Below are 72089 nucleotides of genomic sequence, written 5' to 3' on the forward strand. Positions count from 1 at the left end.
AAAAAAAGAAAACATTCCAGCAAGGATTAATTAATTCCAGCGGACTAATTAGCCCTTAGGGGGGCCGAGTGAGGCACGGAGGTTAGCCGCCCACTCACGACTCTACGCCCTTTTTTTCCGATCGCAGGAAACTGCATCCGCGGGAAAGGCTCGCAGACGGAGCAGCCGCTCTCGCGTGTGTGGGCCGCGCGACATCGGCAGGTGACGATTTCCCTCCGCGGCTTAGTCACCCCTCGAAGGAGAAGTCACGCTGCTTGGGCGTCGGGGCTCAATGGCATGCATCCCTCGCGAGAGGGAGAGCGGGTGTGGGCGGGCGGGACTCCACCTCGCTCCCATTGCCCCATTGATGAAGCCGTGGTGTGGCGGCCGCGAAGTCGTCCGGCAATGAGGGGAGGAAAGAATGAATTCTCTAAAGGTGGCGGCGGGGAGGTGGAGAAAGAAACCTTCGCGCCTGCCTCGACTCGTGAACTTGTATGGTCTTACTCCTTGCGGCGACCGAAAGGATGGCGACACGACACCTAGAACACCTAGGCTCCCTATATTTTTTTTTCAATACCCCACACGGTTGTCTACACCGTGATTCACCCCCGGGGGTGGGAGGGGGAGGGGTGGGAAGAATTATTGGAAAGGAATTATAGGATGGTTTTCCTGAAAATAGTATCTGTTTTCTCAAGACGCATCAAAATCATCGATCGGTTTGGTCTCCTTAAATAGGTTTACGAATTTTTAAAAAAAATTAATTAAAAGCGTCATATGTTGATTATATGCATCCACAAGACAGCTAAATAGAAGATCATAATTTTAATTCTGGTTGCTGTAAAATATTACTTCGGGAGTACCGAATCAGACCAGCTCCTTTACTAAATTAGAAAACCTTGACGATGGCAGGTGGTTCATCACAAACTGCATCAAATAAAATTAACACTAGAAATTTGAAATTTTTCTTCCGTATTTGTCGAAGTCGGGTATTCTTTCGACTGCATGGAAAAATTAAGGATATGCAAGGTGAAATAGGATTTGACTGTATTGCGTTAGCGATTTTTTTCACGTCTCCTAAGTAAATTGGTGAGATCAAAGCGATGGTAATGTGTTGAAACAGTAGTAAACCTGCAGAGCAAATTAATACACGTTTACTGTTGAACACTTCAAAGTTTATTTCTTAATTCCAAGTCCTTAATGTCCTTTCCAACCATCCGAAGTCTTTTTATAAGGGAGAGAGATTGAGAGGCAATGGTTTGATATTGTCCTCTGATTTCCTTCTTTCTCACAACAAGAAATAACATTTCACATTAATATTTCCATCAAACATGAATATCATTATCACTTCCAAAAAGGTACCGCCAGTTTCTTCTAAATACTCCTATTCATTTGTATTTTATAAGATAAAATATAATAGAAATTATCAGGAACAAGTACATTCACCGACGAATACACTTGCTTGTGGTATCCTGCAAGCCACCGATAAGCCATGGGCGATTGCACACCAGGTATTTATCATCCTAACTAATTCCTATGATCTTGGGAACTAATTGAAGAATTAAATAATTAAAACACTGGAATTAACTGAGGCGTGGTAGTCTGTTGGGTTGAACACTGGACTACTGACCAGAGGGTCCGGGTACGATTCACGGTGACCCCTCCAGGTACCCACAGCCCTTCATGCATGCAAAGTGATTTTTCGGATTGCATTAATTCCTTGGCGCATAGGGCAATAAACTGCTCCGTGGTTTCTTTGTCACTTACGACATTAAATTACGATTTGACAAAGTAATTACATTTAAGAGATTACAAGAAATTCAAGAATATTTTTGAGGTGGTCAACGAAACATTATACCTCTCCCGTTCCCCCTTCCTAAAATTCCTAAAAGACTCCCATATCTTTCCGTACCAACCCCCCACCCCCACCAAGGCAGTGATGACTATCGACCGTCCTTAAATGAATGTCAAATCATTGCAGACAAACACCCCCCCCCCCTCCGTAATTGAATGAAAAAATACAATAAGTCTTTTTCCGCTGTTCTTTCTAAGAACGGTGGATGGATACATTGTGTTCTTCATTTAATGAACATAAACTTCCACAAATTTGAGCCAGAAACCATCGAATACATACCCCCCCTTACCCTAGCCCACTAATAGGTTGCTGCACTCAACCTACCCCCTCTTCCTTACTCGCCCCCTACCGTCATCCCCTCTTCGAGCCACGCTAAATAAGTTGAAACATTTGTCATGTATGTCACGTGATGATGATGTGCAACATCGAAACCATGGTCGGGTGAAGTATTAAATCTTTATGAGGAAGTGCAAAGTTTATTTTTCTACCCTCGTCTTGAAGGAATTCCAGAAAGTTAAGCCTGGAACTGTTCTGTTTATATCAGACGCCGTTGGGATTAGTATTGTGTAAGCTCTACTCTCACCGATCAAACCTGACCTACGATTGGATTGGTTTGATTTGGTTGTAAATTACTATTGCAAACAAATTACATGCATCATAGTGTTTGCAGCTGCCCGTTTCGGGTATAATCATTTAGAAGGAACGGAAAGCGTCACTCTGATTTTGGAAATCTTACTTTGCGATGCACAGGGAACACGAATATGAGCGATTCAAAAAGATAGATAAGTAGATACGAGCCCTTTTGAACTGAACACTGGCAGAGAAATATAAGTTATTCTCCGCGCTAATTTGGAAGGCGGGCCACACCAATATGATAATGGAAATGGAGTCTGGAATAGACGGCCATAAGGAGCAATTATTTTTCCTTCACACAGTTAGTGACCAAAGCGGAAGAAAATCCTCGCCTGCGACAGTCCGGAGAGTCCATTAATACAAAGATATGTCAGACCCAGTTTGGGCTGGGTCTTCCATATCTTTACATCAATTTGGTAATCAATCCAACTTAGTGATGATCCTACATAGTACTTGCAGCATTTCCTATAAATGAGGCCTAAACTTCGAAAGATAACATTTCTCTTTGACCTTTTCATCACATTTATCCAATACTCTTCTAAAAAATCCTAATATTTGTTAGCTTGCCCACATGTTCGCCCTATATGTTTCAACCAGGAGAGGGATTCTTCGGAACATTTCTCATTTTCGGTGTATTTCATTGAGAATAAAAATAATTCAAAATTAATGCCTTGTCCATCGGCTATATTGACTTGTAAGGTTCTTCTATTGATGATCATGTCTTGATCATCAATAGAAGAAACTTCCCACCCCATGCAGTATGATTAGATAACTCCTAGCAATGTGCCAGTTTCTAATAATTTAATAAGCATGTTTTCTACAAAGAAAGCTGATAACCAGGCTAACTTGTACGTGGACCACAGCGGATCCTGTAGTCGATAATTTAAATCTTGGGGGACAAAAAAACAGTCGGGCATGTAAGTAATAAGAATTTTGAATTTCATAAAAGACAAAAATATTCCATTTGGGGGGAATGCTCACCCCCTCTCCCGTCCCCCTCCTCCTTTGGATCCGCCGCTGTGACCACGGAGAGTAGTTCTCTTAGTCTATTTTTTTCAATTAATGCTCGTAGGTTTAACAGTACTAGTGATTCTGAGAAGAATTCGTGGTTCTCCTCGCATTGTTGTCGCCAGTGCACGAGCTCTCATCCTTCCGCGCAGTGCCGTGCACCGTTCGTCGTTTGTTTCTACCCCCCCCCCCACCACCCGTGGTTTACTAAGTGATATCAGACGACGGCAGCCTGCATTCCTTGAGCAAGGCCGCGTGCCTTCGCGGAAACAAAAGAGATTAACGTGGCGCACGGCGAGTGGAATGCGCTCGAGGGATTTCAAGCCCTCTGGTGGCGAAGTTGACTGGACAGTTCTCAAAAATTTGTTCTCCCGGATTCCAGCGAATGAAAACATAACGGTAGCTAATGTTTGCTATCCTGTTTACCGCTAATGCGACTCTTTTTCGAGAGAAAATTCAGGCATTTTTGACTCGCCCGTTCATGAAACAGTTGGGATGATGGTTTGATGATTCGACAACAAAAATCAATCGGCAACTATTTACTTGTCACCCGCCCATCAAAATACATTAACGCCTCGGGTTCATTAGGAAAATGGACACAATGAGTGACAAATGGGTCACTCCGGGCCCATGATTACAATATATCTCTTCCTATTTACATGTCTTCTACTTTTCAACTCTTCCCTGGTGGGATCAAATGCAGATTTGGATGAATAGTCAACACATTTTATTGACACTAATGCGGAAGTAATCCATGAATAGCAAATCAAATGCCAAGTATTTACATTTCTTAGGAGATTTCACTTTGTTCCATTCATGATTCTGCTTGGCCGCGAGATGCAGTACTGTCTCCACCGGCAACAAGTGGATATCCGAATGAAGTCATAGTAACGGGTCTGGAGACTCGATTATCGTACAAACTTTTGGGAGGAGAGAATGGAGTGTGTGTCAAAAGGCAAATTAATAATCAGATTCTTACACTTATGGATGACCGTGATGACGTCGTAAAAAGAGCGGAAAAAATAAGTTATAGGTAAAATATATATTAATATAATTAAGAATGAATCGATTGCAACCAAAAAGCATTAGTATCAATCTTAAGCATAGGCACTATAATTTTAGTTTTAATCTAGCACCCTGCTAGCCACCCGTAGGGTGTGTGCCACGGGGTGATTTCCACACCAGACTATCCTTGACCCACAACACCTTTCCCTCCTAGCGCGCTCGGACAAACCTAATTTTATTCTAATCCCTTATCGTTCGTGGTAAAAACGTGACATCCTAAATCTACGCTGTTCTGCACTTGACCTCTCGTATTTCATTGGGAATGATCTCTCCTTCCACCGTAAAATTTGCCCAATCATCATAACATTCTTTCGATGAACTTTTTCAAACATAAAACTTGTTTTATCCTTTTAATTTAAAATTTTTGATGTCCTATATATAAAGTAATTTTTGATTTCCTCGATAGGATTTTGAAAACTAATTAGAGGGGAGGAAATGAGGAGAGGAGAGGGAGGAGGGAAGGGAACCGCCAGCATGCGATGGAATGTCTAAGAGGTGCGGCAGGTTCGCCCGTTCCAATACCCGTCCCACGCAACACGAATTGCATCGAAAATGGAAGCCATGCAAGGGAGACCATTAGAGCTGGTGCAGCGAGGCGGTGAAAAATCGCATACGTACTTATCTCCGTGAATCGCATTCTAATTACCGTACTGACCTCAATGCGTGCGTTACTTTGTTGACTGAAATGATATGCCATCGATGTGGAGTGAATGCTTGTGCTTTGGTCAGCCGAGGAAGCGAGGAACACAGATCAAATGTGAGGGATGAAATACGTACGTCACATTAATGAAGGATCGAAGTTGTCATTATGAGCTTGTGTTTGTTAAAACAAGCCCTCTGATTTGGTCCGAATTGGAATGCTATTCTTTCATCTACATCTACACAATACCCCGCAGCCGACGCAAGGATTCGGAAAGACTTAGGATACCAGCCAGGCATACAAAAATACGTATAAGTTCAAGTATGCATTTAATACATGTTAATTAGTGTACAATAATACTTGCGCACACCCATGCCTATGTACCTCATGCAATAATTGGTGTGTTGGACTGGATCAACATGCTTTAATCTCTAGGTATGCGTTATCTTTAGGTTAGGTATCATGAATGCAAACATTTAAGAGTGTAAAAATCATTTGTCCTGACCGGGATTCCTTCTCTGAAGAGGACTGCTTGGCCGTTGAAACACTGTTTCAGCTTCTGGGCACATCCCCTACCTTTTCCAAAGTGCGAGTCAAAGGACTAACGCCGGAAGAGATTACGCGGTAGACCTGTGAGTGAGGGAGTCAGTTTTGCAAGGGTTAAGGCGTTCACGCATGCCCAAGCAAGTGAGTGATTGGCTGGCCAGTGGCGCAGAGGGAAACCTCTCGAAAGCCCTGGTTGAGTGTAGATGCTTGAGGCTAGCAAGGATCGATGCTATTTAGTACATCCAAGCTAGAGAGTGCGTGATTAATTTTCATTTATTTTATTTGATTACGTGCGATTGGTGGACCACTGGCGAAGGGAGAAATCTCTCGTAAGCCTTGTCTGGGTGAGTGATTGAAAAAGGCGAGGGTCAATGCTATCCGGTACACCTTAGACAGAGCGTTTTTTGCTAGCATATTTTGGTTTAATCGTTTGATCTGTTCTAACCACCCTCATGTCATTTTATTTTTATATTGATTTAATTTTTTATTCATTTATTTCTTTTTCCTCTGTAATGTCCCTCACCCATCCTTTGCCCATTTGTAAGAGTACGGCTGGGGTTCATTCTTCCCATAACATTCACAAGGCCGTAGTTACCGTTCGCTTCATACGAATGCATCCGTTTTCAAGTGGATTGCGAATTTTAAGGATGGCCGACAAGACGCCACGGATGATGCGAGGCCGGGACGACCTTCAACCACCTGTGTTGACAACATTGATCGTGTGCGGTCCCTTGTCCATGTGCATCCTTGTCCCTTGTCGTACATCCTTAAGGTATTCTGTGTCCCTCTCAATCAGTACCTCAAAACTACTATGCCATCGTGCGTGCCTCTCCCCTTTATGAACCGAAACTGATCTCCCCCAAGTAATCATTTGTCCTCCTCACTATCCTTTTATTAACGATCCTTAGTATCACTTTAGCTGCGTGCGAAATCAAACTTATCGTTCTGTAGTTCTCACATATGGCTACCTTTGCTCTTTTTGGAATAGCAACTAACACTAATTTGACGAGATATTCTGCCCTAATTCCTGCCACATAAATACTGCGAATCAGTCTATGAAACTCTTCCTCCTGTATTTACCTAAATCTTTAAGTAGTTCCGCAGGAATGTTGCCTACCCCCACAGCCTAATTTTATTTCGATTTCCTCAATGCCCTTTCTATCTCGCCATCGAATATGCCTGGACCTAAGCTATCCTCGTGCACCTCATATTCTCTTTCTATTCCTAAGCTCGATGGCCAAATGCCTTTACAATACTGTTCATTTATACAAGTATTGTGTATTACTTCATTCTCTCTTGAATCTTGCCTCGTTAAATTAGTAAATTTCCAGGTTTTTTTTTTTTTTGACTGCACAATTATTGCCTTTTTCTTTCCTAAGAGCGCTTTCATCTTCCTGTGCATCAATTCCATCCTTCCTTTGTAAACCTTCCATACTTCGCAGTGTGTCTTCCAACACATTTCCTTCGCTGTTTGTTCCCTGCCTCATTAAACGCTTTACAATTCCTTCTACCGAAATATATGTTTACATATTTTCCCTCTCTCTTCTGTCTTTCTAATTATTCTTGTCTGGTTCTGCCAGCACGCTGTTTAACTCGCGTTGACATAGCACTAGAACACGTCTCCATACTTCCGCTACTCTAAATACATTGAATGAATGTAACGACCTCAAACCTGCGCATGCGTGTTGAGGGGAGAATGTTACTTCCACATGCCGCCAGGAGTGCTTCTGAAGGTCATCTTTTTGTGGTCTACAAGCATGTATTCATTAGTTTTCAGCCTAACCTCGTGTATTATGAAGATCATATTACTATGGTTTATGATAAATATTGTCTGTAATTGTACGAGTAGGTTGCATTGAGTGTCTTAATGCTTTGTATATCATATATGATGAAGTTTGTACTACTAGAGTTATAAATAAAATGATACAAAAATAATAAAAAATATTTGCCTAACCATAATATAATCTAACTGTTGCCTGAGTCACCTGGCATTTTGCATGTGTGCCTTCATCTTTTGTGGTGTCCTAACCAAGTGTTGGTGATGATTAATCCCTGTTTCCTACAGAATTCAATTGCTTCCTCCACGCGGTCATTCCTCGTTCCCAAACCGTAGTCCCCCACCTCATCAACCATTATCTCTTCCTTCGCCTACCGCCGCATTCCAATCCCCCATCACTATGAGATGTTTCCCTCCAGGAACAACCGCAAATATTTTCTTTAATTGATGGTATACTCTACCGAATTCTTCCTCCTTATGACTGCCTGGTGTCATGTAGACCTTAGCAATGGCCAAGCCAAGGCTCCACGTTTAGTTCTACTACTAATATCCCACCCGTTCTTGCTCTATGTTTACTACACTTCTTCCTACCGCTTTATTCAATATTATGACAACCCCTCGCTGACCCTCCGCTATGTATTTCTCCATAATTACTACTCCAGTAATCCCCGATATCCTTCCATCTCACCCTGCACAGCTCTAAAACATCTATATTTTCTCTACATCTCCCGCTTCATATTTTCTAACTTCCCTGTCCTGAGTTCCTGTCTTTTGGAAGGATTTCAGAGACAAACTATATTGAAGGGGGCAGAAACGAGGGGTGGGAAAGGTACGGGAGAGGATGAATCAGGGAAAGGGTAACTCACGGGGTTTGTTCGCTCGCTGGACTATTCTAAAGCGGACGATTGCCCCCCTCTTCTGTCACCAAGAGCGATGGGTGTCATTCACCATCATTTTTTTCAAATCTCAATGACATAGCAACAACAAATGATGAATAATATCTTCTTCTAAGAATACATATGAGTATGATTATCGTTCATTTTATTTTTGAAGCCGACTAGATCATCTATGTAAGAATATTCCCACTCGAACGAGCAAATAAAATAATTTCGCTCTTTGTTTTCCTTATCTATTAATAATCATCGTGATTGGTTTGATTAAATGGGAGAGGTGATTCATCGATTCCATTTTCCGAGTAATTCATTCAACGGTCCACACACATTCATCTCCGTGGGAAGGCGACGCGATGCTTCCAGAAACTTCTTCCTCCCTAAAGGAGATTGCCTTGGATCTTCCCTTTTCCCTCACCACCCTTCCTCCCCCCATTTCAAGTTCTCCTCGTCTACTTCTGCTCCCTTTTGCGAAAAACCCCTTCCGGGTCTGCCGTGAATGGCCATCGCGCGAACATTCCATTTGCAGACGAGCAAGCGATCCCCCCCTCCCCCCTACTCACCAAGCAACCCCCCCGCGCCCCCCTTCTTCCAGCGGAAGCAACTCATCGATTACGACACATGCAAGGATCCAAGCCACCGCCAAACGAAACGGAAGGAATTGGGGGGGTGGGGAGCAGGGGGTTGGGACCGGGTTGCGAGGGGGCGAGAGAGGGTTATGCATGTTTTGGGTGTGAGTGGACGCACCGTCGCGTCCTAAGGGATACGCCACGGGAGAAAAAAGGGGGGAGTAGGAGAGGTTGACACGAGTGGGACGCACCCGCCTTTCCTCCCTCCCACGCACTCCCATCCAGACTCCCTTCGGTCACTGCGCGCGGGAGAGTTCTAGCTGCCATTCCCCACCTACCCCCCCCCTCCTCTCCTCATTCTCCCCCCACCCCGCAAACCTCTCTCCCTCACGCCCCCGCTCCTACTTCCCCTCCAGCCGTGCCGTTCCCCCCCCTCCCTGCGCGCCGCCATCGCTTCCCCTTCGGAACCGTATATACTCGCCGCCCCACCCAGACGACCCGGTAGATACTCCCGGAGAGACAAGTCGAGGTGTAGTCACAGTCGGTTGGAAGAGCAGCGTCCAGTGAGGAAGCAACGCACGCCGCCTTACGGTTATTTCCAATTCGCGCAGAAGCTTCCGAAGCATTCTTCGATAGAAAAGTGAGACAGTAGGGAGAGGAGTACCAGTAACCTATTTTCTTTTCGCTCGACTTCGTGAAACCGGAAGGAAGGAGAGAAAAATGGCAGACGGTGGAGTTAAGCGCAACATCCCCATCAAATTGGGAGACTTCAGCGTGATCGACACCGAGTTCAGCAACATCAGGGAGCGCTTCGACGCCGAGATGAGGCGAATGGAAGACGAGATGTCAAGATTCCGATCCGAGCTCATGAACAGGGAATCCAACTTCTTCAAGACCACGACGAGGTAAGGGAGAATAATAAAAGAAAGTGTCATGTTTTTGTGTCTTGTGTGCGTGTCTCTCTCTCGGGGGTTATAGAGAGGACAAGAGGGTAAATGATTTCGCGCTGAGGAATTACGTATGTGTTTCGCTTGTGCGTGCGTGCGTCTGCGGTTTTTTTCCATGTTAATTTTTTCCCTCGTTTCTCATGAGTGAAATTTCCTTCTCATCCCCTCTCCCTCCGGTCCAGACGTTAAAAATCGTGCTCGTTCCGCGGAAGAGTCGGATATAGGAGAGATAAAGAGAGAGAGAGAGAGGAAGTGTGCTTACTGCTTCTTCAAGGGAGAGTTCTCGACCTGTTCGCAAGACGCTTCGGCGTGCGGTCGGTCTCCAGAAATAATGTCAACTCCAGCGGTGAGAGTTTACTATCTTGGATATGGCCTTCGTTTTTTGCCTGGAACGTGTTTTGGTCTCTCTCAATTGATAGTACTCGGGAATTCCCATGTTCACTACAGTCCAGAACAGCTGTGTAGTATGAGATAACATCTACAAGAGCCAGTCAGTAGAATCCAATCAGACGATGTAGTTTCGAAATTTGATTTCATTCGTGCGACATAGGAACGCATGATTATTTTCTGGACTTTTTATTTGGAAAAGTAGAGCCGCACCTACGTTAATGAAGGTCGGGGATCCGCGGTGTTACGCTTCCACTATCCTATAGTTAGGAAATGGCTCCGACATATTTTCAGTAGTAGTTTTGAGGGGAGGCGACCGACAGCTAAGGTCATTTGCGCCATAGGGGAAGGACAGGAAAGGATGAAGGGTGGAGAGAAACCCGGCGTCGGCATTAGCCTACTCTTTACGAATATTTTCAGTGATGTGTTCGGGGCGAGCGTTTTCACTCCCACAGCCCGTCTACGCTGTGACGGGCACCGCATTCCACCACCGATTCACCCGGCGGTTCCCTTCCCAACGACCCGGAGGAGGTTTTGTCGCAGGCGTAGTATTCGGCGCGGATTTCTACCGTCTGCTTAATCCTATCCCCTTCCGACCAAACCGAAGGAATCTCTTGGTTAACGCAATGGCGGGAAGGTGTATTCGAGGGCACTCGTTAGCGGCGCCGGGAGTTCGGAAGAGACGGGGCGGAGCGGGGTGCGAGAGATGAGAGGGGAGAGACAAGTCATCCCCTTCCTTTGGGATGAGGGGCGCGGGGGGTGGGAGGGGAAGGGCTGCATTCGGCGTCATGTCCAAATCGGGAGAGAGGAAGAGGGTGGGGGGAGGGAGGGGAAGGAGGAGGAGGAGGCCTGGATACGTCACGGGCCGACTCAGAGTGGACGGGGGCGGCGAGGGCCGACGCGTTACGTCATCAGGGGGGAGGGGGAGTACTGCGAGTGGGCGTAGGGTCGGAGGGGTGGGAGTGGGGGAAGGATCGGGTTAGTTAAGAGAGGGAAGCCGAGTGAATTGTTGAGCGTTCTTCACTTCGACAATGGCTTGGGGACACCCTATTACCCCCCCCTCCCCAACCACCCCCACTCCCTCGAAAGCATTGTTGTGTGAAGGGGGTACGCCTTCGCATTGTTGCGGTCGCGGCGTGAAATGAGTGCTTGCGCAACAGACGGCGTGAGGGGCATGTTTCTGCCCCGGGCGGCCGGCGGTACAATTAGGACGGGACCACGTTGTTGGGTAGAGAGCAATCACGTTTCTTTGACTCTCGAAGGCCATTCGGATGGTCGCTCCACCCTCAATCGTGGTTTCCGCGTCCGGGTGATGCGGAGCGAGCTGGAGAAAAAAAGCGAAGGATAGCGTGCGTGCTTATTCACCGCGATTATCGAGGATGACAATGGTGCGATGACGTGAAATGCCGAGTCTGGGATCACCGCGAACCGCCACAGAAAATAATCCGGAATGATTATCGAGTGAGCGCACACAAAAATGTAGTATTCTCCTCGGTTATTTACTCAACATCCGGTTCGAAATGTGTTTCCCGCCGTGATAAACAATCCTTTTGTGCCCATTTATGTATGTCGCCCCCGCCTGTAAGAGCGGAAAGGCATGTTGCAAGGCGCACGTTGTGGGAGCGATATGCACGTGGTGGGAGCGGATTCTGTGTGGGCAGGATCGAAGACCGGTTCTTCGTGGGGTACGGCTTTTGCTTCTCTCAGGTGTCGAGAGAGAGAGAGTGGGAGAGAGAAGAAAGAGTGTTGGTTTGCGAGAAAAGGACGAAATTCAATAGTTTTAATTTCTTTTCGTCGTGTTTCTCTTGGGGTTGAGCGGCTTTTTTTGGAAAACGATGTTTGTGTTTGGGGTAGGGGGGAAATTATCTCAAAAACCCTCCCGTCTAAATGGTCAAGATCTTCGAGGGCCGTTATACTATTATTGAAATCTTTAACTAGAGATTCCATTTTTTTTATCCGGAAAGCATATCCTTGTAAATGTTTTGAAATCGGGAATTTTCACTCGAAAATCGGAAATATGTCCGGCCGGGACAGCAAATTGTTATGTTAGTCCATCAATGTTTCCGTTTCATGTTCTAAACGCGTTTTCCCACGTGGTGAGAAAATCACCTGTTTTGGCAAAGATGTGATCTCAACGGAATGTTTGCATGAATAACAGTAAACGGGAGTAGCTAATGGCAAACTTTTCCACAATGGTGGACGAGGGGTTATCAGTCTTAAATTTTTTATTGTTCCGTCTGGGAAGATTTGGGAATCGGTAAGGCGGCGAGGGTGTAAACGGGAACCCGCCCCTCCCCTCCCCCGCCGCCCGCCAACAAAGCGACCAACCAAATCGATAGGCGGCCGGGGGTGCAGACGGAGTGGGTGGGGGAGGGGGAGGAAAGTGAAAATGGGGTGAATCCACCTCGGGCACCCCGACGAGGAGTTAGTGCGTCGCCGGGAGGGCAGAGCGCATCGAACGAGAACGGAAAAAAGGTCACCCGGGGTCACGTCCCGTGCATTAAGTGCACAGACGAGGGGGATGGGGGGTGGGAAGGGTTGATCACAGCAAGAAGATTGAGGAAGGCGGTGGGTGACACACAGAATGGGAAACCTCAAAAGAGTGGGCGTTTCTCGTTGCCTCGTGTTTGGTCGTCTGGCTCAGCCGGCCGCTGCTGTGACGATCGCCGCGACCCCCCTCCTCCCTCTTCCCCTCCCGCGCCCCAATCGGTTTGGTGACTACTCGTTTTTCTGCCGCCACTTCGGATGTCGCGCCCGCGTCCCACATTTGGGTGAAGCGGTCCCTTGATTCACTCGACTGGATACATCCCTACACGAGAAGTCCTCCCTCCTTAAGATCTCCACGCTCTACTTATAATAGTTTTGGGCTCGAACGCAAATCGTTCAAATCACGTCTTACCACGGCTACGGTACGACTTCTTAAACCGTTTCGGAAAAATTGCGAAAATAATTCACATCGAAAAAACTCTCGACGCATATTTTGTACCCACTCTGATTCTGGGAGAAATTAATAAGATATTTTCTTTTTGTGTATGTGCATCATTGCGAGTTAATTTTTCGAGTTGGGGTGGACAAAATGAAAATGACAGATACATAGAAATTAAAAATATTTATGCACATTAATGAAATAAATAATAGAGAAATTTTTAAACATAATTTGCATGGTAATTATTAAAATAAATTAATCGCCGGTAGCACTGCAGTGCGTGTAAGGAAGTGATGATAGCCCCGACTTTTATGCACGGTAGAATCGATTGCTGCTGTCGAGAACTGCACTATTTTATACAGTTCAAATATGTGCCAGCATCGTTGACTGATAAGATCTTCATCATCGCTTGAACCTGGCAAAAGACCGTATGTCTCGGCGTACCACATACCATGGAAATGGCGGATTCAAGACCTGCGGGAGATGCCGCGACAGTCGCTTAAACGGAGTCATACCCTAGGGTCACCGAAAGGCAGAAATGTCTCTGTGCAGAAATAATTCACCTGGACCAGGTCCCGGTCAAGATGAATGACTTTTACGCTGTGAAATTCCTGCATAACTTGGAGGATTTATTTGGCAAATCAGCTCACTTATTTCGAATGGATCCATCGTAAATTTGATCCTCCAAAAGTTTTTTGCTAATATATTTGCAAATATATTGCTTTGTATTTTTCGTACAAAGTATACGCACATATGCATTGGGATTTCAAGTCATCTTATGGACGATGCAACGGTGAGTTTCAAGTCAGGAAGTTATCCCAACTTTGTAAGACGTACTTCACGTACGAGGGTCGGTCCTAAGCATAGCGTAAAGTTATCGCTTCTGGTACTTTCGGTAAATTTTCCTGCGGGTGTAATCATATTCGTGCAATGAACATTGACCTCAACGCCAAAAGAAATCATTGATAAATAAGCATTGGGTTTACGTACGATTCTGATTTCGCAGGAAGTTAGTGCGTGTGAAACGGAAATGAAGTTACGAAAGAGTGATTGTTTGAAGATGGAGTTCACGAGAAGATGCAAACCGACACAAAAGCGGCTCCAGTGTATGTCATCTCTATTTTTAATGGCATGGATACGACCTTTAGGGATTATGTTACCCGCATGCTAAAGGGTATGAGTCAGAAGTGAAGAAACTGCATTACCTCACTCAACCGAGACTTATATATGCCTACGGTTGTAAGAAATTGATCTCGAGACGCTTGCGTAACCTTCAGTGCCATCGACTGTTTCCCTAGCCTCCCACCGTGGCTCTGATTCCTTCCTTTCTCAACAAATCTTCTATCCTCCCTCCTTTTCCAACATTCCTGCTCTCTCTCTCTCTCGATCCTTGCTATTTTTAACCACCCTATCATGCCAGCAGGCCCGTGTTTACCGTAAAGCATATTACAAGCAATATAATCTCCTTGGTGCCCAAAATACAAATGGGAGGCAAGAGACTGAATTTTTTCTGATAAAATATGAAAATTTGAAGGTTATTCTTAAAAAAGGTTTGTTTTACGAGAAAAGTTCTCCCCCGAGGAATCCTCTACCCCATCATGAAATAATTTTTTTTTCAAAGATTTAAAATAGATTTGCCTCCTATATTCGCTGACCCGACTTCTTAACGAGGAAACTCCGATGTTTATTTGAATAATTATGTTCTTACGACAATACTTTATTTTTTTATGTAGGCATTGTCATCTTAATCGAAGTAAATTTGTTAACAACTGATCAAAGCACTTTTCCACTTGAATTTTCAAGTGGAAAAGTGCTTCGATCAGTTATGCAGTATGCTCGACTTCCACCACATCACGCCTGAAGCTACTCAATTTGCTAAATTTTAAATGAAAATTAGCACTTTCGGAATTTGCTGGAGAGAGGGTAAATATGAAATATAGAATGAGAAAACATAAAAAGATCACTCACACGTTATTTCTTGATCATTTCGACGGAATTCTGCTCCATCGTCTGTTCCTCAGTGAGGCGGCTGCAATGGCGTCTGACCCCAGTGGGGCGGCCAGTAAGTGATGGTGTCACGTTAAAAACACTATTGAGGAAGGCAACGGGAAACCACCTCAATTATCAATCCCAAGAAAAATATGATGGACAATAGAGATATTTTGAGTCCTGGCAACCACGGGGCTCGGCTCAATCGGCCGTGTGCCGTGCCCGGCAGCGGGAGAGGCAAGGCTTCCGCGGTCGTCATCCCACGAAACCCTTGCAAGGAAAAACCAGCAGCAGCAGGACAGAAGACGCAGGAGAAGAAGACCAAATTAGTTAGAATAGGAACGTGGAATGTTAGGACAATGATGAGGACAGGGAAATTGGAGAATGGTAAGCGAGAGATGGAAAGGGGAAATATAGATATTTTAGGTCTATGCGAGGTGAGATGGAAAGATAGCGGGGATTACTGGAGTGATGAGTACAGAATAATATACAGCGGTGGGGACGAGAGCCAACGAGGGGTTGCCATAGTATTAAATGAAGAGGTAGGAAGAAGCGTAGTCAACATAGAGCAGGTAACGGATAGAATACTACTAGTGGAGATAAAAGCAGAACCGACGAACTTAGTTATTATTCAGGTATACATGCCACCGAGCAACCATAAGGAAGAGGAGGTCGATAGGATATACGACCAGTTAGAGGACATAATCGCGTGTGTTCCTGCAGGGAAACATTTGATAGTGATGGGGGATTGGAATGCGACGGTAGGCGATGGAAGAGATGGTGATGAGGTGGGGCACCACTGTTTAGGCACGAGGAATGACCGCGGGGAGAAAGCAGTTGAGTTTTGCAGGAGACAGGGGTTAGTCATCACCAACACTTGGTTTAGACACCACAAAAGACGCAGGTATACATGGAAAATGCCAGGCGACTCGGGAAGATATCAGCTAGATTATATCCTGGTTAGACACAGGTTTAGGAACAGTGTGATAAATTCCCACAGCTTCCCGGAAGCGGATGCGGACTCAGACCACAATTTAGTTGTTATGAAATGTAGCGTACGTTTCAAAAAGATAAGGCAGGGGCGGCGAGTTAGAAAATGGAATGTAGAAGCATTAAATGGGTTGAAAAGGAAGGAATACAAACAGGCGGTAGAGAAAATAATGGAGGATGGTAAAGGGCTTATTACTATCGAAGAAAAATGGGAAATGATCAAAAAAGGGTTGTCTAAAGCCGCAAAAGACACTATTGGAACCGTTAACGCTAAAAGGACTAGGAAACCATGGATCACGGATGAGATGATTACAAAGATGGATGAGCGGCGAAAATGGAAGAATATAAATACAGAATTAGGCAAAATGAAGTACAAAGAATTAAACAATAAATTGAGGCAGGCAACAAATAAAGCAAAAGAAGCATGGTGGAAGATGCAGTGCGAGGATATGGAAAGTCTGCAGAGGAATCCCACAATATCCCACGTGATGAAACTAAATAAGGCCGTGGGGGTAGATAACATTCCCGTGGAACTTTTAAAATGCTTAGGAAAATGTGGGAGGAAGAGGCTATATGGGCTGATCCGTAGCATTTATGAGAAGGGAATCTGGCCGGAAGACTTTGTGAGAGCAGTTTTAGTTCCGATTCCGAAAAAGGTAAAGGCCACGTCATGTGAGGACTATAGGACAATTAGTTTGATATCCCACGCAGCTAAAGTTGTTCTCAGGATCATAAACAAACGGATAGAGAGTAGGGCAAATGATTACTTAGGGGATGATCAGTTTGGGTTTAGGAAGGGGAGAGGTACGCGTGATGCCATTGCAGTAATGAGATTATTAATCGAGAGGAATATAGAACACAACCAGGAGGTATTTGCCTGTTTCGTAGATTTCGAAAAAGCGTTTGATAGAGTGAATTGGGAAAAACTAATGAGTATATTGCAGAAAATAGGAATAGATTGGAGGGAAAGGAGGCTAATCCGCAACCTGTACATGTCTCAGACTGCTCAGGTGCGGGTGGGAAACGGGGAGTCAGGATGGGCAATGTTAGGAAGGGGTGTAAGGCAGGGTTGCCCATTATCACCGTTGCTGTTCAACCTGTATGCAGAGGAAATGATCAAAGAGGCATGGGAAGAACTCGAGGTAGGAATGAAAGTGGGCGGGGGATTCGTAAAATCAGTTAGGTTTGCTGATGACCAAGCTTTAGTTTGTCAGTCAGCCAAGGGGCTGCAAGCATTGCTTAGTGAATTGGAAATTCAGTGCGACAGGTATGGGATGAGAATCAACATTAATAAAACAAAGGTTATGCGATTTTCTAGAAAGAAAAAGGCTAATCTTAACATTAAAGTAAGAGGGCAAAAACTAGAGCAGGTAGAGCAGTTTACGTATCTCGGTAGTGTTTTGGACCAACACGGTCAAAGTAGTAGGGACGTAAGGAGAAGAATTGCGCTAGGCAAAGAGGCTTTCACGAGGAGGAGGGAGTTGATGACGGGGACTTTGAGTAAGGATGTTAAGAAAAGACTCGTAAAAACTTTGATATGGAGCGTAGCTATGTACGGCGCGGAAACGTGGTCATTGAAGCAGGAGGATAGACGTAGACTGGAGGCTTTTGAAATGTGGGTGTGGAGAAGAATGGAAAAGGTGAAATGGACAGAGAAGAAAACAAATGAGGAAGTACTTGGTATGGTGGGCGAAGAGTGGGGTTTGTTGGGAGCAATCCTATGGAGGCACGAAAAGTGGATGAAGGGGGTGTTGACCGGCAGTGGGATGTTGAAGACTGTGATAGAGGGTAGAATGTTGGGCAAAAGAGGAAAGGGAAGGAACAGGATAGGGATGTTGGACGGGATGAAGGGAGGAAGAAAGTACTCAGAGATGAAGAGGGACCTGGTGTAGAGTAGAATTTAGGGTTGTGTTTTGTTAGTAGTCACAAAATATTTGTTTGGTAGTTGTGTCCATCGAAAAACCTACCTTAACCGGTAGATTACCTTAAAAAAAAAAAAAAAATATATATATATATATATATATATATATATATATATATATATATATATATATATATATATATATATATATATATCATTACTTCTATATCTGCCGATGAAGATGGAGCAGAATTCCGTCGAAATGATCAAGAAATAACGTGTGAGTGATCTTTTTATGTGATTCCACACACTGAATTCCTCAGCGATTACAACCTTACAATTGATTCAATGAGGTTGCGAAACTACAAAGCGCTGGGGTGTTTTTTCCAAAGGATATTTCTTGGACTCGGGTCGACGACGGCTTCGGCATGTTATTCGACGACACCTTAATCAATGTAATGTAAGCTTTATTAAATCGAGATGCCTTAATCCCATCATCTCAATTGCCGTCGCAGGATACATTACTACTTTAGGAAATGAATGCTGCTACCGTCTCAGATCTTAGCTGTCAGCGGGCACAATTAATGCGGATGCAAATGAATTTGTTTCAAGCTCTCGAAAGAAACAGGGAACGCCCACAAAACATACATGCCGGCTAATTAATCACCGCGGCTCCTTGCTATCATTCCGAAAGGTTATAGGGGAGAAGGCGACTGTTGGACTGCCAGCGTGACATTTCCACGTCGAGATATTATTCATTTCGAAGAGGGATGGTTAAGAGCAGTATTCTTCGCTCTTCATTGAACTTCCTTTTACATATAAGAGATCTGCTCCTCTGAATATATCACGAGTCTCTGCTCCCGAATTCACTAATTTAGCTCTGAATTAACTGAAGTAGAGTTCCTTTTAGTAGTAGTAGTATTTAGGGGAGGCGACCGACAGCTGTGGTCATTTGCGCCCTTGGGGATGGAGAGGAAAGGATGAATGGTGGAGAGAAACCCGGCGTCGGCATTTGCCTACTCTAAACGAAAGGCGCCAAGGGGTCCGCGGCTTAACGTCCCATCCGACGGACGGCGTAGTCACTCAAAGTGCCCTCCACAAAGCACCTCAAGTAGGGATCGAGATACCTCTGAAAAATATTCAACACCGCCGGGATTTGAACCCGAACCCTCTGGATGGGAAGCCAGTACGATAACCTCCGCACCATTTCGATCCCAGGTTCCTTTTATATTTCCTTTTTATGTATTTTGAAATGAATACTGTTCCTTAGATTATCTCAAGCAGGAGTGGTGGGAGAAAGAATGTAGTCACTGCATGGGGTTTGAGAGAGACTCACCAAGATGTTTAAATTCTTAAATGAAAGGTAGGCGACATAAATTCACAATTTCGCATGATAAACATTTAGACTCTGTGCGACTTGAAACCTCCGGTACGAGATGGCTACAGCGCACGTTGGTAACGTCAGTTTTAATATTTTTACAGCGTCGCAGTTTCGAAGTGCGGCTCAATTTTTTGCCATCCATTTTTTGTCACTCGCGGTATCAGCACTCTTCCTGATGCCATTTACGCGGAGATGAGTCCAATTCTATCAAAATTTTTCATTGTCGATCCTCGAGAGGCGCATGCAAACCCCATGATAACGTAGTCAATAGCCCGGCCCTATGGTTTCTAAGATTATTGTGTGCAAATGATGATGACACACGAAAATATTAATTTTATTAAAATCGTATCGTTTAATAGGAACAATAACGCCATCTGCAAACTCAGAAACAGAACTGAGAAAAGAAAGCTAAGGCCTTTATTTCACAACTTTTGAAATGATAATCAGTTGATTTCACTTCAAAGGTGGGAGACATTTTAATCATATGAGGAATCCGTGATGGTCTAACTGCAAAAGCATGGGGAAGACGTGACTTGTTTGACCAGTTAACATCCGCCTGGGCGAAGAGTTACACGGTTGACCATCGCTGGAGCAAACATACCTCGAGTATGACATATCGCTTGTTTGTACAACTCACTACCTGCGCTAAAAATGCCATTCTGGAGATCTAGAATTCTTGGAATGGTGTGATAACTCTACCGTATAGGAATGTGGTGGTTTAGTCAGATGGCATCGATTTGATTAAAGTTTCTAAAAATTCTTGGAAATTTTGTAATTGTCGCCATTCAAATCAGGAAACACTTCAAAATCAAATTCACGGCCACTTTGTTAAAAGTGTGAATGTTTGAAATGGGGCGACTCTATTTTTAGGTGTTATCTTAATCTGTTTGTTTCATTGCTCAAGGGCCCGTTAAAATGCTTCATTGATAGAAATAGCTTCAATGAGTTAATAGGAGAAAACAGGTTTTAATGGACTGCCCGATCATAAAAATGTAACCCCTATCAGCAATTCTAATTGAGATTAGCAGGTGTCAATTGTTGGTTTCACAATGCCCAACCCTTATATACTCTTTTGTCATTTCCAGTAGTAATTCGTACGCGATTTAACTCTTCGGCGAAGCCATGAAAGGATTGTTTCAACGAGCCGTGGGTGGCGTTTTGTTTTCTTTCCTCATACTTTTATTTTTCTGTTGAAGCTCTTGACTGCTTCATTGTTCTTCCTTTCTTGACTTCTCATGCCCCCTCCTCCCTTCTCTCTTCCCCTTCCCCATCCTCTCCGTCACAAATACTCCCCTCCCCAACGATTACCCCTCTTCATCCCCTCGCCTCGCTCCTAACCGAACGCCCCCTCCTAACCGAACGCCCCCTCCCTTCTCTACGTGAGCCATCGCAACCCTTTGTCCCTTAGCTTTCGTCGGTTCCTACGTCCGAGTCCCACTCGATAGAAGGAGCCACCTTCTTTTTTGCGGTGCCCGACGGGGCGGTGTCTGTCGGTGCAAGTGAAATCCTCGCGATAGAAAAACTAAAAAGTCCTCACTCCGCAGGGAGCGAGCGGGGTGGGCGATATCACCGCTAGCGGGAGGAAGAACTGCTTGGTGCCCCGAACGGGTATAAATGTTCATTTTACATGTCGATGATGAAGAGGACGGGTCCAATCGTTCATATTGTCATCACTACCCGGTGTCATTAAAAAATGTAGTTACCGATACTGACGACGCGAGAGTAGTAATTAACCTTCCGATTTCAAAATCAGCAGGAACAAGATCTCCTGAAGAGAGTTTTTGAAAATGTTTCGGCCATTATAAAGCATGAGGCTGCCTTAGATTCAAGAAAAGCGAAATCCTCCTCACGCATGGCAAGTGTAGTTACAGTTGTTCATTTCGGATGATTATAAAAAGATTACTGTTTAGTTATGTACTTAAGCTACCAATGATTGGTATGCAAACTCTGTCGTTCAAGATCTCGAAAAGTTTTAACTCGATGTAGTATTCTAGACCGACAGATATTTTTTATATCAAAATTGATATGAATGCGTGCACCATTACAGATGTGAGCTGATAAAAATGAATCCGTTACGGCACTAATGGAACATTTATATTTTCCTTAAATACCAGTAAAATTGTACGGTTTCCGGGATAAGGCTAAATGATTGGTTGAAATGTTTATAAAAGGCTTTCGTTTCTATAAAAATATAAATAACAGGCGGTGGTCATAAATTTTCATAATTTTTTTATGCATCTTTTTGGGATGTTACAAAAGAGCAAAGTGGCGCCGGAGGCATTGCACTAAGGCTCCTCCGCAGAGATGCGGTCGCTTTGTTAATGCTTGCACACCTGTCTCCCCTTCGGAGCCGAACGTTCATGTCTTTCTGGCTCATGTCACTCCCTCGCTTCGCCTGCCACGTGGACTTATGACGGCTCCGAGGGCCGAGTGTCTTCAAAGACAGCGTGGACTCGAGTGCTTCGTGTCTGTGGAACTACTTGACTGGCTTAGATCCCTTAGCTTCCAGACAGATTTGCCTCACGAAGAAGAAGGCATATTTGCCGTCAATTACCATTAATGATGCAAGTTTTAGGCGCCTTGTAGATGAGCGTTGGTGGTAGATATGGTGGAGATAAATCTTTTGAAACTTTGTAGGTTTTCATGAGGAACAAAAAAATGTTTTTTTTAATACTTAACAGGAACGTCATAAAGGGATAAATATTATTTTTATCTCCAAATAAGGTTTGCTTTACACTGCATAATTTAGAATTGGACGACATAAGGTGCATTCAATGCATGCACTATCGCTGAGTTTGTAAAAAAAATGCCCATTACTTTGTCCGTCAAAGTGCCTCAAGTGTCATTGGTGCAAAATATTTCAATTAATATTTTAGAAAAATTGCAGAATTGAGGATATGATTAAAGACTGCTATTGCGTGCCAGTAATCGCATGATTCTAGGAGTCACAATGGAATTTATCTTTGAAGGTTATTGATTTTTACGTATCTTTTGCACTCCGAAATCAATATAACACATATCACTGATTAATTATGGCAATGAAAAATTGCAGGAGTCACCAAATAAATGAATAATCTCCCGGTTAAAAGCATACAATCTCCATTTTCCTCACTGTGGCGAGACATAGCTCTGCTGTAAATTTTCAATACTGTAAAAGTAAGGCCCAATAATGCCTATGGAGGACACAGCGCACCAAATTGTCACTTTGGGGCTATGAAGAGGTCTTGGGTGAAGTTCGCGAGGGTTCTCGGTCGCCCAGTAACGAATATTTTACTTATTTACTGAGCCGCTAGACCACAGTGCCCTCTGAGTCGCCACCACGCTATTATTGTGCTTAAAGAACGTTTCTACGACAAAGCCTCGATGCTCACGAGACCATTGCATGGTAACTCCTAAAAATGGCGTGGTTTCTTCCAGCTAACGCCACTACTCTAACCCCGCTAATTCATCTGCGCGCTCTTCAGTGATTTTTTTAAAACTAGGGAGTCCAATCTGCTCCACCCTGTACAAGTGTACATGTACCTGGACACTGATATGCACCTTGTGTCGTAATGATTGTATGCATATATGTTATATATTTCCAAAGATATTATTCAGATTCACCGCTTATTAAGACTGAGTTTGTAGAGATCTGTCAATGAAATAAAATGAGTCGTTCTTACCGTCATTGTATTATTTTTTGCTGAGGTTTGATGTTCACATCTAAAGCTACCGTCAATGGATCCTTCTTTGCCATGAAAGTTGTGCGAAACGGTATTATTTAGACGCTTAAAGGAATCTTGAAGGGTAATAAATGACGTGACTGCCATCTTATAAGTTTTTAGGTTCGTGTATGCCTGGCGAGGCCTCTAAATGCAGTCCACGAGCCCTATCAAGTGAGGAATTGAGACGTTTTTACGAAGTACGCTATAAATAGTATTCAAATTTATTCCCGCCATTATTCAAAAAATCATCTCCCTCAGGCGTCCCGTGTTCCTTCCTGCGTGTGGCCTTCTGTCCCCTCGCCCTCTCACGCACTCTCTCTTCGCGCTCCTGGTCAACACTTCAGGAAACCGTTATGCCCACACATTTCAAATTTCGTCGCAAAGTCCGTAAAAAAACTCCCAGGGGGCGGTCTGTACCCCCGAATTCGGGCGTCTGTTCGTATTTTTCGTCCTCGGCTAGCGAACATGCTAGGCGCGAACTATTTAACAGTATGTGTGACCGAATTATTCGCGAAAAACGTTTCATATGTCGTCCATACGTGCCGAAAATCTCATAATGTGGGGATATTTTATTTTCATTCCGACGAGTCAGGAATGTAGGTCAACAATATGCGGGTCGGAGTGGAGTCAAAAAAAATTTTTTTTCGCCTATTTACCATCATTCTGTGTGTCGTTATTCCACAGTTCGGGAATATCGGTAGTAGTCGATTGCGAGCCACTGTAATAATTCGACGTATTAATTCCCCCCCCCCTTGTCTCTCCCCCCCCCCCCCCGCGTTCGCCGACAAGAAATATTAGAAAATTTCCCCTGCGACGACGGAGGGCAAATGACACGGAAGTCGGGTCTCTCCCCCCGTCCCGACTCGGGCGTCCCTCGACAAATGGCCACCCGACGTGAACCTTGCGCCAAAGAGGCGTTCTCTTGCTCGGCTCGCTTGAGGGAGACCATGTCTGGTGGATGCACGCGGTATTTAGGGCGATGCTCCCTTCAGTGTCCCCTTCCCACCCTCGTGCAGCGGCAAATTTTTCTTCCAATCCGGTTTCTGCGGCTCAGCAGATCGGCATTCTCCGATCCGAACCTTGAGCGCTAAAGCACGCGTTGGGGCACAAGTTGTGGTGCGTGGCGGTCGCGAGATCATTATAACACACGCGGTGACAAAAGCGGGGGCAAATTAGCGACTGCCCCTCTTCGTCGTCCAGGGTAACCATTCTGGGTATATTTTTGTGGGCACAACATTCCTTGCGAATTCAAAGAACTGGGAGAAATGCCTCAAACAGTTAACTTACAGCGGAGTCGCTTTATAATGCGAACATAAAATGCGAGGAATTCATCCCGGTCAAGGCGAATGATTTTTACGACGTGAAATTTTCGCATTTTATGTTATTGGCGGGTTTCAAAACTCTTTTATTCAAACCTGATGGACCAAAGAAAATACTAGTTCAGCGTACTATTTCTCGTGAAATACTGGCGTCGAAAAAGCAAAAAAAAAATCCAGGAAATTTCCTGGCCATGTTTCATGTCTTTATGCCTGATGGTGACCCCTATGCGTCGAAATCGGTTATATTGTAAGGTTATTTTTTTGTCTGAAAAAATACCAGGTTTATTTATTCAGTGATCATGAATTTTCACAAAGTAGAGCCTCAGACACATCAAATTCAAGCAAACAGTCACTTCAAAAAATGACCTACCATTACCTTAAGCGCAAGACATTCCCATTTCCCACTTAAACTTACATTTTTGATGAGTTTGGAGACGAATGGAAAAAGTTAAATGGATGGAAAGGAAAATAAACGAAGAATTGCACGACATGGTAGCGAGGGAGAGAGGGCTGTTGGAAGAAATTCATAAGAGACAGGAAAAGTGGGTGCGGAGCGTTTTGTTTGGCGATGGATTTGCTGAAGTAGGTGATAGCGAAGGTAATGTTGAACAGACGAGGTGGGGGTAGGCATTCAGTGTATCCAGGGACCATAGCCGGTAAGACTACCTTCAGTCAATCTACTCGTTAATACATCCACTGGACTCGATAATTTCGACTTCCTGTTGGCACTGATCCGCAAATAACTTCGAGTAACTCTATGATACATGAACCGAACCGATATTTCGAACGAAATGATTTCAATGGCAGCATTTCCGCCAAATTAGTCGGTCATCTGCGCTGCGCGGCCGATTTTGATTTTCGCATGTAGCAGCGAACGTTTCCTCAACTCCCGACGCGGCCACAACGTCCGCTAAACTGATCCAAAGCTTTGATTGACGTCCTCACCGCACGGAAGGTGAAACTTGATTTTCCAGGGGTCCAATCCGCGTATTTCGCTTGTTCCCACAGCACTTCTGGGACAGCTCTAACCGCGAGCGGTTCCGGTCATCAAAGAGGCGCGAGGAGGGAGAGTAAAACGTGATGTTTGGGTGAAGATATTTCGAAGACTGGCCGGTGCAGTTTTTACTCTTCTCTCCACTTATACTTTCATTAAATCGCAATCCGTGTTATTCATACCCTTTGATATAGATCTAGCTAGTCCACTATGGACACTCTCGCATTTTCTTCTGCGATTCCTCAACCACGTATTCTACGCTTTGTGGATTCCCACGGGCGTTTATATCTCACTATATTCAACGTAAAGAAATTGTTGTAGATCTTTCATTGAGCTAGGCAGAAGAAGGTAGATTGGGATGGACAGAAGCCTAGATTTGCGAACAGTCCTTTTTTCAGCCTTACTCTTGTTGACCATAGTGCCATGGTTATTGCACACGCTCTTGATTTTCCCCTTGACATTTATTTGAAAAGAATATTTATTATATTTTATAAGTTTTATTCATATTCCTTGGCTTGTTTGCAAATGTATCGCGTTGCATTGCCTCTGAATAGCGTTACCACCTCCGATCATGAGTGAGATTAAGATATCTTAGGATATAATATCATCTGATGTGTTTATACATCCTTATATTCATATATTCATATGTTTTTCCGCGCATAAATTAATATATTCAATAAGAAATTTGGAACGCCATTAACGAATGGCAGGTGATATTATTGACTTCAAAATCATTCTTTAAAAAATGTTTTTTTCTCTGGGTTCCTTACATATCTTGTTTGCAATTTAAAATAGAGTGATGTCAATGCTCAACCGTCAAAGAAGATTTTTTTATTTGCCATACTGCGATCAATTGACTCGGATGAAAATAATTTACAGTAATTTAGTCATGGTCACTGATTAATGCGAATTAATACATGTTATGGTTGAAATATATCTTATGCAGAATAATGAGTGCACTTCGTTTTCATCATCACGTGTTTGAATTGGTGTCTAGCGAACAGGTTTATGGGCATGTGTTATATAAACATGAAATATGGCGTTTTTCCCATGATCATTAGTTCCTTCTGGCACCGGCTGTCCCTGCCCCAAAGGTAAATGGGCTTCCGAGATTATTTCAAAATTACCGTCCTTAATCAACGGCGAGTGCGTGGACAGGAATTTAAAAAAAATAAAGAGGGCGCCAGGCTCATCAGTGGATTCGAGAAACCATTACTGGAAAGTCGAGCTGTTAAAAAAAAGAAACAAAGTATACCGTACTCTCCTTATCGCTTCAACTTCGGAGAAGCGGGTAGGTTAACCGGTGGCAAAGGCAATAAAAGGGAAAACTAGGGCTCGGAGTAAAAAATTTTAAAAAATTGGACGGGCTAATTTTCACTCCCTGGAATTAAATGCGAAGAGACAGCTGGTCGGAATGAGATATGGAAGTTATTCACGTAATTTTTCATTCTCCCTTTGGATTTTATCTCTTCGAGAAAGGGTTGAACACACGACGCGGGTGCTCGCGTGCGATGCGGAGAGAGCTATTCCGCGGGCTCGCGTGTCCCTCGGGAGCGAGGAATCGGATGCCCGGACTACGGCGACAGTTCATCCACCCCTCTGGCAGGGAACGCGCGCTCTTCTTTCCACATTGTGTAAATGGATATACGTATTAGATCTAGGACGAGATCGGCGAGGGGCCATTGCATGAGCCAGAATAGCAGGGAATATCGACTAACCATACATTCCTTCTAGTTCCTTTCCTTTGGAAAGATAAATCTGTGCCCTCATATAATGTATATACGAGTTTTCCTAATAGTTTTATGAACGAGTTTTCTTAAAAGTTTTATCGAGTATACATATTTTAGTTTTATCGTCGTTTCTTGCTTTATTGTGTCGACATCTTCCTAGTGATGTCCCCTCATCACGTTTTTGCATTTTGGGAATAGGAAAATGTCACAGGGGGCGAGGTCTATAAGAATAAGGAGGATGATCAAGGTTTAAGGTGATTGAATTTTTTGCCGAAAATGGCGAACAATCAATGCTGAATGTGCAGGTGCATTGTCATGGTGAAGGATCCATCATGTTCGGTTAAAATGGTGTCGTGCAGTGTTGATTTTCCTAAATTCATTTCATCAGCTATCATTCGGACAGTTTTAAGACGATCGGTTAGGACGAGGGACCGCACACGACCAATGTTGTTGTCAACACAGGTGGTTGAATGTCCTCCCGGCCTTGCATTATCCGTTCTTCCGTCTTGTCGGCCATCTTTAAAATAATTAATCCACTTGAAAATGGATGTTTTCCTCAGAGCATTATCGCCGTAAACAGCTGTCAACATTTCAGTAATTTCTTCATAACTCATACCACACTTTGCCAAAAAACTAGGTGTTGATTCGTTGCTCTGTGATTTTTTCAAGTTCCATTTTCGACAAGCAGTAAAAACAAGGACGACAGAAACTAACATAACTGACACCATACGCACGGCTCGATGATCCGCCAAGCACAGACGGCTCATTTGGTTTCAGGCAACTAGCACCAATAGTGGGCGGGGCTATATTCCGCGTCATGGCCGCCAGATTGCACCAGTTCGCGGATTTATTGGCCAGACCTCGTGGATTCAATTTTTTACTTGGGAAGAAAAATAGCGTCAGCCTGCGGATATGGAATCTGGATGAAACGCCTTTCTGTCATATCCTACGAATTATTTTATAAATTAATTACTTCACTTTATTATTGATATAAAAAGCTTATTGTCTACGAAGTCCCAAGTAGTTACGGTTCCAAGCCTTTGAAATATATCACCTTTATCTCAGGAATTTTAAATTTATCCTAAGGGTACATCAGAATGTGGAGAATATAAGGGGACAGCAGTAATTTTTTACTCACTAGATGTCTCTGCTCTTACGATTACCTTGTTATTTAAAGCCCATAAATACAACACAGTAATCAATCCAAGGGTGGGTTTGACAGGTGATGGTAGACCTCATGCAATACCAAGCCTGACGGCGTGTGCAAATCACACATCAGGTTGTTAAGGGGGTGGTAGTTTCTTTCCCTATGACGCCTATGATTTCCCAGGAATATCTAGTGGGCGATAAATCACAGGGATCTGGTGAAGCCGAAGGTGCCCAGAGGCATCGCCCAGAATCAGACCTAGGCCCTCCGGTCAGTAGTCCAGCGCTCCACCCGACCGACTACCACGTCCGCCTTTTTTTAAGTCCGTAATCTTCTTATTTTACTTTCGGAAATAAGGATGATTAGAGAAATGAAGATACGTGATATTTTATACTAGTGGGAAAACGTAGAATTCTTCAGTGTTTCATCTTTTTGATTTAAGTCACGCTTTATCTCGGACTCATGTTTTTCTCTCGATGCTCATTCCATTATATTATTGAGTGTAAAGAACGACCCTTGCAACCATTATATCATCCGTTCAAAACCTGGCAAAGTTCAAACCGGTATTTTTTCCGAAAGCAGAATGAAAGCCAATTTATTTAAAATTCATTTAAATTTCCTATTATTATTATTATTGTAATCTTTATAACAATAGGGGTGATAAAGGTTACAATTTCCATAAGCTCTTTATTTCATCGTAGACCTAGCTTAAGTATATTTTCTATCATTAAAAAATGCATAGATTATTCAACCAATTAAATTCAAATATTCGGTAAGCCGTGATATTAAAGATTCGGATAAGTAATAATCTATTTGTTTCCGTTGTTTTTCCTCGAGACAACTGTTGCAGTATATTAGCATATTAGTTTGCGGTGTATCAGTATAGTATATTCATTAGAGTTATTCGTTCCTTTTCGACTCACCCGTATACTTGCCACTTGTCTAGAAGGCAATTGGGTAAAGAAAAAGGTCATTTTTTGATTAATTTTCAGGTCTTGACTGTAGTTACGAGATGACCAATTATCAAGTATTGCCGCATTAAACATTATACCCGCAACGAAAATCCCACATAATGTTAGACTTACAGTAATATCGCCTTTTAAGTATATCTCCCGTTAAATGTGCAATAGAATATCTTTTACCCGATGGGACATTTCCATTTTGTCTATGAGATTACGCTAACTTTCTCTCCGGGCCATTTTCTCTCCCATAAGTAGTAGTTAGGGGAGGCGACCGACAGCTGAGGTCATTTGCGCCATTAGGGATGGATTGGAAAGGATGAAGGGTGGAGAGAAACCCGGCGTCGGCATTAGCCTACTCTTTACGAAAGGCGCCAAGGGGTCGGCAGTTAAACGTCCCATCCGACGGACGGCGTACTCACTCAAAGTGCCCTCCACAAAGCACCTCAATTAGGGATCGAGATACCTCTGAAAACTATGCAACACTGCAGGGATTTGAACCCGGGCCCTCTGGGTGGGAAGCCAGTACGATAGCCACCGCAACATCCTGAACCCGTTTCTCTCCCATAATAACATATACATGTAATAACACTTATTACTCTGTATGAAACACTTAAGAGCTCAACTTTTAGAGCAACACCAGCGTTAATGAGTATTGAATTACATTTTTTCCCCTTCAATGATGTCGCGAATGCGTGTAAGGAGAATTGTATGTTGGGTTAGGATGAGGAAGAATAAAAATTGATTTTTAGGTTTCAGAAAAACATGGGGGGGGCAAGGCGTACAAGAGGTCATGCTTCGCTGGTAACTAAATAACAGCGATGCCCGTGGCAGAGACATACGAGGTGCGCACATAAATTGTGGGAGATGACAAGCGGTGCAAAAAAGCCGCGGGTTGTAGAAGATTGCAAACATTCCAGTGCTAAACATAAAGTGTTTGTCATGGAATGCAATATGCAAGGCGGATGACTTCTCCGTGCTAATTTAATAGGCAGGGTTCAGGTATTGTTGGTGAATTAAAGGTTTTGACTATAACCTGTATATAGGTTAGCTAAGCCATAATGCTCGCGTTAAGCATTATATTTATAGTTTTAAGGTCGCATTTAGACTAAATGCCTCGTGCTTTCTCGTACATTTCCAGCTCCAGCACCACATCCTCGTCCACGAGTGATGGCGTGGCACAGCGCGGAGGAGAGCCAAAGACCTGGCTGGATGGCCTCAACTCACCACTGATCCAGGACGAAGGCGAGGGCAAATCACTCAAGCTTCGCTTCGACGTATCCCAGTATGTACCGGAGGAGATTGTCGTTAAGACGGTGGACAACAAACTATTGGTGAGCACATCTCATTAGTCGAATCCATTAATTTAATCATTAATTCTTACTCGTTTATTTAACTTTCAAAGGTTTTCCGTATTCCTTTTTGATGCATAGTAATGTCAGCGAAATAAATAGCATTATAATTCGAGGAAAATGTTGGAGTCCAATCCGGAAAATAATCTCTCTCCAAAAAATTAATTTTAACTAATGTAAGGGTCTACGATGTGGAATAATAATTTTTTTTATCAGAAACTCAAAAAAAAAAGTTTTAATGGAAGCAGTAAATCTGCTTAAACGGAGAAGTATGGTTTTTTTTATCGTTCGGAAAAATCTGTAATAAATAGAACAATGCATCTCACCCGAAATATACTCATCCTCATACTATAATTAAATACCCAAGATGTACTCGCTTGCATGCTAATAATAATCTGAAGAGAAATTTTGGGTGATTATTGCGGTATGCTGATGTAGCTAACAGAATGGACAGAGTGAAAAAAATGGGTCTTAGTAACGTCTAACCTTGCCGAACTTCCGCTAACGTGACTTGTTTCAACGTGTCTTGGCAACTACGTCGAACTAAAAACAATTTTGACGAGCTTCTACTTTCTACTCTTACACATGAATGTGCTAAGTATTTGCGAACTCGTGTCGATAGATGTGTATGTATACAACCCGTAAACAACAAGTTTGTTTCATTTTAGTGTCAGCTCTGTTGTATGGAAAAATTATCGCAAGAAAAATTCTTGATTTTTCTCTCATTTTCAATCCACCATTATTATTGGCAATATATTTAACTGTGCTTAGAAACGGAATAGAAACGCAATCTTTCCAAGGCTCATTCTTGATCCATAATATTGTGATATATAATAGGAACATGGTGAAACTAATGGAGTCTACCCACGCGGTCGAATAATCCTCGCCACATCTTTAATTTCTCATCGATGATACAATGAGATGCCGAACGGTTATTCATCAATGTAAATCGTTATTTGAATAATCTCCAGCAAAAAATACTTGAATTTATATGTTGACTCATAATCACGCAGACCTTTTTTAGAATGGTTGAATATCGGTTTTAAACACAACCCTAAATTAGAAATCATCTTGTCTATCAGAATGACGCGTGAAAACTGCGATCCTGAGTCTCGTAAACGTCACTGAAACGAACCGAGTAGGGATTAATTCAAATGGACAAATGTCACCTAGAATATTTTAAAATAGCTTTGTGAACGTAACTTTCGCTGACCAAAAAGTGGGGGATTCTAAATCTTGATGTAGTTTCGATGACGGAAATATTACGTATTTTGACGAGCATCAAAATTATTCAATAAATATGAAGTATTTTTTAACTTCCATTCATATTACGGAGGAACTGTAGTCTCTCCCGTGTGGCAAAACAGATTTTCTTCCAGTCGTGAGTTGAACTTTTTTTTTCTAATTCTCTATCGAAAAAAACACGTTTTCATTGGTGCGTTTTCTTTATAATTTCCCTTTATTTTGATATATCTGCTCTGACTTACTATTTTATTAATGATGACTCATTCAGTACCTACAGAACGGTTCTGTTTCTTTAGAAATTGTGGTTTTGGCTTCCACGCACATCACGCTAAAATTGATCGGCCACAGTCATTAAATTCGCATTACTTCAATTGTACACAAATAGTAGAAAAATATCACAAAAATATCTACTTTTTTTGTAAAAGATTATGTTTAATTGAGTGTACAACTTCAGCATTGAAGATTTTGCCGCCCTGAAATATGTCAAATTGTGGCGGAAATGTCGGACTGTGATGAAATAGTAACGAGACCACGGTGTCTCGCAGAATTCGGACCTCCGTTTCTCCAAGCTACAACTCCTCATCATGTATTCCTGCGAGATTTTATGGGCGGAAAATGGATATGTTCCAGAATTTATTAATGTGTAATTTTCAAAGGAGGCTTGGTTAAGAATACTTTGTGTCATTTACAATTGTTTTTTGAGATACTGCGTGTAGACTTGTAGCTTTGAGAAACCACTGGCCATTCCATTTTTCTACCAGCCACGTTCTAAACACAAGGTAAACCTGTCAGTTGCCGCTGCTCAAAACATCTGCATCATCATTGAAGTGAGCATATTCTCCCAACTCAGCCACCCCCCAAGATTCGAGCATATGTCGCCCCTGCCATGCTCCACCCATGGCGTCTGTTCTCAATTTGAAACGGCGATCCACTGCAGCGTACGCATGAAAGCCTCGCCGGAATGAAGCGCTTCGAGTGCCGCCGCTCCACGCCCGCTGGCCGCACCGCTCGAAAGCACTTGACCGTCTGGATGCGAGCCGCGTCGGCCTTGTCGTGCCATTTTTAACCCCTCTGGCATCTCCTTCTCTCCACCCCACACCCTTCTTCATCCCCTCCCCCTCCCCCCCATCTCCCTCCCTCCCTCTTTCTATGTATGTAGTCTTCTCCTCCCTCCATCTCGCCGTCTCCCTCCGCCAATGATCCACACGCATACGTATTTGTGTATGCATTTGAATATATATATATATATATATATATATATATATATATATATATATATATATATATATATATATATATATAAATTTATAAATATATATATGCACAAACGCACATACACATATATATGTAAAAAAAATATATATATATATATTTATATATATATATATATTTATATATATATATATTTATATATATATATATATTTTTATATATATATATATATTTATGTGTATATATTATATCACAAACGCACATACACATATATATGTAAAAAAAATATATATATATTTATATGTATATATTATATTTTTAATATATATATATATGCGTGCATGTATGTAGGTAGGTATACGTATCTTCGGGCTCTGCATGTGAGTAGCTCATTGGACGACGGGCGCAGTCGATATTTCGGTGCACGTGCGAGAAAGCGGCTGCGCCTCAATAGGGGTGAACCATAACTCAATTTCCATGCGCGGGGCGTTATCTCCCCCGATTACCTCATCGTTTCTTCCGGCGGCGAAGAGAGCGCAATCGAGATCCAACTCGCATTAAATGCCTCTCCCTCTCGACGAGAGAGGAAGGCTCGATCTTGTCCGCCGTCGCCGTTTCCTCGGTCACGGACGGAACGCATTCAAAAACAAATCCCTGTGCAATGGCGTTAGAGCGGGCTGCAAAAATGTGATCTTCGATCAGTAGGATATCGGTGAATTTAAATCGATTATTCCTTGGAATATTTTGAATACGAGTCCAACCGAATTTTATGTCATTCATTTGAAGATCTCGCTTTTGAAAGTGGAAATTTACCCGTGATTCTCGTTCTGTTTTGAAAGTATTATTCTTCCGCAAAATGTTAAAATGCATTAACATTAAGACTTTTTCACGAATAGTATTTGTTCCTCATCGATAAAGAGTGCATTTGGGTCATTTATGTGCGTGCGCATGGGAATAGATTTGATGAAACTAGTCGATTCGAGGGTATTTATAATCCTCGAGAAGTATTTGATCTATCCCACATTTCATATGTTGTTCAGCAATAATTCTCCCCTGAGGAAGGAGTGTTTTATTGCATGTATTAAATCATGTCTTGCTTTCCTCTCTGACCGAAGTATTTCTTATCGCTGACATCTTATTTCCACCTTCTTTGCCTTGATATCCATTTGGGAGAGGAATTTAAATTGATGGGAGACTGCTTCATGCGCTAATAAGTACGAAGGACTCATTTGCAAAACTGATCGTCGTGTGTTAGCTGTTTATGATATGGGATATGGAATAGTTTATGATATTATCTGTTTATGGTATGGGAAAACAACCAGATAATTCCTACCAAGGGTGAGGGTAAGAATGAATATAAACTTTAAAAATTACAAAGAAATTACGCACATTTTAACAGGACACAGGGAGTTTAGATCATGCCTCAAGAAAATAAGGGAAAAAAGGAGGGGATGTGTGAATTAATGATGGAGGAAGATACGGCAATTTACAGACAGAGTCCTTTATTTAGTCTCAATTTATGCCGAGGAAAAAGACGCGAACTGGAAGCCATCCTTGGATAACATCCAACAAATTGGGAAATATCTACACGAAGGACCGATAAGGAAAATATTAGATAGATTGATCAACCAAAGACAGAGTGGGAACGGGGAGAACGACGGAAAGGAAGGGTATGTAACTCATATTTTGCAAAAAAATTAACGAAATTATGCTGGGGGTTTACTAAAAAGGCACCCCTAAAAAATTGAAACAATAAATTCCCCGATTCTAATCGAACGGGACAAATAATTAATTAGCTTCGTTACATTGACGTAAACTCATCGAGTCAAGCACACGGTTCTCTCGCGATCACTAATTTAAGTCATTAAGATGATATCGTAATTTGCTAATTTAGATGGGGCACATAGTTAATCAGTTTTCCAAAGCGAATGCCGTGGCTACTAACCGCAGGGAGGAATCCTCTCCACATGTTATCGTTACATCCGAGCATCTGTTGGAAGGCTTCGAAACTGCTCGGAAGAACAACTGTAAGTATGGGGATATTTTAAAAAGCGGAATGCTTATTTAGCGGAGTGCCTCGTCCTGTTAGGGGAAAAAAAAGTAATTTGTTGGGCGAATAGGATTAATTTTTACTTTTCCATTTATTGTTTGCATTCCGATTAAATAAATATATGTCCTGATGAAACAGTTGTCTGTCTTGGGGATACTAGGTTTTCATCGAAAGAACTGGTTCGTAAAAAGGCGTCTGGAGGATGCGTAGGCTCCAAATCATTTGAATTACTAGCCTCGACTGCTAAGGATAAAGCGTCGTGTGTTTTGGGACCTTTCCCCTTCCGTCGGCCCCCCTCCATTCAGTCCCCCACCCCCTTTCCCGAAGTTGCCTCGTTCGAAAAAGCGGAGATTCAATCCCAAGACGTTTTGCGTGGCTCGATGGTCGCTGTAGCCGCAATGTGCTTGAGGGTTAGATGGCAATAGTAAAAGGAAACGAAGGAATAAGAAAGTGAAAGAACCAAAATAAAAGATCCATCCCTTTATTGGGCATATTTTGAGACAATAACAGCCTCCTGAAGACAATTCTGAAACGCAAAATGAGGAGTGCGAATGCGTATTTGGTAATTAAAATGAAAGTCGTGAAAACGATACGTAGTGATTAGCATGCGACCAATTAGAGCAAAAAGCTGCGTGATTGTTTTCTGCGTCTAAGAGTGAGCATGATACCCAAGTTCAACCTTGTAGCAACTTCACGAAGACAATAAGACAAGGGCATTGACGATAGGCGTTGTGAGGTTAATTCTTCTTTCAGGAAAAAGAAATTATTTGCGATTGCCTTTCTCCGTGCGTATGATATGACTAACCTCTATATTGCATGGATTTACTTCGTCCTTTTGAATACATTCTCATTGTACAAGTCTTGCATTAGTCTTTGAGTCAAATTTTATTTTCTGATAAAACATTATCACTCGAGATAACAGATTAAATAGATTCGAGTAGATAATTAAATTAATTGGCTTAACTGACCGAATCGATTATCGGTAGTGAGACAATCATTTCCCCTTGGACGGTCGCTGTTGAGAGTACTGAATAAAACTAAGCTCCACGTACCCTCGGGATTTGCGAGGGCGTGTTTCCAACATTTATTTTACATTTCCGATAAATTATATCCTAAATCATCCGTGATTTATATTGATTGTCTCGATATCCAATCTTCAACGATACAGCCTAATTTTCACTTCGCTATAATACGGAATTAATTACAGCAATTCTTCTGTAGCACTTAAATAGCAGGTAGGGGATTATACTTCCTCATTGATTACTACTTTGATTCCCTAGACCACCCTGAAATACCCTTTAAAAAAATCCATAAACATCTTATTTGGGCAAGGTTATTGGGGTACAACATTTTTCCTTAGACATTAATACAATCACTGCCAGGGACAAAATTAGAAATTTTAATTCCTTAAAATGTTGTAGCATGCAACATAGCGAGCGCCCGCTTAGAGATAATATCGAACTGCACTTTCAAGACATAATTTCATACATTTTCTTTGGTAACGAATGAGTATCACCACTATCACGTAGGTGGGTATCGCCACTACCTGGCAGAGTTCTCACGGCTTAGTTGAACGCCAGAGGTTATATTCATAGTTCCCCCCTCCCCCCCGCCCCGCCCCCGTATAGAGCGCGAAAGCATTGGTGGGGCAATACAAAAGCGGTCTTATTGCCTCAGTTATGTAACTAAAAATGTGTCTGGTGATATTTTTCCTCCCAACTAAGTTGAAAATAATTTGAGTCCGTTTCGAATTAAGTGCGTCAAAAATATGTATAATACATGCGAGTATTATAAAAGAGTTCAATTATTAATAATGTGGCCTTTTGAATGATTGCGTTTATCGTTAAAATAACATGATTTAGTACCGTAGAACGGTGTTTTCTCTTTTGAAAGTGACTCATCGATTAGGGTTGATTTCGTCGGGTGTTTCTGCGTAATGGCTGCCGGATGTGTTTTCTGGAGGAACTTGAGCGATCGAAACGCCTTCCTGCCTTGGATAATGCGTTACTGCAATGCGATGAAATCGTTAGGGAGCGCCCATTTCGGGGAGAAAAGAATGTTGGACGAGAGTAAAGATTGGAAGAGATGTAGACTCGGAGGAGATGGACGAAAAAAAAAACAAACGCGCATGTGATGAAAATAGAAGAGGGTGGGAAGGAAGCGGGAAGGTCAGTGGGAGGAGGGGGGGTGCGAAGGGTGGCGAGGGATGAAGATGCTTTGGCGGTGCTCGGTCGCGGGGAACGAGAGAGGGAGGATGCCTTTATGAGTCTCCGAGGCGGTGGGAAGGGCGCCGGATGAGTCGATGGAGCATCCCAAGTCGCGGAGGCTCAAGAGTTGGAATTTCGGGACGTGGAGCCAAGGCTCCGCGAGGTTTCCCCCGGCGTTAATTCGGGGGAAGACCCCACCGTTGAGCAAGGATGCCTCCGCCACAGCAGTCATTCGTGGGGAGTCTCACTACCTTGTCTCGCCGGGTTTGGCCGATTGCAGAAGAGCATGCAGGCGTGGGAGGTAGCCATCGGAAACACGATCCCTTTCCCCCTCTCCCTCCCTCCCCCCCAACTCCTAAAAGGCAACCCCTTTAAGGAAATGCTGAAATACTCTGCGAATTCTTCTGATGCGCCGACTTGAGTGGATATAAAGTTAAATTTTTGTGCTAACTATAACAGGCGGAAAGTTAGTTTTTTTGTGCCAACTATAACAGGCGGAAAATAGTTGTTTCGTTTCGAAATGAGTGTGGTCACCATCATTTCCATTCCACACCATGGCACCCTGCAAACCTTGGTTCGATGGTCTGAACATGGTGCCTGTGTCGCCCGATGTCCGCAAGATGACGGGAATCCTGCGAAAAATTAATTTTCGTTCCAGAGGTTCATTACCTCTTGCCGATTTTCAGAAGTGGAACCATAGTTATCGGTTTTGATATTCGAGCACATAAGATCACATGAACGGAAAATAACGGGCCTCCGCCACATGTTATGCATTAGGAAGGAGGAGGGTTTTCACTTCCATTGGAAAATTTAATAATGAAAGCGTTTAAAAAATCAACGGCGGGCTTAATATAATCTTAATCTTGACAGTCAGCATCCATAATATTTTCGCAAAGATTTTTTTTACGTGAAGTAGATTTAAAACAAGAATGAAATAAGATTTTTATCGCCGATAATGAGCATGCTTGTCTTCTGCATTGGCTGTTTTGTAATTATTAATTATTAAACGCCAAAAAGTACCGTTTTATCTCTTATTAAAATTCCAAGTAACTGCGGAAGATGCCGCGACAGTAACTTTTAATGGAGTCAATCGCTAAATGTGCATTACAATGCAACATTATCAGAGTGTAAAAAACATTCGCTTTGACCGGGATCCCGGTCACGCCATTTTGTTACGAGGGTAGGCTGATAACTACTGCACACATGCTTGTAGACCACAAACAAAATGATCTCCAGAAGCACTCTTAGTGACATGGGGAAGTAACATTCCCCCTCAACACGCATGCGCAGGTTTGAGGTCGTTACATTCATCCAGTGTATTTTGAGAAGCGGAAGTATAGACACGTGTTCTAGTACTTTATCAACGCGACTCTTCTCGAATCCAAGACTTGACAGCTGGCTTCACCTCAGCGTCTTGAGTTGAGGAAGAAAATAAAAATCGCAAGGCGCAAGATCGGGGGAATAAGGCGGGTATTGCTCGTAGTTACTCGCAGCATTCCAATCGACGCTGTTTGTTCTCGTCTGTGAGACGGCGTGGTACCCATCGTGCACAGATTTTACGGTATCCCAATTGCTCAATAATGAAGCCAGTACGTCCCTTGGATATTCCAATATGGTTTGCTATACGCTTTTGAGTGATTCGACGGTCATTTTGAATAAAATCTTCGACGAGTTTGCGATGTTTATCGTCTGTGGCAGTGATCGGACCTCAGCTGCGTGTTTCATCAACAATTATGGCTTTTCCAGGCTCGCAACCACGAAATTTTACTACCCATCAATTTACAGTAGACCTATCAACAGCATCGTAACCATAAACAGCCTTTATTCGACTATGAATCTCAGTAGGAGTCACTTTTTCAGCAGTTACAATTCGATGACAGCACCCTATTTAACTCGCGTTGACATTGCACTAGAACACGTCTCCATACTTCCACATCTCGAAATACACTGGATGAATGTAAAGACCTCAAACCGGGCCCTGGGGGAATGTTACTTCCACATGCCGCCAGGAGTACTTCTTACGGTCATTTTTTCGCAGTCTATATGTATTAGATTTCAGCCTTCCCTCGTGAAAACGGGACTAATACATGCTTAAGCTATGTATTTGATTTCGAATATTCACCATATATCTGCCATCTATGCAAAACGAATTTTTACCACTAAGTACCGAAACGAAACATGCTTGAGTAATTTCTTGTGGACCTTATCCACTATTCTTACCTACTTAGGAATATATTCACAATGATGAAGAAGTGTTTTGAAATTTTCTCTCATTCAGGCTGTTTCTCATAATTGGAAACTAAAATACCTGACGATACCGTGGGAAAACGGCAATGTTTTGCATGTTGTCTCCTGCGAGGCCGGTTTCTTCTCACTTCGTTTAAAATGCCTCTGGCTTGGAGTCGAGAAAAGTGTGTTCCGTGCGCTGTAACTCGAAAAGGACGCCCGTGTCGCGTTTTTGTTTCCCTTTTGCAGTGATAATGGTCTCCGTAATCGGCAGCGCTTTGATTCTTAGACGCTCGGATTTTCTCTCAAACACCATGAAGGTCATGACTACCAACTAAGATGTCGTAATCTTTCTTATTACGTGGGAATCAGGAGGAGAGAAACTTCCTCGACGACTGTACCTTCTTTTCATTACGCATGCGAAAGGCAAATAGGACATTCCATTCAGGCCCTAATGATCCATGTCACTTGCGTGCTAACTCGTTCGAAGAGTGTGCAAGCCTGAAAATCTCTTTTTTTTTGTTTCACGCTTATTCTACACTCTCCCATTGGTTTACCAGGTTAAATTTCCTACCCTATCTGTGTATAGTCTGGCTTTCGTATCATATTCGCTTTTCCTTAATTTATTTTTCATCTCCAAAGTCGGTTATGGATTTCGATAATGGAATTTAAGAGCTTACTCCTATCAATAATTATCAGCATTAAATATATATTTGCTTTCAGACCTCAGGGAGATGGTTGATTTGTAATTATGACCAATAATCAAGAACCTTCACACAATTTATATCATAAATTAATGCAGTAGTAATAATACTTCCTGACATTATATCTAACAGAAGGGTATTTCAATTGCCAATAAATTACGCCAAGCGGTTAATTGTTGCATAGAGGAAATTTTAACCATATTTATGGAATACGTTAACAATATTTAATTTTGACCAACACTGATGTAATTTTTACAATTATGTTCATCCAAATTAGCGTACTCCAATTTCAGTTGGAAGCCTCAAAAGTGCAATTGATTATTCTTGTTGAATACTTCAGTGAAGTAGGGATTCATTCACTTTATTGGTAGTGTTCATGTTTTTTAAGGAATATCCGAGTTCCAATCTTGGCAACTGTAAAATTTTATCAATGTCAGCCTCTAATAAAACCAGTAGCGTTTTCAAAAATGCAATACTTTGAAAATATGAGACCAACCCTGGCTGGCAGGACGAAAATTCCTGAGACAAACATGGCCCAATTAATGCGACGAAAAATTCAATCATTACTGTTCACTTTATCGTAATTAATGAGCTATGGCAGACTGTTGGGCATCGAAGATATAAAAGGTTCCGAATAGTAATTTTGGCTTTCTGAGGAAAGCTCATCATCGGAGAAATACCTTACATTTCGATTTAGGTTACGAGTAATTAAGAATGTATATCATTCAGTTACTCACAATTCATATTTTGAGGAATAAATGTTTAGAGAATGAAGCCATCAGATCAAAAATGTTCATATGTATTAGTATCATATGGGATGGCAACCGACCAGTAACGTCATTTGTGTCATTAGCAGTTGGTGGATAATTTGGTCGGATAGAATGATCAGGGAATGGAGGAAAGGTGGGCTTCGGCACTAGCCAACTATCTTAACGATAGGTGCCAATGGGTCCACAGCTTAACGTCCCATGCAATGGTCAGCGTACTTCACTTGAAGTGATCTCCACGAAGCAACTCAAGTAGGGATCGGGATACCACTGATTAATTCTGCCACCTACGGGATTCAAACCGGGGCCCACGTGATGGGAAGGCAGTACATTATCCTCTGCACCATTCCCCCTTATAATCGCCGTCGGGTCCGAGCATAATACGACGCCGACGCCGTTAGCAACTTAACCACCGAGGAGTTTTCACGGCTGAATTCAGTAAATACTCGTATGCTGCAATTTCAATGTCAGGTTTGAAGTACATAAAATATGCTTTCTTATACTTACTTCAACTAAGGGCATAGCTATGGTGAGAGGATTGGAAAATAGATGCTACGAAGCCCATGAAACATACAAATACTGGATGTTTACTGACTGAACTGAAAAAATATCAAGATAATAATAACCTTTTGAATTATACTAAAAACCCGAAGACACCAAGTGTCTATTCTTTTAAAAATTGCATCATGATTTCACGCATATGGATGGATTCGGACTGATTCCTGAAATTTCCTAGCTTATGCGAGACCCAGATAAAATTTCTAATCAAGTGAGCGAACGAAAACATTCAGCGGCGATGTAGGAATCGGAACCGAGGATTGCAATCCCTAGTCTAGGGCACGAATCAAGAAATGGAGCCTGCAGATGCCAGGGGGAGCTTGGGACCTCCAGATGGGTCATGGGTTTCCATGGTGAGGAATGGAAGTGCATTTGTGGGGGGGCTTGTCGGAGGGTGAGGCTCTGCTGGGGCCTGGGTCCCAAAGTAGGGCGCAAGGGATGGAGAGGGTGGGGTGGGTTTATTCTGCGAGGGTCGTTTCTGAGGGGGAGGGGCGGGGAGGTGAAGGGAGGGATTATGGTGGGGAGGACGGGATTGAAACGAAGGCCTCGAGAGAAGTTTCCACCCTCCCGAGACACACAATGGCCCGAACTTCGATCCCCATAAAATAGCGTTTATTTTTCCATTTTGTACGCGACCCGTCTGGAATGCTCGTAAAAATTCGACGGAGATGTACCTCTCAAAGTATTCCACCTTAATTTATTCCCGCCGTGCTGTAAATGCCGCGTGCTTATCCACATCGGTGGGGCTTGGTGGAAAAAATTTCGTCGCGAAAATTTCGATGGAATTTTACGATGTCTCCCTGGGAAGCCATCTCCGTAGTCTGCCTTTCGCCCAATCTCCTGAGCCCGTGCGGCCATATAAAAAGTTACGGCATTCTTTGCGTTTGGGCAGGTGCATTGCCCTAGTTAGGCGTGCGGTGACCTCCCAATGTACCCCGTCCTGTGGTGACTCGGCAGTCCTTTGTCATGGATAATATCGTTTGTGATTTTGAGTTTACATGATGTTTTTCATAAGATGTTTAATAATAATTATGCTCATATCTTCAAGATTTCTAGTCTAAATTACTTTCCGCGGTTCCTTTGCTTTGCAAAGATTCGAATCGAACAGGAGAAGAAATTTTATTAGGTCGAACCAGACAGTCGTTGGAATAAATACCAAATAAATGTTAAGTGTTGAAAATAGTCGTTTAAAATATCGTTCAGTCTTGTATCACGATTCGCGTGCAGTGGCGATGATCGATGTGACTTATTCTGTGAGTTTTACTATGCAAAATAATACCTTTGTGCAATTTTTGGGCTGCTCATTCATTCTTCGAGGTTTTAAATACAATGATTTCCGTTATGAAATAACCAGTCAGCAGTTATTATCAACTACTGACACTATAATTTTATTCTTCGTAGTAGTAGTAGTTTTGAGGGGAGGCGACCGACAGCTAAGGTCATTTGCGCCATAGGGGATGGACAGGAAAGGATGAAGGGTGGAGAGAAACCCGGCGTCGGCATTAGCCTACTCTTTACGAAAGGCGCCAAGGGCGCCTTTCGAAAGGCGCCAAGTTTAACGTCCCATCCGACGGATGGCGTACTCACTCAAAGTGCCCTCCGCAAAGCACCTCAAGTAGGGATCGAGATACCTCTGAAAAATATTCAACACCGCCGGGATTTGAACCCGCGCCCTCAGCGTGGGAAGCCAGTACGTTAGCCCCCGTACCATCTCGATCCCCTTATTCTTCGTGTTTCGGTCATTCACTAAGTGGGAAACTGATTAAATGCTTACGGTCAGATAGAGAAAACAGTCAGAATTCCAGAGTGATCTCATGGGAATGATTCTGCAAGCGTCTCGAAGGAAATAGAGCGAGATTAAATCCTTTTCCATTGAACTAATAAATTCCCTGTGGAGAAGAGGTTGAGTAAGAGAACAATTATTCAGTGGCATTCCTTTATCTCTTGCTCAAGGAGATACGCCGGTCATTCCACCCTGGTGCACGCAAGGGCGTTGCACCCTCTTCTCCCTTGCTCATAAGCTTTGACATCGACGCACGACCCTCGGAAATCGATGAAAGGTAAGATGGGGAGTGCGTTGCTAACTCAGGCGCCGCAGTAAACCCTCTCGGCTTTTTCCGCCACACAAGGTTTTGCGAAAAGGTTTACTTATTGCGCCTAGCTTCATGGAAATGCTTCCAAGTTGCGAATTCTGATTTACATCGCATGCCGTAAATATATCACCCAATCTTGACGCAAGGAATTCCAGTATTAAATCGATTTAACAGAAGGAATTCAGTATTGAATTGAATAATTCCTCTGAAATGATTTTCTAACGAGAAATCTCCCATTATGCTTTTAGTTGTCCTTTAGTTAAACATTAATTCCTCCAGGAGCGGAAAACATTTCGCAGTCTCATTTCAATGCAACAATTTCAGAGTGTAAAAGTCATTCGCTTTGACCGGGATACGAACCCGGATCCCTCGATGTCCGGCTGTGTACCTTAGCCAGTCCTTAGCCATCGAGGCGTCCTCTTAAATTCTGAAATTTCGGTCCCGGTCAAGGCGTATGATTGTTACACTGTGAAATTGTTGCATTGAAATGCATATATTGGCGGATGACTCCGTTAAAAGTCACTTTTGCGGCATCTCCCGCTGTTTCTTGGAATTCGCGGTATCACTTCGTGAATTCGAATGTTTTTTTTCATTAAGACATATTCCAAAACCTTCAGCTTGTATCATGGGTGTTATCCTGATATTCATTAGTGTTTTATTTAAATTTATTCCTTGGACTCGTTAGGAGGTTTTCGAGATCTTTGAAAGGGCCCGTCATTCTAATGCGATATGAAGTTAAAGATTTCTAAACATTGCAGTGTTACCGCAGAAATTATACTTGGCACATTGGTTTGGAAGGAAAAGGTAGGGTCAGCAATTCTCCGTTCGCGAGGTCAAAAAATCATGATTAGAGAATTTCCCTTTATTTTTTTATGACGGGCATACCTACTGTTGGTGTACTTCTTGCTCCATAATACGTGAGCTGTTCCAACTGCAACTGCTGCAGTTTATTGTGCCTTCCTATTGTAAATTTTAAGTTAGCTTTCTTATTCATTAAATGACGAACACAGTGTATATTTCCAATGTTCTAATGTTAAAGAACAGTGGAAATATACATTGCGTTCTTCATTTAATGAACATGAACTTCCACAAAGTTGAGCCTTGAGCAACTGGATACGGCTTTCTTATTCCCCGAAAACTTCATAATTTTTGCTTTGTTTACATATATTCTCTTGTCATGCCTATCACACTGACTTCCCAAGGCACGCAGCAATTCTGGAGACCCCTTGGCTGAACGGCTAACCGAAGCTCGATCCTCTGCAAAGGCAATTGATTTCATGAATTCCCCGCCGACTTTCATTCCTATCTCCAGTTCTTGCCATGCCTCTTTTACCTCTTCATAATGGATGATCTTTGTGAAAAGTATTCTTTTACGATCTTCCTAAATCTGTTCCTTGGTCTATTACGAATTTTATTTCATATATTTCCGAAATACGGGAATTTTCCATGCGCCAACTGCGGTGCTTAAATCAAGTGTTCGTTGTGTTTAAACCCTGACTCCTGCAAATCTCTATTGTTTTCTCCCCGTGGCAGAATGTATTATCCCTTGGGCTTGCATCCACACTTTCCCCCGAACTAAATGTTGATGATCTCAGCCATTCCTGAGAAGCAACCGTACTTGAGAGCTACATTTATCTTCGCTGAATCTCTTGAACAACGTACACCAATCCCTCTTTCCAAAAAATTCCATCGACCGCTGACACTAGCTGCGTTCCTCACTCCTACCTCCACTCTCTTCTCGATACGAGGCTTTTCTCAATGTCACGGTGCGTCACGGGAATGATAATAATAGCAAATGACTTAAGAGTTACAGAGGTGGACTTGATTCTATCGCACTCTTCCCATCTATGCCTCGTGGTTGACGTTGACAAATAGTCGTGCCGATGTTCCTAAAATAAAATTGAAATTAAAATCTCGTCAAACTCTCCAGTTTGCCGACACTGAACTTAATGCTGTGAAAGTGACGTTACGCTTGTCACCCGTCTTCCAAATGTCTGTGGTAATAATTGGCGCTTCAAATGTCGGCTGGGTGCGATTTTCATGGAGGACATCCCCGGCAGCAAATGCCACTCCGAATGTTCTCTTTGAACTTTGGATGGAACCAAAATTAAATTAGTAGAGCCGTGATTTGCTGAAAGAGTTTTGATCACACCACGAGTTCAGATTTGGCATCGCAGCAAAACCCAGCCACGCATGCTAAACGGCACAAATAGTTTGTTTGGTAATGAGTAAGTTACTCAGCTAATGTGACGCTTACAAAGAGGAAAGAACTCGCTAGAGACGAGACAAGGAGAGGAGTGTGTGTGTGTATGTATGTTCGTCCATCGACAGAGTTCTTCTGGAGCGCGGTAAGTGTGAAGGGGTTAGCGGAGGAATGCACCGCCATCTCCGCATAGCGTGTTTGCCCACACCTCCCCCTCTCGTGGGCGGAGGGGAGATGAAATGAAGGGGAGGACAAAACCAAAAAGATCGACGAGGCCTCAAAAACTCGAGCGGATGACTTAGCATCCGCTCACCGCCGACGTGAAAACCTCGAGGAGAACGTTCGAGACGCCGGAGAGAGAGAGAGAGAGAGAGAGGAAGGAGTAGTGGGCACGAAGGTCTTGTGGGAGAGGAAGGGGAGAGTGGCGAGGTCTTGGATGGCGTTGGTTGGCGCAGGGGAAGAGGGCAAACAAAGGCTGGCAAACTTTCAAAGACCAACCAACACTCGTCGGTCGGAGGGGAGGCGGACGATAATGTTACTCGTTTAAAAGACGGGGAGGCAAAAGTTGGTTGCGAGCTGCGGAAGGATTTTTGTTCTTCGCTTTTTTTTCATAGGCCAGGGATTGAAATAGCCTAGATGTTTACGTTGTCGATTTAGTGAGACTCGCGACGGAAAATTCCTCCGGCCGGCGCTCAAAAGTGATTAAAAACTTCTCCCTCTCTGTCGAGTGCGACGTGCTCGTCTGAGGGCACTGGGTTACGGCTGGAAGCGGGGCTGAGGGGGGGGGGGTAGATAAGCTGCTTCAAATAGCTTCCCCAGGGGGAGTGTAAGGGTTCTGCAATGCCTCTCTCAAAGGACGGAATGCCAAGGGGAGAGTTTAATTAAGGGCACTGCCCAATGTCCCAATGAACACATCACTGCGTGAGGAATTATACGAAGGAATGGCGATTGAGAGCGAAAGCCTCGATGCTCATGAAAACATTTAGCCCTGCAAAAAGAACGAATTCCATCTGATTTACAGACAGAACATGTGGATCAGGGGGAAACTTAAAATTAGCATTTTATCACACAAACGGTGCTTTTCTTAAAGTGCTGGGATTGAATTTGTTACCTTATATCTTTCATTGAGTTTCATAAGTTTTTTCTCTTCAAAAATTGCATTCCTTCGTGAGCATGGACAATAATACGTCACATTCCCTGAGTAAATAAACTTTGTGTTTTTTGGGTGAAAAAATATCAAGTTTATTCAGTGATCATAAACTTTCACGAAGCAGATCCTGAAACCATCAAATTCAGCACTTCACGTTATTGTTGAAGAGCGCCGATCATAATTTCTCTCGTGTTAATTAGCGTGGTAAATTGTCTAAGGGGATCGGAATGGTGCGGTGGCTAACATCCTGGCTTCCCATCCAGAGGGCCCCGGTTCGAATCCCGGTAGTAGCAGATATTTCCAGTGATATCCCGATCCCCACTTGAGGTTCTTTGTCAAAACCACGAGAGCTTTCAGTGAGTACGCCGTCCGTCGAATGGGACGTTAAGCTGCACGCCCCTTGGCGCCTTTCGCTAAGAGCAAGCTAATGCAGACGCCAGGTTTCTCTCCACCCTTCCTCCTTTTTCCATCCATCCCTAATGGCGCAAATGACCTCAGCTGTTGGTCGCCTCCCCCAATGCTACTACTAAATTGTCTATGCAGAAGGATAGTTAAGTTACCCTCAGTGAAACAAGTAGTGATGAGTTCGCAGGAAATATTCATCCTGTTATGCAGTCTCCGATGAGCTAGATGGAACATTGGCTTGCGGGGCGCGTCTCCGAGACGCGAAGACATTTCGAAGCCACGAGCACGCGATGGAGAAGGCGAGACAGGGCGTCCTATCCGCGTCTGGGATGTACCGCGCGTCGTTCCTATGCTTCCCCAATCACCAAACCTCCCCAGTGAATATTTATGAGGGAATTTTTAAGGACTGATCGATGAATGAAGCACTTGGGTCACCACCGGCCACGGCATCCCCACTTAACGCTTCTGATTGTTGAAAATCCTTGGCATGATACACGCACCAGCAATCCATCCGTGTAAATCGTAATTGAATGGCCGTACCAAGTACTTGTGTCGAAGCTGTGTTTAACGTCGGATTTATTGCCACCAGGGGTTTGAGTAAGAATTTTTCTTATTCGCAAAGTCATGAGTGATCAGTTGGTGTATGACCTGCGTATGTGATTCCGTGCACTTTGGTGTTATTCACGTCACAATAACAATCTTGCTGTATACTCACTGCATTTAAATTTATGAATTATAGCAGATTAATCCATGATTCTTGCAGTTGGGAGAAATATGTACGTCACTCAGTGCTGTCAAGACAGCGCCTTGCCACCAGTCATCAACGAATGTAAACGAACGCGAACAATCGCCACTCCGCAGATCACGCGTAGATCATTCGTGATTGGAATACCCATTCTTACAATCATTCAATCTTAATATTCTATCCACTAAGGTCAAGATAATTTCATCTCTTATGGAAGTATGTGTAGAAGTCTAAGTAAATGTGATTAAGTAGATTATTGATACACGCACAATACATATAAAAAGTATATCACACTATTTTTATTATAAGTAAATAAGTATAAGTAAAGTTTCAAACTAAATTAATCGATCTCAAGAACACTGCAAACCTTCGGCCTACGATTAAAAGTCTTCATTCTCCTTCTAACATAATTTTTCAGCGATAACTTTTAATCCATTAGCGATGTATAATGATGATTCTCTCCACGCTACAATAGTTTCACACTTCGATGGAACCTTTTTTTTCCAAGGCCGATGTTTTTTTTTATTGTTAAGGAGGAAATGCATGAACAATCCGTGACTTTTTGTTATTCCCTCTTTTAATGGAAATCAAATCGGATCATAGGAATGCTTCAGGTGATACGATGAGGGCTGAGGTGATTTCTTTCTACCCTCTCCTCACCCTATTGATTCGGATCTTGGCTACGTGCCCCTACTAGGAAACTGCAATCCCTTGTTTAGATTTTAAATAGGCGCTTTAATTGACGCCCTTTAATTTATAAAGAACGCTTGAGTTCTAATTAAGAAACAACTCACTTGAAATTCATATTATTTCTTCCTAAAAACTTTTGAGGTGCAAATTAATTAGCACTTTCGTCGAGCTCAAGTGATTTAAGCAAGTATTATCGCAGTACTCTGTGTCGTATATTACTGCCGGACTTTAGTGACTCACATTCGTCTGAATGTTACGACACGCAGCGGAGCATTTAATGTCGTTCCGTTCCATTACTCCATAAAAGGAGTCGCTCCCCAAACCTTAATATGGTCACACCCGCCTACCCCGAAATATAATGTATGTATTCGTGTGTGTGTATATATTATATATATATGAATACACACACACGCACACACACACATATATATATATATATATATATATATATATATATATATATATATATAAACATATATATGTATATACAAACACATACCAATTTCCCCAAGGTCGATTAGTCTCGTTCTTCGAGAGCTCCGGTGGATCGTCTCGACTCGATTTGGGTTGTAAGGGTTAACCGCAGGGGAGAGCTGCGTAAAGGTCGAACCGTAATGGAATGGGTCGTGCACAATGCCCTCCGTTATGCTCCGATGAAGTCTCGGCAGTGCATGATGGTTTTGTTTTGGTAATTGGAAATCTCCTTAATCGGCTGCATTATCGAGACGCCATGCATCGTCAGGTCCAGTCTTATTTCCGGAGCTCAATTAAATGCATGTCAATTTGGCTTCAACAGCATCCACGCTTTTCCCGATGAATTAAGAGTTCTTTTGTGTCTAGGGTCTTTTAGGGGTGTGTACCATGTTCGAAATTCAACCTTCTAGTCTATTGGATATTCACTTGGAGTTGAACCGTTCGGAGATGAAACCAGAGATCTGAAGTTTCACTTGAGGGCACAGCTTTTGGTATTCCATTGAGTTCGAGGCATCGATGGATCCGTCGTGACATTTTAAATATTCAATCAATCTCAACGTCTGCAGAATATTCCAGGCCAGCTGGTCATAATTGGGACGAAGCTAAAATTTCAATTACTGCTGCTAATGTTACTGTTTTTCTCGTTGATTTTTTACCTTCATATATATATATATAATGCATATATATATATATATATATATATATATATATATATATATATATATATATAATGCATATATATATATATATAATGCATATATATATATTGCATATATATATATATATAATGCATATATATATAATGCATATATATATAATGCATATATATAATGCATATATATATAATTCATATATATAATGCATATATATATGGCGAATTTCATAGACCTTTATTCTAAAAGATTTTACACACACTTTGTGTGCGAGAAATGACGGTGAAGCGTCCTGGACCACCCGTGTTTGCCTATTCCCCTTAAATACCCTGAATGCCCATTTGCCTTATCCTCTGGGAGATCAGGTATATTGTTTATCTGTATGGCCACATCGTCATGGAGTTCTATAATAAATCAGGGTTTTGTAGAATAATCAGAGAATATCATAATCCCTTTTTCACATTGAAAATCATTGCAATATCTAGCCTGTATTTACCTATGCTCAAAGTTAAGAATGTGTTTACTGTGTTTTGTTCGCTATGATGTTGGAATGAGTGGGTGTGCGCATCATTCAATCAAATCCTATTCTAGTGTTTACTGTGTTTTGCTCGCTATGATGTTGGAATGAGTGGGTGTGCGCATCATTCAATCAAATCCTATTCTAGTGGTTTATCTTTTATAATATGCCTTCAATGTATCTTATGTTCATAAACTTTAAAACATAAAATTAGTCATTGCACTGAAAAGTATTAAATTTAATAATTTTTTACGATCCCCCTTTGATTCTATCCGTTGCCATTAATTATTCTCAGGATTGTTTCGCTCTGAATATCGAGGAGAGCGAAGGAAGAGATCGATAATAAACAGTAATAAACTTGCGATAAATCGGAGAATCCCACTTTTGAGTGCTTTGTGGGAGAAATTAAAAAAATATATTATCCAATAACTCACCTGCATTCGTTGGAATTGAATTTTTCTATCGAGTAAAAACAAAAACTGGAGATTTTGAAATCACCAGATTTTTTGACGACTCTTTAAGTATTTTAGCATTTTAAACAGTTCAATCCACTTGAAATTAAAGAAAATATTGATGTACTTGCGGACTGTTGCCCATGGATTCGCTCAGACATCATATTAAGGGATATATTTTGTTTCCTCTTCCCTCGCAGGTCCACGCCAAGCATGAGGAGAAGACGGACACCAAATCCGTGTACAGGGAGTACAACCGAGAGTTCCTCCTGCCAAAGGGCACGAATCCTGAGAGCATCAAGTCCTCCCTCAGCAAGGACGGAGTCCTGACGGTGGAAGCGCCACTGCCAGCCCTCGGCGCCCCCGAGAAACTAGTGCCCATCACCCACAACTAAAAGGGAGTGGCGAAGAATCCGAATAAAAGGGAAGATAAGAGCAACAGCAACACTTGAGAAGAATAAAGGAGAAAAATGCGAGCCGGCCGGACCCCCCCCCCACCCAAACACACAGTTTATTTAAAAACCAAAATCACAGTGAGCATAACGCGCGAGAAGTGCAGTGAAGAACACTTTATATCGACTCGATGAATATTTTGAAACTTTGAAAATCCAAACCGCCTCCGAACACGTGCCTACACCACCACCAACCCCCCCCCCCCCCTCCCTCCCCCACCCCCCACCTGCCACCGATTCACACTCACAAATTTCACGTAAGAATTAATAAAAATAGAATTTAAAAGAAAAACTTCTCCCGGTGTTTCCCACGCGCGCGGGGGAGATAATGTGATGCACCAGGCATAAAACGCTATTTTTTTATTTCTTTTTAGGCGTGCACGCGTGGCCATTTCACCTTTATTCCCGGTCATTTTCCCCAAACCGGTGCTCCCACGCTAAAAATGGAGACCCTCTCCACAGCCTCGTTTTCCAATTAAAAAAAAAAAGACTCTCTCACGCGTACCTCTACAGTTCTCTGCTCCTAAGAGATAATTCTAGTTCCTAAATAAGTCACACACACACACCAACACGCAAATCGAATTCTTATCCCCTCCCCCTCTCCCCCACCCCACCTGCCCCCACTCTTCTTCCCACAACCACCACCACCAAGTCTTTTCTCGTCTTAAGGGGTCAATCTCCTCAAAGCACGCACGCACTTGTGGGGCTCGTTTGTTTTTTTCAATAATTCTCTTTTAATTGTGCTTTTTTTCTAAAAAAAAATGAATAATTTAAAAAAAATGCTGGAGTGGGGAGCGGCCGTTTGTGGGACTTATGTCGTCGCCTCTTTCTTTAACTCGCTCGAAACTCTAGAATGCAAAAGAAAAAAATTTAAAACACACACACACACACGTGCGCAGTCAGAGAAAAAAAAAAGAGTCCGACAAAAGTCCGACGCGTGGTTATAAACTGAGGCCCCCGCCTGAGTTGGTGGCCCCCGAAATGGTGCCGCACCGTTTCGCCTCACACAATACATCTCTTTATGCTCCACTTTATACGTGCATCCCCCGGAGGCGAAGGCATTCAGTCTCCCCGCCACCAGCGACGTCACAGCGGCTTCGGTGTGTCCCGAATGATTTAATGAAGAAGGAACAATTTATTTTGTACGTTTTGTACCCACTCGACAGGAAATGGAAACAGAAGGAAGCTGAGACGAAATACGCAAGAAAATGAACCAAACACCCGAGAACCTTATTTAGTTGTCCTGTTTGGTGGTCACTCGTCATCTTCAATTATTAACGTCATCATCATCGCCATCATCATTTCAATAATTATTAATAATGCAAAATAGTAATATTTTTACTTCTCCTGTCGTAGAGGTGACACTTGTTCAAGGAAGACGACTCTTTTAAAGTGAACTTTGTTTCGTTTTGGCACTGTTTTTTTCCATGGAATTTTATTCGCTGTCGCTGTTTCAATTTTCCAAGTGTGAGAATACTGCAGGAATATGTATTTCATGAAGGTGTCGCTTTTTGGTGCGGAAGAAGTGTTTCAGGCGGGAGTGGAAAGGTGGAGCGTGAGATGGTCCACGGTCTTGAGACGAGTGGAAGCAAGCAAGAAAGAAGGAAGGAAGGATGGAATGTTCCGGGCGGGGTGAGAGTGAGAGAGGTATTAACCGGACTGCATTTCCCCGACTCCGCGGCGCTCCCTCCCGCCTCTCGCACTGCTGTGGACACCAATTAAAAGACATAAAAAGGCAAAAAGCCCATCGTTGGCGTCTATTGCGTCACGCACACACACACAACGAATTTCCAACTTTTTGTAAGCGCTTCATCGGCTTTTTGCCCCCTTTTTGTCATCTTTAAACAAAAAAAAACCCATTTGAAAATGGTATTTTTTTATTGATATTAGCCGTGTCATTAGACGAAGTAGTTATTGATCACGACTTCACGCTGATGTGATTTTTTTTGAAATAGCATTGAAAATAAAAAAATGACAAAATATGTATTCATGTTTTTGGTTTATGTATATACTTGAAGGCAATCGATGTGAATGGGATATTAAAAAAATAAATGTGAAACATTGTATCTTTTTGTGGTTTTTTTTATTTCAAAGCCCGAATACCTTGACCCAGGCTCGAATTTTTTATTGATTCCCACTATTTTAACCAAGCATTTTCAAATTTATAAGGCAATTAATAATAATAGTGAAAATATTTTCCGCAAAATATGCTTGGATGTATTTATCAATATAATTAGTTCAATTTAAATAACTTTTTACCAAATACCAGTAGCCGCTGGAAAACCTTGGAGGAAAAAATGAAATACGATTCCAGGGCAATATTTCAGCTCTACGAATACTATTTAAGGGCTCAGAAGTATTTTAAAAGCACTTTGAACCCGAATGGCAAATATTTTCCTCAAGAGTAATATTAAAAATCTGGTTCAAAATAAATGCTTCCAATGTGAATTGCCTTCGCGTTTCTTATTGAAAATCCATATATATATATATCTGTTCAATATTTATAAATGAATTTTCTGTGAGTTCAGTTTTCCATTTAAGTTACTCGTCAAATTATCATCATATGCAAGTTCCAAATGACGCTAAAACTTGAAAGAATGTTCAATACCAAATTAATTCATATATGCGATGAACAAGTACACGAAAAATCAAGGAGAGTTGAAAAACGAAGTTGGTTTCATGCTGAGAAAATTTAGCCCAAATACACAGATATACTAAATGATGGGAAGCGCCATTTTGAAATGGCATAGGCATATCTTTTCTATAAATATGTGTCGCAGGATCCGTGTTCATCCCAATATATCACGTGTACGTAGATGACGCGGGATAGCAATCCACTTCCTCGCCGGAAAACAGTCTGCGGAGGAATGCAATACCCATGCCACCACAGAAGAGGTGAGAGCCCGCGACAATCAGGTCATACCAGGTTGGGATGAAATTTCACTCGTCTCAAGACCTCTTTTTGAACTTCACTTGCAACACTGCTGCAGGTTCAGTGTTTTATAACTCTGCGCCATAAAAATCTTCCGACCTCTGCCGGAGGTGAGACACGGCGATAATTTGCCATCAGAAATAAACCATCCTGGGACAGATAAAGAGGAAGCAGAATCTCAATATGTCATGGGGCCCGGAAGTTCTCCAAAAGCAAACGGGGTGAGATGCTTCTCTCTCAACTGAATCGGCCAAATTTAAATGGTGGTAGAGATCTCTTTCAGGGATAAAACTGGTTCAAGAGTCAATCGAAACGATTAATCCCCATATTTACATAAATAATGAATGAAGAGCAAAGCACTCAGACAAAAAATCAAAGGCAGAGAAAGAAAAGTTCTACCTCCGAAATTAATCACCTGATATACAACTGGAAGGGGTGGCTAGATTGTTTCAGCATGATTATGCTTCATATCAAATCCCTTCATAGGGCTCGTTACTGATTAAAGAATCCCTTCATTGAGCCAGTTAATGATATGTGAAGTGCACATGAAGAATGTCAATATGGGAATGAATGTCGTTTCGGGGAAAAAGGGCATTGCCACACCTAATGGATGCTTAGTTGATGGAAAAAATTGAAGAGATTTAGAAAATTGAACGCAGATTCGCTCTTTATTTTGTAGACTCGCATTAAACTACCTGCGAAATGTATATAAATATGTAGGACAGTTGAAAATAGAAGATATTAAAAGCAATATTACTTAGAAAAATAATTCTAAAACTATTGGAATATATTCATTAAGCAGAATGATTTAACTTTAGATCTGTATTTATCATAACTTAAAATATTAAACGACAAACATTACGAAAACGGTCACAAAAAAGCTTCATAATCAATACATGGACACAGTCTGAAATTTTAGTGGGCATATTGACTGCCATGCATATATGCATACACGTATAGGAATTCCACAAGTTCTCTGGTATTAGATATAAAATGTAGGGCAACTATGGGTGTAATATATATGGAATGCACATATGTATTCACTCGTAATGGACTCAGAGAGCGAAAATAATCGCTAAACTAGGATCTGGCCTCTTCTAGTAGTCCTTAAAGATGACTTCAGTATCCAATCAAATCACCCACCAAAGTTTAAAATTATTTCTATGATAATCGATATGATATAATATATTCTCCTGACACGAAGAGGATATGGAAACGGGGGGGACAAAGGTTCAGTCCGGGTTAAGTATTGCGCCAAGGGAAAGGCTAAGAAGCGGTGAAGAATAAGGTATCTGATTTCAAATAATTAAAACATTCCATAAAATTAACCCAAAAATCCATGGGCCATGAACAAACGAATGGCCAACGATCAATCGTTTTCCTCCAGACATATCTCAAAACTCTCCAAGTATCTTTTACCATCCTTATCAGTTCATGTCTCTGATCACAGAAGAACACTCGCCAAAAAAAGCACCTGACTAATTTTTCCTCAGGTTAACTGGAATCTTTCTGACTCTTTATCATTATTCCTCGTTACCTGATAGGAGACTCCTTTACCGACCGCCGTTTCATGGAAGAAGAAAATTTAATCGTTCACTCCGAGTGCCTCAGTCTTCAAAGCACATGGGGTATATCAACTACGGATTGCGCTTAATACTTGAGTCGCCCAATCGACTCACATTCTCCCCCAAAACGTCTAGAAAAAAAACTTCATGATTTTTCCCGTATTTGTTTTAATCCAAATAGCGTGTGCATTCCAACCTTTCGTCGCGATGAAAATAGAAATAAAGTAAAAGCGCAATTTGCTTTCTTCCGACTTTGGTTCGCAAACATAAAGGAAATCAACCAATAAGCGCAATTTGTAACCCTGCGTCCAAAACTATCGGGCGAATCATTTACCGCTAACGGCGCTGCTATCAGTGACAACAGACTTCGATATTCAGTGCTTGGCTAAGGCACGCATCAATGGCGCGGCACGAACAAACCGACTGCTGCGTCACATAAAGAGTTCCGGGGGTTACTTTGCATTTCGTAGGGGGATGACTTTGAAGGAAAAGAAACATCATTGGATTAATCTTAATTGGATTAAGGCCCATACTTACTCCTAAGAGTTCGTGAACGCTTTCGAGCCGACCGGGCCTGCGACCGCGTTCAGAGGACCCACTTTAGAGTACGACGAATAGGAAACAGGATGGGGATCGGGAACCCTTGGAAGAGATTTCAAATCAAGCGATGAAAGGTTATTAATGCAAGGAAATAAGTTCACTCGGAGGAAATGCCCAATTATCCCCCGAACTCCAAGGTGAAATCCTCACCAAATCCTATCCGTTCAGTAGCCAAACGATCCGCCCACTTGGGAACCCCACTACCTAGAAAGAGATATCACCTCGGATTCAGCGAACCTATGTTGAAACGCATGCATCGAGGGACGATTACCAAAAGAGATTGAATGGGATTCAGGCTGCCGTGAAAAATAACATTTTGCTCGGTAATCAGATGTTACACCACAGCAAATCAAACGACGACCATGGGACGCGCAATTGTCACCTCCAAGCCTGTTCGCAGCGGTCCCATTGTGTGTGTGTACGTGTATATAAATCACCAGCAACCAGAGTCACGCCGGATCGGGGACGACGGATGGGGTCCACGCCCCGTCCCGTGGGCCGCGGCGTGGGGAGGAGAGGTTCCCGGAGCGGCCGGACCCGGTTTCCCCCGCACCCGTAACCCACGCCCGGCCATCTCGCCACACCCCTCCCACGGGAGCGAAGGGAAGGTGGGATAAGTAACCCGTTCGTCCCGCTGGAACTGCAGGGGTGTGACGGACGGGGGACGACGCGTGGGGCGTCGCTATCGGAGACGCGGATGTGACGGGCACGGTGGGACGGTTAAATCTCTCCCTCTCTCCGCTCCCCTCCGCTGGATCGTGGCGCGCGTGGGAGAGAAGGAGGGAGAGAGAGGAATTTTCCTTACCGCTCCTAACCGTATCGCGTTTCCTCGCACAACCTGCGCCCTCCGCGCTCCCCTGCCTGCCGCGGGGTATGCAAGTATAAAGGGAAGGGGATGTCGGGGGTGAGGGGAGGCGATGCGTTACCCACGACGAGAAGTATCACACGAGGGAAAAGAAACAAACAAATTTTATGTGCACACACATGTATGCATGCAAATAGAGAGATGGAAAGGGTACCGAAAAAAATAAGTAACTGGGCTTCATTCAGGTTCAATTACAAATACCAATTAATGATTTCAACAGTGATTATTTGCAGTTGCACGTGGATTACAGCTCCTTATGGCACAGTTTTAAAAGGTAATGAGTTCAATGTGAGAAGACGTTGCTAAGCTGTTTTTCCTGAAGTAACTTTTTAAGAAAAATTGATAAATGTACGATAATATATACATATACAACGGAACGAAGAAAACTGATATTCAGTTTTCTTCCATCCGTTGATGAAGGTGTTTGTAACTGAAACTCTGAATGAATCTTTATTTTGGAATTCTACGTGTTTTGTATCTTCGCTACGCTTGCGACTGACCTCACATCTCGTATATACATGCACGTATTTACAGGTATTTCTTGTGCAAGGAAACTTTTTTACGCTTGTGATCTGCTCGATTCCACTTACCCACCATTTCTGTGTTCGTCTTTTATGTGTTCCTATCCGTTTTCCTTATATCTACATCCATGTGAATGAATATGTGTTCGCCAGTTGGCGGGTTTTCCTGCTTAAATGTGTGTGTTTATGTATGTATATATATATATATATATATATATATATATATATATATATATATATATATATATATATATATATACAAACATACATAGTCACACACGTACACATATATAGAGAGAGAGGTTGGCCGTCTGCTTACAATTTAATTTGCCAGACGCCCTTACCGTTCATTCATGCCGTCTCTCCTTCCACGGTTCGCCTTGGGAAGTGACGGGCAAGAGAGGCTGTAGGGCCTGTTTTCCTAGGCAGTGTCGCGACAACCCACACACGGATTACCCAGCCCAGCATATGACGCCGCCCACGATAAAAATCAGCCAACAATTTAATTTCTCGGTAGTTATACGGGTTTCAGACTACCCATCACGTAATTGCACCCCCGGAAAGGAATAATCACAGTAATTATGGCAATTTTATTGTGTGACATGGAAAAGGACCACCGCAGTATCATTCCCACCTACGTGCATCTTTGGTCCTAATTCTCTCCCTACTAATCATTAGCACTTGCTTCACTGCCCTGTGGATTCTCCATCGGATAATTTAAGCTCTATGCAAAGTGCATATTTTTCATCAAATCTTTGAAAAATATTTTTTCATGTGTGAATTTGAGGATAAATTAAAGACGTGATATCCACGGATTAATGATATGCATGTTTTAAAATTCATTCCCTGCGAGAGAAATTATTATTAAGTAATCTACCGGTTAAGGTGGGTTTTGGACGGACAAAACTACCAAATAAATATCTTGTGACTCCGAACAAAACACAAAACAGTAACTCAATCTACATCAAGTCCTTTTTCATCTCTGTGCACATGCTTCCTCCCTTCATCCCGTCCTAATACCTTATCCTGTTCCTTCCCTCTCCTCGTTTGCCTAACATTCTCCCCGCAATTACAGTCTTCAACATCCCACTGCCGGTCAATACCACCTTCATCCACTTTTCCTGCCTCCATTGGATTTCTCCCAACAAACCCCTCTCTTCGCCCACCAACCAAGTACTTCCTCATTTGTTTTCTTCTCTGTCCATTTCACCTTCTCCATTCTTCTCCACACCCACATATCAAAAGCCTCCAGTCTACATCTATCCTCCTCCTTCAATGACCACGTTTCCGCGCCGTACATAGCTAGGCTCCATATCAAAGTTTTTACGAGTCCTTTCTTAACATCCTTACTCAACGTCCCTCTCATCAACTCCCTCCTCCTTGTGAAAGCCTCTTTGCCTAGCGCAATTTTTCTCCTTACGTCCCTACTACTTTCACCGTGTTGGTCCAAAACACTACCGAGATTCGTAAACTGTTCTCCCTGCTCTATCTTTTGCCCTCCTATTTTAATGTTTAGCTTAGCCTTTTTCTTTCTGGCAAATCGCATATACATTTCTTTTATTTCTATTTATTCTCATCCCATATCTATCACAATGATGTTCCAATTCACTCAGCAATGCTTGCGACCCTTTGGCTGACTGACAAAAAAGAGCTTGGTCAAGGGCAAACCTAACTTATTTTACGAATTCCCCGCCCACTTTCATTCCTACCTCCAGTTCTTCCCATGCCTCTTTAATCATATCCGCACCTGAGCAGTTTGAGACATGTACAGGTTGCGGATTAGCCTCCTGTCCTTCCAGTCTAGTCCTACTTTCTGCAATATACTCATTAGTTTTTTCCAAGTGACTCTATCAAACGCTTTTTCGAAATCTAGGAAACAGGCAAATACCTCCTGGTTGTATTCTATATTCCTCTCGATTAATAATCTCATAACTGCAATGGCATCACGCGTACCTCTCCCCTTCCTAAACCCAAACTGATCATCCCCTAAGTAATCACTTGCCCTACTATCTATCCTTTTGTTTATGATCCTGAGAACAACTTGAGCTGCGTGGGATATCAAACTTATCGTCCTGTGGTCCTCACATGATGTGGCCATTACCTTTTTCGGAATAGGAACAAAAACTGATTTCACAAAGTCTTCCGGCCAGATTCCTTCCTCATAAATATTACGGATCTGGCCATATAGCCTCTTCCTCCCACATTTTCCCAAGCATTTCAGTAGTTCCGCAGGAATGCTGTCTACCCCCAAGGCCTAATTCGATTTTAACTATCTTAAAGCCCTTTCTATCTTATCGTCGAGTATGCCTGGATCCAAGCAATCTGCGAGAGAAATAAGGAAATAAAAATAGTTTCCTGATATGCTTAAGTATGATGCATTTGGAAGCAATAGCATTGACTTATTTGTCGGTGCATATATTCTTTACTTATTTTAATGCATCTTGAACGAACTCTAAGCAAATATTGCATAACACAAACCTAAATGACACAAACCTAACCTAAATAAGTTGTACTTATTTATTTAGTTTGTTTCCCCAATAGAGCGATGCAATGATTCCGTCAGAATATATCACGATAACCTAATTTCGCTTGATAGGAAGTATATTCCACGAATGCTATGATACGTGAGTATTGCTTGTAATGCTTCTCACACTACATAACTAAATACTTATTGGCCATCAATTTCAAGAGCGGTTTTCACCAAGTTTGCCGCCCAATATTCTTATCGCCTATGACCTATGACCACACCTGACCTATCAATACATGCATCTACATATTATCTCTTCGGCGCTTTTTTGCCTTTGCCCTTTAATAAACATGAAAATTTAAAAAAGCTACATAATGAATTTATTTTTAATATTTCCATGTGAAAGACAAATATCAAAATGATGGACAGAAACAGATGGGAATAAGGCAAATTTTCTCTATTCCGATTGCGAAGACGTAGGGAAATCAGTTGATATGTAGTGCTGATGTACTCCTGATCCCCTGGGCTCCGTATTTTCGCTCTCATTTTTTACCGTAATATTTCGTATTCCACCAGTTCGCTTATAAATGCACCGGCCATCGGCACTCACTCGTGTTTTCTTTCGTGTGATCTCTATTTAGAGTCGGGAGTGGTTGCCGAGTAAATAAGCTGCTCTACAATCTGATATGAAGATATGTCATCATACAGAACTAGGAAACCATGAAAAGACATATAATCTTTCCCGTAACCAAGCAATCATTGCTTAAATCATCTGTTTAAGGATACCTAGACAACACCTACGCATATTTTACAGAATGTTTTACGGCTGGTTTTGCGGCGTCTTGCGTAGATCAATATGCTGGTTGTGAAGCATGCGTGGAAATAAAATATTGACGAAAGGTGAAGATTCACGAATAACGTAATCTGAATGCTTTAAACCATACGTATAAATTCCAAAATGATGACTTATTTCCGTCATCTATAGCATATTTATTGTACTAGAAAGATTAACAACATGCATATAAAAAAGAAGGAGGAATCATTCCGATAAAAAATTGAATAAATTTTGTTAAACTTTGAAATGGAATTACAGAAGGACTTTCCTACAAAAATCATTTTCCCACTTAAACTTCCAACGTGTGTTTTTTAGGTCTCATTGGGCCAGATGATTTTTATTACTTTTGATCCAAATGAGGGAGTGTGAGTAAATTAACTCAGAAATCATTCAACGGAAACATTTTCAACGAGCATAAGTGGAAATGGCCAACGCATCGGAAACAAAGACCTATCCTTTAAAATATATTTACCGAGTCCACTTTGAACCCAAAGCCGAGACTTGAATGGATTAAGGGTCACTATAACGGCAGCGTCATCCATCCAATGAGGAGACCCCTTCTGCCCCCTTGCCTTACCCCGTCAATCCCTCTCGTCTTTCGCGATGTCTTCCCAATCCGTCGACGAACCCTGCGCCAAATGTCATCGCGAGGCGTGAAAAAGATAAAAAAAGCCTCGCTCGAGAGAGTATGGGTGGGTGATGATAGGACGGTGGGAGACTGGATGTTTTGAACCCATTCCAATCCTCTCTTCCTTCTTTTAACACTGAGTGTTTTCTACATCATATTTGAACGCTCAGTTTACCATAAATTTGTATTCGATAGTTTCTGGCTCAACCATGTTGAAGTTTATGTTCATAAAATGAAAAAACAGTGTATTTATTTGCATGTATTTCCACTGTTCTTTATTGGAGGTACTACCAGTTTCAATGCTTAGACGTCATCATCAGGTACAAATTAGTTAAGTTGCAGTCCATTTATATACCATTCATGTGGGGGAAAGGGAGGGTGAGAGAGGGGGGAGGAGAGGGGATAAAAAAGGAGGGGTTGGGATCGGTGTTGATGGGAAGGAGGAGAGGGATGTTTAGCGTCAGGAAAGGCGGGTTCATAGCTGGGTAGAAGGGTAGTTAGGTCTTTCCGTGAAGGAAAGGGATGCTTCTAGAATTGGGGAGAGTTATTAAATCAATAAATCGTTGACCAAATGACCCGTTTTCAAATTCTCTCTGATTTCCATCACTCGTCCATCCTCCTTCCATTGTCTATTTCGTGTATCAATTCCGGGTTGAAATCGCTCCCATGATTTTCTTCCCACAGATGCTTGGCGAAGTGAGATTGCGTGAGGTGAAAATTTCTAAAGCAGCGTTTATGTTCCTCCACCCGTGTTTTTAATCATCTCCCCGTTTGGCCTATGTATATAGCACTACAGACCTTACAAGTTAACTTATAAATGCCGCTTTTAGTTTGATTTTCCACCTTGTCTTTCGTAGTATTCATGAATTATTTCAAGTTATTCGCATGGTAAAAAGCTATCCGAAATATTTCCCTAGGGAAGAGGTTGGCTATGACACCTGAGCGTTGAAACTAGTAGTACGAAATTAAAGAACAGTGGAAATATACATTGTGTTCCTCATGTAATGATAATTACCATACATTCTTGGCAGGGACGAGGAGGACTAAGCTATATTCCTGAGATCGATTTTTACAATTGGATTTCATCACTTACTATTTTCAACTCTCTTATATTTTGCTCCGGGACATAATGTCTCATTGAGAATTTAATAGAGAGTATTCTATTCCACTCTTTTCTTTCTTTTCATTTCAGGGGATGTGCGAGCTCGTATATACAATCTGTAGAACTAAGACAACATTTCTACAAAAGAAATTTTTCAACTTGACAAGAATATTGAAATGTAATGAAATAATTGACTTTGTAATTCCACACACTTTGTGTGTGGAATTCCACACACTTTGAAGTGTGTGGAATTACAAAGTCAATTATTTCATTACATTTCAATATGTTATGCAAATTCCACAAAGTTACGCCTGAGACAACAAATTTTTTTGACAAGAATACTTTTGAAAAGTCTAGACTATGCTTACTAGGAATAGTCTCTCTTTGTAAACAGAGACGTGTCCTTCCCGTGAATGGAGGAGGGAGGGTGGCATAAATACAAATAAATAGGGGGGATGCACGTGGGCGCAACCTCTCACCGGCACCTCTCAGCACGTCCTCGGAGGAGTCAGCAAAAGAAGCGCAGGGAACGCATAACAGGAATTCGGGTGGGCGAGAATCAATACTGTTCTTTTTACCGATGACATCGCAGTTGACACAGAAAATAGAAATGGTTTCCTTGACTGCAATGGGTCAGCACCTTGAGAATACAATGGAAATCAAACAAAGGAATATGAAAATCTCAGTATGCGGAAGACGCTCTAAGGAAAGAGAGGAAGCGGAGTTTTCCATATGCCTCAAAAGTGGTATAACACGAGATGGGTGGGTTGAAGAATAACATGGACATAAAAAAATGAACAACTCAAGCTAAGAAGTGTCTCATGATGGAAAGGTAAAATCCGCGCTCTAAGAAGCTAAGATTGCTTAAATGGAAATAAATTCGTCAAAATATTTCAGAGTCAGTGTACTTATTTGTCAAAAAATAATTAAATACCTCACACAGATTCCACCTTGATCTCTTTCCCATCGTTCCCTAAGAATTTAAATATCCCCAACGGTCGATCGGAGCCATTAGAATAATTAATTATACCACCTCATTTGGCCTTTCAACAATTTTCATTCTTTTTTATATCCTAAGTCTATGGAATGAATAATCGAAAGAAAAACTATGCCAATAAATCCGTTTGTAAATAACTACTGCCCATCCTACACCCAATTCCTACGTACATTGTGTTTCATAAAGTAGGTCTTATATCGCGATATATCCAACAGATATGACTAAAAGGCGTTCATGTTTTTACGAGACTTAAGAAGATATTATTTTCACCACTACGCATAATATGACCCATTTTCTAGTATTGAAAACGGTGTAAATATATTGGTATCAGGAAGTATACAGTTTCTGATTGTTCGCTAATTCATACTCGTGCGATTGGGCTTAAACAGTATTGATATATCCATAGCAAAAAGACATTGTACTTTTCCAAAGATTAAAATCTACGGAAAAGTACGAAGTCTTTTCAGTATGGATATTAAATACTTCCGCGGAGTGAAGCCTGAAACATTAGGTAATAATGTACATTCTGGCCTGAGCGTGGTAACAATAGAAACATCATTTTCTATGCATCCATTTTCTGTGATGTATTTTTTTGTTCTTATCGGAAAAATACTTTCTTGTGCATTTAGTAGGATGCGCAATCTCAGATTTCGCCAAAATTTTAAAGGAGTACGATTTGTAATCAAACGAAAACTATGTTGGTATAAGGGACATGTGTTTGCATGAGTATTGGATGAAGGGTTTGTTGAATGAGTGTGTGCGCTGTTGTGGGTGTAGTTTTTCATGTTGTCGTCTTTGAATGTGGTAATGTTCCTTTTTACGGGTGGTGACCTAACATCCCCCGCCACATGCCCTTGCGGCAGCTTGCTGGGTATTATGTAGATGTAAATGAAAACTACGAAATAATGCTCAATGCATCAAAAGAGCTACATTTTCCACAGTATATTAAAGACGAAGCGATGGTGAGAGAGTTTACATTCATCGAGCATTGAGAATTGAGTATTCTATCCTCACCGACCTCGACCCCCCACTCTCACCGAACAGTACGACTCCGCATGTCCTTTTCTGTTGCTCGGAGATGAGCTGAAATTAATCCTAAGTTCATCCATGACCCTTTGGGAACGCATTTATCAGTCAAATTGCTATTCACATTATAACAAAAAGTTGTTAATGGAAAATCAGCGTAGTCCGTAGAAGCTTAAATTTGGCGAGCGGACGTGAGCACACTGGAACCTGAATATATAATCTCCACTCAATATTTCATGGCGATGAGGTGCCATCTTAAGACGGGAATGGTAATCGAAATAGTAACAAGTATTAATTTGGGGAATCTATAAACATGAGCTTTATGAGTTGATGTACTTTACAACCCGACAGAAACTCGGCCTATTTCAGATAACTCATCTCTCTCTCTCTCTCTCTCTTCAAATAAAAAAAACGAAAAATATATCCCACCTCCACATGCTGTCCTGCATTTATTTATACATACGCTTGTAAAAATGATGCAAATAATATTTATTTCACATCCACTGACGTACTGGCTCTAGAATCGTTTTCAATACATTAGAGTTCCGAACGCGAATAATGAAGGTAAAACTTACTTATTGGAATTTATCATCAGCTACACGAGAAATACCTCTTGGTTGTCAGAGATGAATAATCACATTCTCCGCGATAGCCTTTTTTAAGGCGAGGCTATCGACTTTTAAGGAACGCATCCAGGACTTGTCAAATTCCTTCAGGAAAAGTTGAAGGAAAACTGTTCGTTTCATCGAACTAATGCGATCCAAGGAGCGCCTTCATGGATCGTCGATTATATTATAATTCTATAGTTGGGTGAGAGGGCCTCAGAATATATTCATAGCTGGGAGCACACGACCCTACCCCTCCAAATAATTCCTCAGCTATTTGATGTGATTGCCTTTTTATTCGGTTTGGATTTGCTCTCGGCTGCCATTTCGAAATATCCAAAATTTCAAATCGATAAAAATTCATCAGAATACTTCCGTGGCTTATTTTCTCGGCATAAAAATCTTTGAGATAGATAGATAGATATTGAGATGTGGTCTTAAAAGCAAGGAATGGCAAGCATTCATTACTCTTCGCAACTCTTTGCACAAGGGCGGAGTCCTTCGTGCTTAAGTAGAACAAAGAAAAAGAATTTCGAGGGCATTAGGGGTGTGGAGAGTGTTTCCTCGCCCCCACCAATCCATTGGCTGCGCACCATCCAAGTTATTAGCCCAAATGTCGCCGTGGTCCTCGCAGCTTGGACAGGCAGGGAGGATTTATTGCGTTTAAGAGCTCGCGGGGCCGAAAGGGTTTTAAATAAAAGCAACGCTACGGAGCTACTCGGGAAGACTTCATGGAAGATGCGCTGGGAGGAGATTTTCCGCGCCGCCGTTTGGAGTGAAGCTAAGGACTCGCGCAGAGGTTGATTAAGAATAGCTCGTGTTTATACTCAAGGCGAGACCTCTGCCACCGAAGGGTTCATTTGAGGATTTACCGAAGGGCTTAAAAGGGAAGAGCCAGTAGAAAGCTTCTGATGACTCCAAGGTTCGGGGGGGTTCACTATTAAACCATCCCCATACTGATGATTGCTATTAAAATTGTGGTCCTCTAATTACGTATTAGGAGCCCATGGGGAAATAAGACAATTGAAATGCGCTACGTATGAATCCGGCATTTCATTATTGAATTCCAATTCGTACCAAAGAGCACCAGGCGCATCCTACAAGCCGAGTGCTATTGAATGACTGTACGCTATGTAACAGGAAATTAAACCTGCGTATTTCGGTTATGCATTACAAAAATTGATTAATATGGTAGTTATGCATATATGTATATATCTTTGGAATGGAACGCTCTTCGGCGACGCAAAAACATATAAAAACACAGATGTAGATTTTTAAGACATAGAAACACAAAGAAAGTACTATGTTATTTATATATATATATATATATATATATATATATATATATATATATATATATATATATATATATATATATATATATATGCATTTTGATGGTTTCGTCGAAGTAACACGGAAGTGTTGAATAAAAAAGTTGGACAGCAACAAACATTATAAGAACATATAAAAAGAATACTCACGCGTTATTTCTCGATCATTTCGACGTAATTCTGCTCCGTCTTCATCGGAAGATATAGAAGAGAGACTTGCGGGGTATGTTGGGGTGTGGTCGATGTATATGGAAAAAACCACGCAGAGAAATGGTGGGAATATTTCTTAACTAACGATTACTCTTTAAATAAACTATAATATTAAAAGTTGACATTAGATCTAAATGACTTGATAAAATAAAATAAAAACTCTTTAAATAAGGAACTTATTTCGGCTATAGGAGTTTTTTCATTTTATTTTCTTAATTTACGAGCCTGTAGAGCTCAATTTCTTTTATTCTAAATGACTATAGTTTTATGCTCTGATTATAAGCTCGTTCACAAATTAGAAACATTTCTTGTACAAGTGTACTTTGATGATTGAATGGCTCCGTAAACTAAAGAATTTTTATTCAAGGGTAATATGAGTATTTGCCCATTATTTGAAGCAGAGAGATACTGCTAGTCGTCTTATGGTACGAGTACTTACTCCTTTCTCACATGAGTCACAATGAAATGGAGATGTTATATATGTATATTCGGAGCCTAAACGATACTTGAACTCGATATCCACAGTATTAAGTCTCAAGGTCCATTAATATAAGAAATACCTTGAAGTTTACGACTAGAACTATCAGGTCGCATTCCTGATGAGAAAAAAAACTTGGACCTTGAGTTTTCAAAAGTATTAATGATCATTGGATGTAATTTTTTTTAACTACAATCAAATTAATTAACATTGTTTTTCAAGGTAAACATTAGAAGTTAGTTTACTATAGATGGAAAAATATAATACTGAAACTCCTTATTGAGCAGATAATAAATTATAAAGTAAATGGCACCAATCGACGGTGAATAAATATAGTTAAGCACGGTCATAGAAATAGATTATGAACCTCGAGTGACGCAAGTGACGTATGACTTTGCCGCAGTGTTCTTGGTATTTAAGGGTCCGTGGAAATGAATTCTCTTCTAAGTAAAATAATGGCAGTGTTGGACGAAATCGTTTGCCATCTGCGTGAAAATAGTCACAAAACCGACCAAAAATATCCAACAACTGAGTAATGGCGTTCTGCATCAATGCTGTTCTCTTAGAGATTAATCGTCAACCATCTGCGACCGACTAAGTTCAATATCATGCCTACGTTTTTCCATAAACCATCTGCTCCTATTCTCAGGCTATGCTGATATTTTATTTAACGATATTTTCTAATTTGGATAATTTCTTATTCTTTCTAAAAAGGATAGTGAGGAGATAAATAAGAGGACCTTCAAAGTCCCTAAAACTTTTATGAAATGAAATCTAATGCTTAATTATCTTCCGTCCATCGGCGAACTACGAAAAGAGATGCGACTTAATTTTTTTGTTCTCCTTTAGCTATGTGGAAAACTACAGAACAAGTCGAGTTTATCAAATTTTCCCTTTCTTTGAATTGAATCATCTTAAACTTACGAAGAAATAATGTCCAATTATAATATTAATTGGAAAAATAAATATTTGATCCCACTCTTCTAAAGTTATGAACGAAAGGAGGAAGTATTCTATTCTCTCGTGGAATAAAATGTAATGCATGTATATCTTCAGGTCATGGTTTTATAAAACCAGGACATTGGGTACCTTTAAATACTTGTAAGTTTACAGTTGGTAAGTGTTCTCACGAACTATGGGGAAATAAAAGCTAAATTAGTCCGTAGTGAAGTGTGTGCAACATTTAAATCGCACTTATCTACATGATAGCGCACTGATGAAACTACATTCCCTTGATTCAAAAAATATTGTTCTAATCATATTCGAAACTTAACTTTGGAAGTGATGGGAAATACACTGTAGCTTAAAATTAAATGAATGATAGTCGCACAATCGGTTAAAGAGGGCACTTCATACAATAAATGTAATTAAACCTAGTCGCATTCGTTCATAGCTGTATTTTGGAGAGAGTGGGAATGGATGGAAAAGGAAATCCGGCTCCTCTGACAGTATTGATCAATCATTGCCTGGTCCTGCCTCCTGCATGAATGACAAGGCAATTGGAGACCTGAAAGCAGACTGGTTCCTCAAATACGAGAAGGATTCGAGTGGGAATCAGGCGCGGGCAAGCAGATTCCCCCGAGAATCTGCCGCACTAAAAGCTCCCTCTCCCTCCCCCGCCGTCTTATCCCCTCTTCCTGTAATATTTCTGGAACGTTCCGAGGGAAATTCCCAGCACGAGATCCACAGGCAGCCGAGTGGACCAAGGGCTACGTGCTAACTGCTAAGCTACGCGTTAAAGAATCCGAGCGCCGCGTATTTCTGGAAACATCCCGATAACAAGATGATTCGGAAAGGAGGTTCGGCATATCCACCCCCTCTCCCAGAATCTCTCTTTTGGAGTCGAATCAATGGTTGAAGAGGATTTGCCATTTTGAGGAATAGAGATGTTATTTTTTTTTAAGGTAATCTACCGGTTAAGGTAGGTTTTTGGATGGACACAACTACCAAACAAACATTTTATTACTCCTAACAAAACACAAAATCCATCATCCTACTCTATATCAGGTCCCTCTTCATCTCTGAGTACTTTCTTCCTCCGAGATGAGTGGGGAAAAATTATTTACTTACGTTTTCCACCCGAATTACGTTTAACTGGAATGAATCCTCGGACATTGTGAAACACATGCAATGGAGAGAACATTATGACTAATTGTAGGATCCAACATGGACATTTCCGTAACACGAACTTGAAACGTTTTAATGCGTCCAGGAAGTCATTCCAGCGAAACAGCCATTCGCTCGATGAATAGAGCTGGAACCCGCATAATACTTCGCGAGTCGCTTTCAGGAACACGAGCCCTTACGTTTGGTATTACATTTCATGGAATGATGAGTTTTTGAAGGAAAAGAAATGATGGGTATTCGAAGAAGAAAAGATGGCATAAAGATCAACATGTATATAAAATGCTGTGGTGTTAAATTTTGGGTTTGTTGCATCACGAATCGTGCGAGGAAGGAATGAGAATTAAAGTCTATAATAGCAGGAGCACATTTTTTCGCCCCACATATGTTACTCAAGCGGTCGAACCCGCCAATGTATGTAGGGAGGTGTCCTTGAGCAATTCCACATAATTTTGAACTCGAGCATCCAGGACTTAAAGTCTTATCATGCTCCTATCTTGGTTTATCTAATGACCCTGCAACTTTTACTTTCTACCTGCAACCGTGTTCCTCTACATCTACTCATTATCCTGCAAGCCGCCGCAAGAGCGTGTGGCGGGGGGTGTTAGGACACCACCCGCAATTGAGAAAGAAAAAAAACCTCATGCCAAAGCCACAATTTTATACCATCCACAAACGAAACATGGCATACATTCATGCAAGAACACTTACACCCCACACATATGCAAACACTCAAACTACCAACTAACAAACACATGCACCTACAAATATACCTAATATTTTTGCAATGTTTAATTTTGTTCCGACTAGTAAATTCAGTGTTTTTAATATTTTTAGAGTGACTTCGGTTTCTTACTATTGTGATTTCTAATTGCTCGGGGAAAGAATGAGTATTTGTATCTTTCTGTTCCGGAATCTATCTCCCTTATTTTATCTTTGTGGTCTTATCTACTTTTGTGGTGTGGGGCCATTATAATTCCTTTTCTGCCATTGTTAAACATTATAATTCCTTTTGTGACGTTGTTTGTTCTGAACCTTTCTAAAAGTCTAAGTCACGCTTGTTCTCTTCGTACATCAAGTGGCTCCCAGCCTAAATCCCTTAAGAGATCTGTCTCACATTGTTCACTGTCCTCACAGAGACCTGTCACACTGTGCTCAACATATCCAGCTATTCTTTTCCTAAATTCATCTACTTTTCTAACTCTTCCTCCGATGAATCCCTGAAATCTTCGTTTATTCTAAACGTCACTTAACTAGACGTGAAATTGTACGTCTCCCTTACTTTTTCAGCGCTCTCGTATACAATTCTACAAAGCTAGGTTACTATAAGGCGGCACCACGGGGTTGGTTCTTGAGTGTTCAATGTGCGAGGCGTGGGGGTGAGGTCGGTGGGGGAGGGCTGGCGCCGCCGATGCACTTCCGCTGAATATTTTACGAGATGGCAGCGATGGCCGCGCTTTATTTCCCCTCTTTCTCCCATCGCAAGGCCATCCCCCGCACGAAAATAAGCCGACTACGACACTGCCCCACCAAGGAAACATTTTCGATCTTGCTCAATCCATACGCCCCGCGTCAATCAGTCCGAGTCACATACAAGAAAGGCCTCGGGCGGAGAAATTAGCCTCTCCGCCTCTTGATGAACCTTTTTATCATTACGAGGCTAACATGTAGAGTAAAATGTTTGCACTCTCCCCGATGTTTAGTAAAACACATTTTTGTGAGCTCCTGAAGCACTTCTTCAAAACTTGAACACCTCTCTCCCTTAAGAATATCTTCCTTGAATGCGCCATAGTTTCCATCAAATCTTGAGGCCCATTGTTTTACCCACTCATTCAGTTTTCAAGCGGAAGGTACCTTAGCTGTCCATTTAATCGCTTCCCATGCCGACTCCATCCCGCCCTTCTATCTCTTTTCCCTCTCTGTCAAGCAATCGATCTCATCATCACCACGACTCCCTCATCCTTCCTTGTTTACGTAACTCTGCACACACAAGCTCGCCATCGGAAGGCAGGAACGATCCTCTTATCATTAATTGTTTTTGAAAAACGAATTGAAACGCTCGATTCTCATATAAATTCATTGGATTAATGCAAAGAAGAGAAGGGGAAATCGCTGGCAAATTCGGCTCCTGATGTTTTCCAGTTCAGCATTCATAAATTCTTCAAACTTCTCATTCAGGCAACTACAATATACTCAATAGTCTTTCAATAAATCTTCTGAAATTATCCAAAGTCTCTTTTATTTGTCAATCATTTGAGCCATTTCAATTTAACTCGGAAATAATCTTGGATTTATGAATGATGTAATTGATTAATTAAGTTAAACCTCATGTACAAGTCACTTTCCTAAACAACA

General features: G+C 42.0%; 1 protein-coding gene across 1 annotated transcript; it reads left to right on the plus strand.

Annotated features, from left to right (window-relative positions):
* Positions 1-9449: 9449 nt before the first annotated feature.
* LOC139698058 (alpha-crystallin B chain) lies at positions 9450-53514 on the plus strand. Its single transcript, XM_071596924.1, has 3 exons — positions 9450-9864; positions 30435-30627; positions 51197-53514. Exons 1-3 carry the CDS (start codon positions 9680-9682, stop codon positions 51389-51391), a joined length of 573 nt encoding a protein of 190 aa, XP_071453025.1. The 5' UTR covers positions 9450-9679; the 3' UTR covers positions 51392-53514.
* Positions 53515-72089: the final 18575 nt, after the last annotated feature.

The sequence above is a fragment of the Hetaerina americana genome, unplaced genomic scaffold, assembly GCF_022747635.1.
Source record: "Hetaerina americana unplaced genomic scaffold, ioHetAmer1.1.p SCAF_8, whole genome shotgun sequence".
Lineage (NCBI taxonomy): Eukaryota > Metazoa > Arthropoda > Insecta > Odonata > Calopterygidae > Hetaerina > Hetaerina americana.

Excerpts from the sequence above, each read along its gene's own strand:
- LOC139698058 (XM_071596924.1), top strand. The coding sequence starts at position 9,680 with ATGGCAGACGGTGGAGTTAAGCGCAACATCCCCATCAAATTGGGAGAC. Across the intron at positions 9,865-30,434 it reads TTCTTCAAGACCACGACGAG|CTCCAGCACCACATCCTCGT; the intron begins GTAAGGGAGAAT and ends GTACATTTCCAG. Across the intron at positions 30,628-51,196 it reads CGGTGGACAACAAACTATTG|GTCCACGCCAAGCATGAGGA; the intron begins GTGAGCACATCT and ends CTTCCCTCGCAG.